The 68,693-nt window shown below is 45.6% G+C and overlaps 1 protein-coding gene across 5 annotated transcripts; it reads left to right on the top strand.

Annotated features, from left to right (window-relative positions):
• Positions 1–27,508: 27,508 nt before the first annotated feature.
• LOC127306647 (mitochondrial inner membrane protein OXA1-like) lies at positions 27,509–45,773 on the top strand. 5 transcript variants are annotated; one of them, XM_051337322.2, is made up of 9 exons: positions 27,509–28,011; positions 28,110–28,191; positions 30,030–30,074; positions 30,214–30,272; positions 38,756–38,822; positions 38,980–39,111; positions 44,262–44,378; positions 45,117–45,171; positions 45,263–45,773. In XM_051337322.2, the coding sequence occupies exons 1-9, from the start codon at positions 27,566–27,568 to the stop codon at positions 45,454–45,456; spliced, it is 1,197 nt and encodes a 398-aa protein (XP_051193282.1). In that variant the 5' UTR covers positions 27,509–27,565; the 3' UTR covers positions 45,457–45,773. The 5 variants fall into 5 exon arrangements, with proteins under 5 accessions (XP_051193282.1, XP_051193291.1, XP_051193307.1 ...); XM_051337331.2 differs by having other exon boundaries at positions 27,509–28,005; XM_051337347.2 differs by lacking the exon at positions 44,262–44,378.
• The last annotated feature ends 22,920 nt before the right edge of the window (positions 45,774–68,693 follow it).

Genomic DNA, 68,693 nt, shown 5'->3' on the forward strand with positions numbered 1-68,693 from the left:
GATACTTGGCAATTGTTGTGCTCAAATAGATCATGTTTAAGCTCTTGCATCATGTACTTTGCACCTATTAATGAAGAAATACCATAGAGCTTGTTGAAATTTGGTTTGCATGATTGGTCTCTCTAAAGTCTAGATATTTTCTGGTGAGGGTTTGAACAACAAGGAAGACAGTGTAGAGTCTTATAATGCTTGCAATATGTTCTTATGTAAGTTTTGCTGTACCGTTTCATACTTGTGTTTGCTTCAAATAACCTTGCTAGCCAAAGCCTTGTATTGAGAGGGAATACTTCTCGTGCATCCAAATCCTTGAGCCAAAAACTATGCCATTTGTGTCCACCATACCTACCTACTACATGGTATTTTCTGCCATTCCAAGTAAATACTTCGTGTGCTACCTTTAAACAATTCAAAAGTTATTTCCTCTTATTTGTGTCAATGTTTTATAGCTCATGAGGAAGTATGTGGTGTTTTATCTTTCAATCTTGTTGGGAAACTTTCACCAATGGACTAGTGGCTTCATCCGCTTATCCAATAATTTTGCAAAAAGAGCTGGCAATGGGGTTCCCAGCCCCAAATTAATTAACCTTCATCAAATAGACACTCCTCCATGGTATGTGAATGTTGGAAGGCACCCGAGGATTCGGTTAGCCATGGCTTGAGAAAGCAAAGGTGGGGAGGAGTGTCATCTCTAAATAAAACTAAAATAAATAGACACTCCTTCATGGTATGTGATTGATGGAAGGCAGCCGAGGATTCGGTTAGCCATGGTTTGTGAAAGAAAAGGTTGGAAGGAGTGTCACCCAAAAATAAAAATTTCATGGGAGCCGCTCTTTGAAAGTCCGTATGGCAAGGGGGTTAGAGTGCCCACTACCATTCGTTGACAACAACAAACACCTCTCAAAATTTTACTTTTATGCTCTCTATATGATTTTAAAACTTGAAAAGCTCTAGCACATGATTTTATCCCTGCTTCCCTCTGCGAAGGGCCTTTCTTTTACTTTTATGTTGAGTCAGTTTACCTACTTCCTTCCATCGTAGAAGCAAACACTTGTGTTAACTGTGCATTGATTCTTACATACTTGCTTATTTGCATTCATCATATTACTTTGTGTTGACAATTATCCATGAGATAAACATGTTGAAGTTGAAAGCAACTGCTGAAACTTATATCTTCCTTTGTGTTGCTTCAAAACTTTCTACTAAGAATCTATTGCTTTATGAGTTAACTCTTATGCAAGTCTTATTGATGCTTGTCTTGAAAGTACTATTCATGAAAAGTCTTTGCTATATGATTCAATTGTTTACTCATTGTCTTTACCATTGCTTCGAATCACTTCATTCATTACATATGCTTACAATAGTATTGATCAAGATTATGATAGCATGTCACTTCAGAAATTATCTTTGTTATCGTTTACCTACTCGAGGACGAGTAGGAACTAAGCTTGGGGATGCTTGATACGTCTCAAACGTATCTATAATTTCTTATGTTCCATGCTACTTTTATGATGATACTCACATGTTTTATACATACTTTATGTCATATTTATGCATTTTCCGGCACTAACCTATTGACAAGATGCCGAAGAGTCAGTTGTTGTTTTCTGCTGTTTTTGGTTTCATAAATCCTACAAAGAAAATATTCTCGGAATTGGACGAAATCAACGCCCAGGGTCTTATTTTTCCACGAAGCTTCCAGAAGACCGAAAGGATCACGAAGTGGGGCGACGAGCTGCCGCCACACTAGGGCCGCGCGGCCCAAGGGGGGCCCGCGCCGCCCTAGCGTGTGGCCCCCTCGTCAGCCCTCCGACTCTGCCCTTCCGCCTACTTAAAGCCTTCGTCGCGAATATCCCAGTACCGAGAGCCACGATACGGAAAACCTTCCAGAGACGCCGCCGCCGCCAATCCCATCTCGGGGGATTCAGGAGATCGCCTCCGGCACCCTGCCGGAGAGGGGAATCATCTCCCGAAGGACTCTTCATCACCATGATCGCCTCCGGATTGATGTGTGAGTAGTTCACTCCTGGACTATGGGTCCATAGCAGTAGCTAGATGGTCGTCTTCTCCTCATGTGCTATCATTGTTGGATCTTGTGAGCTGCCTAACATGATCAAGATCATCTATTTGTAATACTACATGTTGTGTTTGTTGGGATCCGATGAATATGGAATACTATGTTATGTTGATTATCAATCTATCATATATGTGTTGTTTAAGATCTTGCATGCTCTCCGTTGCTAGTAGAGGCTCTGGCCAAGTTGATACTTGTAACTCCAAGAGGGAGTATTTATGCTCGATAGTGGGTTCATGCCTCCATTTAATCTGGGACAAAGGATGTGAGAAAGTTCTAAGGTTGTGGATGTGCTGTTGCCACTAGGGATAAAACATCAATGCTTTGTCTAAGGATATTTGTGTTGATTACATTACACACCATACTTAATGCAATTGTCTGTTGTTTGCAACTTAATACTGGAAGGGGTGCGGATGCTAACCTGAAGGTGGACTTTTTAGGCATAGATGTATGCTGGATAGCGGTCTATGTACTTTGTCATAATGCCCAATTGAATTTCACACTACTCATCATGATATGTATGTGCATTGGCATGCCCTCTTTATTTGTCAATTTCCCAACTGTAATTTGTTCACCCAACATGCTATTTCTTATTGGAGAGACACCACTAGTGAACTGTGGACCCCGGTCCATTCTTTTATATCGAATACAATCTACTGCAAACATTGTTCTTACTGTTCTTCGCAAACATCATCTTCCACACTATACATTTAATCCTTTGTTACAGCAAGCTGGTGAGATTGACAACCTCACTGTTAAGTTGGGGCAAAGTACTTTGATCGTGTTGTGCAGGTTCCACATTGGCGTCGGAATCCCTGGTGTTGCGCCGCACTACACTCCGCCACCATCAACCTTCACGTGCTTCTTGACTCCTACTGGTTCGATAACCTTGGTTTCTTACTGAGGGAAAACTTGCCACTGCACGCATCACACCTTCCTCTTGGGGTTCCTAACGGGCGTGTGCTTTACGCGTCATCAAGACAGTTTTCTGGCGCCGTTGCCGGGGAACGAAGAAAAGTTACACCACAGAGATTTCTACCACCCACGTCAACTGCGCGCCAGCAGTAGATAACAGTCCACCATATCTACCTATATGTGGTATTTTATCACCACTCCAAAGTAAATTGCTTGTGTGCTACCTTTAAAACCTTTCAAAAATTTATTCCTTGTTTTTGCAATATATAGCTCATGGGAAAGTAGCCTAAAAACTATTGTGGTAAGGAATATGTCACTTATGTATCTTAGTTCTTATAAGTTGATTGTTTAGCGGTAACCATGTTATCTGGGGACGCCATCAACCTGTCACACCTTTGTTGAATATCATGTGAGTTGCTATGCATGTTCGTCTTGTCTGAAGTAAGGGAGATTTGCCATGAGTTGAAATGGTTTGAGTATGCATATTGTTAGAGAAGAAGAACATTGGGCCGCCAACCATAAGGGCTAAGCCCGGGGATGTGCCCGATCTTCACGGATTTGGGTGGATTTCGTGGGGGAGGTGGATGAACACGATGAACATGACGAACACGGAGGAGAATTCGTGGGGATACAACACACACACGCACACAAACCGGTTTTCCCTCGTAGGCCCGATACACCTACTCGATAGAGGTTGCGAGAAAAGACCTTCCGGTAGAAGTCCCGCAAAGAGATCGACAAATCGAAACACGCGAGATCTAGAAGGGTGAAAAGACCGGAAGGTTGATAGAAGTGCAAGCAAAAGACCAAAAGGTAGAAGTGCAAGCAAAAGATCAACAAACGGTAGAAGTCACCAAAGAGATCATCACGCGTCGATAAGGAGCCCGGGTGGATACAAGATCATAGATCTAGGGTTTCCCACATGGGTAAGAGCAAAGCTCAAGTTTCTTCTTAGTTCATCTCTAACCCTAATTCGTGGCTGGGGGTGCCCTATATATAGAGCCCAGATCTGAGGAGGGGTAACTTAGTCATTTATGAAAAGTACACAACCACAGGATTTAAATGGGTGGTCCAGATGTAATGGGCGTCGGGGAGGCCGGCAGTGCCGGTGCTTCAGGGGCGGCAGTGCCGGCGTGGCCGGCAGTGCCGGGCTGATCCGGCCGGCAGTGCCGGGGTGCTACAGGCGGCCGGTGCCGGCACGATGGTGGCGGCGATGCCGGCCACTGGGCGACCTTCTCCATTTGATGGCGATCCTTCTTCTTCTTCTTCAGTTTCTTGGGGCGTTAGCGGCGTTCCTTCTTCTCCTTCAGTTCCTTGGTGAGCTTGGTACCTGATGACACATAGAGCACTTGTATGAAGTAGCAAGCCATCCAATGGGGTATCGAGATCAAGGGTAGTGAGGATTGAGTTCACCTTATCATGTAGCGCTTTGACTCGAGCCTGTGTCATCGGTCCACTTGGGGGACTTGTTGGTCTTGGTGTAGCGTCGTCGGTGAGCGGGGCTACATCATCTCCCCCCCCCCCTTGGGAAAGAGTCATCCTCGACTCTAACGTCTCTTCATCTTCATGGTATGGCGAGAGGTCGGACACATTGAATGTGTTGCTCACCAAGTACTTGGATGTTGGTATGTCGATGACGTAGGCGTTGTCGTTGATTCGCTTGAGGACCTTGAAGGGACCATCGCCTCGGGGCTTGAGCTTGGAGTTTCGTTCTTGAGGGAAACGGTCCTTGCGAAGATGTAACCACACTAGGTCTCCTTCCTTGAAGATCCGTGCCTTTTTCTTCATGTTGAGGCGTGTTGCTTGACGAAGAACTTGTTGCTCGATTGTTGCCCTTGTATCTTCATGTAGCTTCTTCATGTATTGTGCTCTCTTGTCGATGTCCATGTTCACTTGCTCATGTAGTGGTAGAGGAAGGAAGTCAATCGCCGTAGGAGGCTCAAAGCCATAGACAACCATGAACGGGCTTCTCATTGTAGTAGTGTGCTTGGCGCGGTTGTAGGCAAACTCCGCATGCGGGATGCAATCTTCCCATGACTTCAAATTCTTCTTGACAAGGACTCGTAGTAGGGTGGAGAGGCTTCGATTCACCACTTCGGTTTGGCCGTCCGTTTGCGGGTGCGAGGATGATGAGAATAAGAGCTTCACTCCAAACTTTGCCATGAGCGACTTCCAAAGATAACTCATAAACTTGACGTCTCGATCCGACACAATGCTTCTTGGTACACCGTGGAGTCTCACAATTTCCCTAAAAAACAAGGAAGCAATGTGTGAAGCATCATCCGTTCGGGAGCATGGTATGAAATGTGCCATTTTAGAGAATCGATCAACCACTACGAAAATGGAATCATGACCATATTTGGTTCTAGGCAATCCTAACAGAAAATCCATACTAATGTCGGACCAAGGAGCATGAGGAATAGGCAATGGTGTATAAAGACCATAGGGGTTGGAAGTTGACTTAGCTTGTAAACATGTTGTACACCGTCGGCAAAGGCGCTCCACATCGTGCTTCATTCTTGGCCAATAATAGTGAGTGGAGAGCATGGCATATGTCTTGTCTCTTCCAAAGTGTCCCATAAGACCACCACCATGTGATTCTTGTAAGAGTAGAAGGCAAAGCGAAGACATAGGAATACAAAGTTTGTTGCCCTTGAACAAGAATCCTTGGTGCAAATAGAAATCATCGATGCCCTTCTCACTAGAACACTTTGCAAAGATTGGGCCAAAGAAAGTATCGGAAGCATATAAATCTTTGATTTCATCAAGACCCAAAACACTAATATCCAAACGAGTGAGTAAGAGGGTGAGTTTGCGGGAAAGAGCATCCGCCACAACATTGTCCTTGCCCTTCTTGTATTTGATTACATATGGAAAGGACTCAATGAACTCAACCCACTTTGCATGTCTTTTGTTCAAATTGTGTTGACTTTTCAAATATTTCAAAGACTCATGGTCGGAGTGGATAATAAACTCTTTTGGCCAAAGATAGTGTTGCCAAACTTCAAGAACACGAACCAAAGCGTAAAGTTCCTTGTCATATATAGGATAGTTGAGGCGTGCGCCATCCAACTTCTCGCTATAGTATGCCACGGGTTTTCCATCTTGCATAAGCACTCCACCAATACCGAGTCCACTTGCATCACACTCAATCTCAAAAGTTTTGGAAAAGTTTGGAAGAACAAGAAGTGGTGCCTCGGTAAGTCTTTTCTTCAACTCATCAAAAGCTTTTTGTTGTGCCTTGCCCCACACAAATGGAACATTCTTTTTCGTAAGCTCATTCAAAGGGCAAGCAATGGTGCTAAAATCTTTCACAAAGCGGCGGTAGAAACCGGCAAGTCCATGAAAACTTCGAACTTGACCAACATTTGTAGGAGTGGGCCAATTGTGGATGGCCTCAACCTTGGAGGAATCAACTTCAATACCATTAGCGGAAACCACAAAGCCAAGAAAAACCAACTTGTTTTGAGCAAAGGTGCACTTGGGGAGGTTAGCATAAAGCTTTTCATGACGCAAGATGCACAAGACCTCTCTCACATGTTGCACATGGTCCTCGAGGTTTTTGCTATAAATGAGAATATCATCGAAATAGACAACCACACTCTTGCCAATGAGAGGACGCAAGATGTGATTCATGAGTCGCATGAAAGTAGATGGAGCATTTGAAAGGCCAAATGGCATGACAAGCCATTCATAAAGACCAAGTTTGGTCTTGAATGCGTCTTCCATTCATCACCTATTGCCATGCGGATTTGATGGTAGCCACTACGCAAATCAATCTTAGAGAAAATCGTGGCACCGCTCAATTCAGCAAGCATGTCATCTAAACGTGGAATGGGATGGCGGTATCAAACGGTAATGGCATTGATGGGGCGACAATCCATACACATTCGTTGCGTCTCATCCGGTTTAGGCACAAGAATCACGGGAACCGCACAAGGGCTTAAGCTTTCACGAACATACCCTTTTTCGAGGAGGTCTTGTATTTGACATTGGATCTCCTTTGTGTCTTCGGGGTTGGTGCGGTAGGCGGCGCGGTTTGGTAGTGGGGCGCCGGGTATGAGGTCGATGCGGTGCTCAATCCCTCGAAGCGGTGGTAGTCCATGAGGAAGCTCGTCGGGGAAGACATCTTGGAATTCCTTCAAAAGAGACAACAAAGACGAAGGAAGTGTTGTTAAGTTGTTAGTCTCCAAGGGTGGCCCCTTGCAAATGAGCACGTAGTGCAATATGGTGGATGGGTTGTGGTGCAATTCTCTCATCTCACTCTTGGTAGCTATGAGGACACTCTTCATCTCACTCATATATGGCTTGTGGCGCTCACTTTCCTTTTGGTGGGTCACTCTCTCACCACTCATCGCACTAGTGATGGTAGCTTCCTTAGCCCTCGCTAAAGCCTTTGCATTGTCCGCAATTACTTGGCTAGGAGTCATTGGGCGTAAGATGAACGTCTTGTCGCCGACCTTGAAGCTATAGGCATTTGTGTAGCCATCATGGCTTGCTCTTTTGTCATATTGCCAAGGGCGACCAAGTAGCATGTGGCACACCGTCATGGGCACTACATCACAATCAACGGTGTCTTCATAGGCGCCAATCTTGAAGGATACGGAGACGGTGTGTTGTATCTTGACATTTCCATTGTCACTTAGCCATTGCACATGGTAAGGATGGGGGTGTTTCCGGAGTGTGAGGTTGAGCTTGGAGCATAGTTCGGTGCTTGCAAGATTGTGGCAACTCCCTCCATCAATTATAACGTTTATTGACTTGCCATTGATTCCGGCTCTTGTTTGGAAGATGTTGCACCTTTGATCTTCATTGGGTAGTGCATGGGTTGTCAACACTTTGGTCACCACAAGGGATGGACTTGCATCATGCACACATAGGACTTGCTCTTGGTCTTCCAAGTCATCATCCTCAAGATTGGTTGCGGCTTGTACCAAAGCTTCATATTCTCCTTCACTCAAGTACTCCACATCTCCATCATCTCGAGTTATCATAACTCTTGTGTTCTTGCATTCAAAGGATTTATGTCCTTGAGCTCCACACTTGAAGCAAGTGATGTTACTAGATCCCGTGGAAGCTTTGGAGGACATAGTTGCTTGATCCGGCTTGAAGCTTGTTGTCTTGAAGGCACTCTTCGTTTGCTTAGGAGGATCCTTTGGAGCAATAGCACTTGTGTTCTTGATGCTTGAGGAGGTGTTTGTTGCATTTCGCGCGGCGAAGAAGGACTTTGTTTTTGCACTTGCTATGTCTTCTCGCACTTGGCGCTCGGCTCTTGTAGCTTGATGAAGCAATTCAACCATGTTGGTGTAAGGCAAGAACTCTACTATCCTCTTGACGAGAATGTTCAATCCATTCAAGAATCTTGCCATTGTTTGCTCTTCTCGCTCATCCACATTGGCACTCATCATTGTCATGTGCATCTCCTTGTAGTATTCCTCAACGGACTTGAAGCTTTGCTTGAGTTGAGTGAGCTTGTTGAAGAGGTCGCGTTTATGGTGGTTGGGCACAAAGCGTTTGTGCATGACTTCTTGCATCTCTTCCCATGTAGCAATGGGGTCTAGATCTTCCTTGTCACGCTTCTTGTTCACTTCTTCCCACCAAACATTTGCATACCCTTCAAACTCTAGTGATGCCATGGCCACTTTCTTTGCTTCGGAGAAGTTGTGTATGCGGAAAATCTTGTCAACCTTGAGAACCCAAGATAGGTATGCATCGGGGTCTTCTTCTCCGTGGAATTTGGGCATGGTGAACTTGAGCTTCCCAAAGATTTCTTCTTCATTGCGGTCATTGCGCCTAGGAGGTGGTCTTTCTTCACCAATATCTTGACGTTGTTGAGGTGGATGTTGTGGACCTTGAGCATCTCTATTGTTGTTGCTATGTTGTGGACAAGGAGGTGGTCTTCCATGACCTTCATCTTGATCATCATTGTTGTGGCGTCGTCGAGGCATCACACTTTCTTCACTTGATGCTTGGTGATGACTTGATTCTTCATTTCGTGCCCTTGGAGGAGGTCTTCTAGCATGAGGGCGATCATCATGATGGCGGCGATTATCTTGACCTTGAGGGCGTTGAGGATGAACAACATTGATGATTTGGCGCTCTTGGTGCGCTTGCCTTTCTTCCTCTTCATGAAGGCGTTGTCTTCTAGCTTGAGCTTCTTGCACTTGTCGTTGCCGCTCTCGTTCTTCAAGTGCTTGTTGTTCATTGCGGAGACGCTCTTGTTCCCTTGCTCGAACTAGCTCTTGATCATGTCGAAGGCGGTCTTGCTCTTGTTGGAATTGAGCATTGAGGTCCTCTTGGTGAATGCGCTCTTCTTCAAGGCGTTGACGTTCATGGATAAGTCGAAGTCGAGCTTGCTCCGCTTCTTGAGCTTGTTGGTGAAGCACTTGAACATCCACATTATGGTGGCGTGGGTCTTCATTAGAATCATGGCGAGACGGTGTAGGAGCTCTTGACCTTGAGCTATGAGAGCGCGAAGACCTTGAGTGGTGTCTTCTCTCTTCTTGACGGTTGAGTGTGTGGAGGATATTGTCCAACGCCGTCTTCATTTCCCTTGTTTCTTGACCTTGTATGGCAAGTGTGGCCTTCAACTCATTGCCTTGAGTTTCAATCTTCTCGTTGAGGTCTTGCACTTGATTGTTGAGGTCATTCCTTTGCACTTGGGCTCTTTCTTCATATCGGACATTGGTATCCTTGAGCATGGCTTCAAATTGATTTAGCTTGGCGTGGACGGCTTGAGTAGCTATCCAATGTTGGTGCCGCGTCATCGGTAGTTGGTTCCCTTCTCCACTAGACATGGTTACAACTAAAACAAGAACTATGTGGTGGGTGGTTAGGAAAGACTACCAAGAATGTCAAAACTTGCAAACCAAAATCGAAAAGGTGTATCAAGGTGAGGAACAACCGGTTACACACACAAAAACAAAACTCTATATGGTGTTAGGTATGGATGTGGAAAGCCAAATGGAAGAACCAAACGAAAAGTCTATTGTCAAAAGTGGGTAAGATCCAAAAGTCACAAGTCAAAGGCGGTGATCACAAAAGGCATACACAAGGAGGAACACACGCGTGGGACAAAATGGGGTTAGCGCGACTTGGAAAATGAGCAAGAACAAAATGGGCCTAACGAAGACTACTAGCTCGGTGTCACGCCAACGCAAGAGAGACCGTGGCTTGGTTGCAAAATTGAGAAGCAACAAGATTTGCGCAAGACGCCTCTCTTCTCTTTTCTCTCTTTTTCTTAAAAGCTTTGGACTCTTTTGTGTATAGGTGTCACTCACACACTTTTTCTTTTTCTCTTTTTGTATTTTTCTTTTTCTTTTTCTCACTATGTAAGGATACTACTATCTATGTAAGTATGTCACACTTCTTTTGCTTATCTTTTCACACGAGCTTGCTTCGAAGCTTTGCTCAACACACGCACACCCTCACGGACGGGACGCTTGCGCAATGCTTCGCAACACTAGAAAGCCACTCTCGATAGGAAAGATGCGCAAAAGAGGCTAGGGCTACAAGTTAGGAGCAAGTTATACCACTTGATGATGGTGGCCGACGATCTTGAACTTGCTATGGTGGTGAAGGTGTCAAATGAACCGCTTGAATCCTCGGGGTGCCGTCGTCGTTGTCGATGTTGCGGAAGCTTGTGGTAGCTGAAATGGCACTCAAAACCGAAGACCAAACACAAATGGGAAGTGCCAAAACGAAAAACGAAGAAAGTGTGAAAAATTTCGGGGCCAGCGGCAGTGCCGGCGTTTGGGCGGCGGCAGTGCCGGCCTGACCGGCAGTGCCGGCGATTTTGGGGCGGCAGTGCCGGCCTCAGCTACTGTTCGTCGATTTGGCGGAAAACTGACCCGAAAATCTTCGATTTCGTGGGAAAATTGGCACAAACTGGTGGGAAAAGTTGGGGGAATAGTAGATCAACACCAAAGACAAGTTTCTATTGGAACAAAACCACAAATAACTCAACAAATCGAGAGATCGATCCAAGGCCAAATTGGGGCTATTTTTTTGGGAATTTTTTTTGGGCGAAATTGGTGGAATTGGGGGATGTGGGGGTCAAATCCGTGGCAACCAAAGAGCTGCTGATACCATATGATAAGGGCTAAGCCCGGGATGTGCCCGATCTTCACGGATTTGGGTGGATTTCGTGGGGGAGGTGGATGAACACGATGAACATGACGAACACGGAGGAGAATTCGTGGGGATACAACACACACACGCACACAAACCGGTTTTCCCTCGTAGGCCCGATACACCTACTTGATAGAGGTTGCGAGAAAAGACCTTCCGGTAGAAGTCCCGCAAAGAGATCGACAAATCGAAACACGCGAGATCTAGAAGGGTGAAAAGACCGGAAGGTTGATAGAAGTGCAAGCAAAAGACCAAAAGGTAGAAGTGCAAGCAAAAGATCAACAAACGGTAGAAGTCACCAAAGAGATCATCACGCGTCGATAAGGAGCCCGGGTGGATACAAGATCATAGATCTAGGGTTTCCCACATGGGTAAGAGCAAAGCTCAAGTTTCTTCTTAGTTCATCTCTAACCCTAATTCGTGGCTGGGGGTGCCCTATATATAGAGCCCAGATCTGAGGAGGGGTAACTTAGTCATTTATGAAAAGTACATAGCCACAGGATTTAAATGGGTGGTCCAGATGTAATGGGCGTCGGGGAGGCCGGCAGCGTGCTTGAGGCGGCAAGGCTGATGCTTCAGGCGGCTTGCTGGGTGCTTGGCCGGCAAGGCCGAGCTGATCCGGCCAGCGATGCCGGGGTGCTCGGCGGCGATCTCGGCTTTGATGGTGGCGGCAAGCCGGCCACAGGTGACCTTCTCCATTTGATGGCGATCCTTCTTCTTCTTCTTCTTCAGTTTCTTGGGGCGTTAGCGGCGTTCCTTCTTCTCCTTCAGTTCCTTGGTGAGCTTGGTACCTGATGACACATAGAGCACTTGTATGAAGTAGCAAGCCATCCAATGGGGTATCGAGATCAAGGGTAGTGAGGATTGAGTTCACCTTATCATGTAGCGCTTTGACTTGAGCCCGTGTCATCGGTCCACTTGGGGGACTTGTTGGTCTTGGTGTAGCGTCGTCGGTGAGCGGGGCTACATCACAAAGCCATGTATCATGGTGGAAGTTTCATCTTGGACACTCAAATCCTCAAAATCTCTTATGAGAATATTATTATTATTGAATGCTTAAAGCATTAAAAGAGGAGTCCATTATCTGTTTTCTATGTTGTCCCGGTATGGATGTCCTTAAGTTGAGATCTATCAAAATCGAGAAATCAAATGCGATTTATCTCCTTGGACCTTTGTACAGGTGGCATAGAGGTACCCCTTTGTGACACTTGGTTGAAACATATGTAATGCGATGATAATCCATGGAAATCCGAGCTAATTAGGACAAGGTGCGGGCACTATTAGTATTTGATGCATGAGGCTTGCAACTTATAGGAAGTTTTATACATAACCCATATGAATTATTACTACCATTGACACAATTATTTTCATGCTTTCAAAATAAAAAGCTCTAGCACATGAGTAATCCCTGCTTCCCTCTGCGAAGGGCCATTCTTTTACTTTTATGTTGAGTCTTCATCTTCTAAGTTCATGCACCATTAAGAGAGCATAGTTGTCATTCTTAGTTTTATGTGCATGGTCCCAAAATTGTTATTGATTGAATCATGGATCTATTATTACTTGTCCTTAAATTATTTGTATCTAGTCATCCTTTGAACTTTGAAGGTGCATGTCACTTCAAAAATTATTTGTTTGTTGTCACTTACCTACTCGAGAACGAGCAGGAGTTAAGCTTGGTGATGTTGATACGTCCCAAACGTATCTATAATGCTTGATGATCCATGCTTGTTTTGTTACAATTCTTATATGTTTTATGTGCACTTTTCCACACTTTTTAGCATTTTCTGGGACTAACCTATTAACGCAGTGCCAGTTCCTGTTTTCTGTTGTTTTTGTGTTTCAGAAAAGTTGTACATGAAAGTTTCTCGGAATTGGACGAAACAAAAGCCCAGAGTCTTATTTTTCCGGGACGAAGATGGAGCCAGAAGAACACGCGCAGGAGAGCTGCAACGTGGCAGTACATAGGGCAGGCACGACCCCACCCTTGGCCGCGCCTGGCCCATGTACTGGCGCCTCGTCGCCTCGTTTGCTCCGCCCTTCCGCCTATTTATTCCTCGCATCGGGAAAACCCCAGAGACAAGACCCTCTGTCCACGAAAAGTTCTGTAGCCGCCGTCATCGCCGAAACCAAGTTTCGGGGGACAGAAGTCTCTGTTTCGGCACGCTGCCGGGACGGGGAAGTGCCCCCGGAGCCATCGCCATCGACTCCACCGCCTCCACTTCGACTCCATAATGGTTTCTGAGTAGTTCCCGCAGGGACTATGGGTTCTTGGCTGTAGCTAGATGGTACTCTCTCCCATGTGTTTCAATACAATGATCTCATGAGCTGCCTTACATGATTGAGATCCATATGATGTAATCGGTGTTGTGTTTGTTGGGATCCGATGGATTGATCATTATGTTCAGTATATCTTATAAGTTTGTGAAGCATTTGTTGCTGCAATATTGTTATGTTTAATGCTTGTCACTAGTGCACGAGTGGCATGATCTTAGATCTAGGCTCTATAATTGTTGCTTAGATTGTATCTACAAATTGTATGCACATGTCTTTGTCCGGAACCCGAGGACCCAATGTGATCTCGAATTGGGATAACCGGAGGGGATGGCTTTGATATGAGGATCACATGTTTTCACCAAGTGTTAATACTTTGCTCCGGTGCTCTATTAAAAGGAGTACCTTAATTACCAGTAGTTTCCCTTGAGGCCCCGCTGCAAACAAGCTGGTAGGACAAAAGATGTTATGCAAGTTTCTCATTGCAAGCACATATGACTATATATGGAAAACATGCCTATACGATATTAATAGACTGGATATTTTGTTTTAATGCTAAATTCAATTATGTCAATTGCCCAGCTGTAATTTGTTCACCCAACACTTGTTATCTGGAGAGTTAGCACTAGTGTAGATCGCCGGGAACCCCAGTCCTTTATTTCATCATCATTGCTTTTCAATCAACTGTGCGCTGGGATATTTTCCAGTGCCATCGCCTCTGTGTTACTGCTAGTGCTGTGTTACTATTGATCTCATATTACTGCCGCATCACATTTCCCTGTCAACACGCCATCAAAGTAGTACCAACTATTTTCTGGCGCCGCATCATATTACCACTGTTTTAAGATCACCATGTTGCTAGTGCTTTTCCAGGTGCAGCTGAATTGATAACTCCGATGTCAAGGCTTATCAGTATTCTTTGGCTCCCCTTGTGTCGAATCAACAAATTTGGGTTTTACTTCCCTCGAAGACTGTTGCGATCCCCTATACTTGTGGGTCATCACACACGTCCTCCGTAATTTCCGGCACGCGCGCAGTAACTCCAACCAGTAATTTTGGGGTGATAAAACCAGTTTACCCCTTGGAACACGTGTAAGGCTAAAAAACACTTCATCTGTTCATCCAACGGCGTGGCGGGTCAGCTTCCTGCTACAAAGTTACCTCATCGTACTCATTCTCACCCTTCGCCGCGCCGCGCCGCACATCTGTTTCTCTTTCTCTCTCTCTCTCTCTCTCCGCCATTGCTGTTGCTGAAGCTCCTTGCGCTCCTGCCTCCCTTCATCCTACTTTTCCACTGAAGCTTTCCCAGTGGCTCCTCCACGCACGAAGATGCTGAAGAACAAGGCTCCAGGCACCGATGCGCCCGCGTGATGCATGTGGTTGACACGTCCGTTGGGAACCCCAAGAGGAAGGTGTGATGCGCACAGCGGCAAGTTTCCCTCAGTAAGAAACCAAGGTTTAATCGAACCAGTAGGAGTCAAGAAGCACGTTGAAGGTTGATGGCGGCGGGATGTAGTGCGGCGCAACACCAGAGATTCCGGCGCCAACGTGGAACCTGCACAACACAACCAAAGTACTTTGCCCCAACGAAACAGTGAGGTTGTCAATCTCATCGGCTTGCTGTAACAAAGGATTAACCGTATTGTGTGGAAGATGATTGTTTGCAGAAAACAGTAGAACAAGTATTGCAGTAGATTGTATTTCAGTATAGAGAATTGGACCGGGGTCCACAGTTCACTAGAGGTGTCTCTCCCATAAGATAAACAGCATGTTGGGTGAACAAATTACAGTTGGGCAATTGACAAATAAAGAGGGCATGACCATGCACATACATATCATGATGAGTATAGTGAGATTTAATTGGGCATTACGACAAAGTACATAGACCGCCATCCAACTGCATCTATGCCTAAAAAGTCCACCTTCAGGTTATCATCCGAACCCCCTCCAGTATTAAGTTGCAAAGCAACAGACAATTGCATTAAGTATGGTGCGTAATGTAATCAACAACTACATCCTTAGACATAGCATCAATGTTTTATCCCTAGTGGCAACAGCACAACACAACCTTAGAACTTTCACATCGTCCTGTGTCAATGCAGGCATGAACCCACTATCGAGCATAAATACTCCCTCTTGGAGTTACAAGCATCTACTTGGCCAGAGCATCTACTAGTAACGGAGAGCATGCAAGATCATAAACAACACATAGATATAACTTTGATAATCAACATAACAAGTATTCTCTATTCATCGGATCCCAACAAACGCAACATATAGAATTACAGATAGATGATCTTGATCATGTTAGGCAGCTCACAAGATCCGACAATGATAGCACAATGGGGAGAAGACAACCATCTAGCTACTGCTATGGACCCATAGTCCAGGGGTAGACTACTCACACATCACTCCGGAGGCGACCATGGCGGCGTAGAGTCCTCCGGAGATGATTCCCCTCTCCGGCAGGGTGCCGGAGGCGATCTCTGGATCCCCGAGATGGGATCGGCGGCGGCGGCGTCTCTGGAAGGTTTTCCGTATCGTGGCTCTCGGTACTGGGGTTTTCGCGACGGAGGCTTTAAGTAGGCGGAAGGGCAGGTCAAGAGGCGGCACGAGGGCCCCACACCACAGGGCCGCGCGGCCAAGGGGGGCCGCGCCGCCCTAGGGTGTGGCCCCCTCGTGGCCCCTCTTCGTCTCTTCTTCGGACTTCTGGAAGCTTCGTGGCAAAATAGGACCCTGGGCGTTGATTTCGTCCAATTCCGAGAATATTTCGTTACTAGGATTTCTGAAACCAAAAACAGCAGAAAACAAAGAATCGGCACTTCGGCATCTTGTTAATAGGTTAGTTCCAGAAAATGCACGAATATGACATAAAGTGTGCATAAAACATGTAGATAACATCAATAATGTGGCATGGACCATAAGAAATTATCGATACGTCGGAGACGTATCAGCATCCCCAAGCTTAGTTCTGCTCGTCCCGAGCGGGTAAATCGATCACACGAGATAATTTCGGAGTGACATGCCATCATAACCTTGATCATACTATTTGTAAAGCATATGTAGTGAATGCAGCGATCAAAACAATGTATATGACATGAGTAAACAAGTGAATCATAAAGCAAAGACTTTTCATGAATAGCACTTCAAGACAAGCATCAATAAGTCTTGCATAAGAGTTAACTCATAAAGCAATAATTCATAGTAAAGGCATTGAAGCAACACAAAGGAAGATTAAGTTTCAGCGGTTGCTTTCAACTTGTAACATGTATATCTCATGGATATTGTCAACATAGAGTAATATAATAAGTGCAATAAGCAAGTATGTAGGAATCAATGCACAGTTCACACAGGTGTTTGCTTCTTGAGGTGGAGAAAAATAGGTAAACTGACTCAACAATGAAAGTAAAAGAATGGTCCTCCATAGAGGAAAAGCATCGATTGCTATATTTGTGCTAGAGCTTTGATTTTGAAAACATGAAACAATTTTGTCAACGGTAGTAATAAAGCATATGTATCATGTAAATTATATCTTACAAGTTGCAAGCCTCATGCATAGTGTACTAATAGTGCCCGCACCTTGTCCTAATTAGCTTGGACTACCGGATCATCACAATGCACATGTTTTAACCAAGTGTCACAAAGGGGTACCTCTATGCCGCCTGTACAAAGGTCTAAGGAGAAAGCTCGCATTGGATTTCTCGCTATTGATTATTCTCAACTTAGACATCCATACCGGGACAACATAGACAACAGATAATGGACTCCTCTTTTATGCATAAGCATGTAACAACAATTAATAATTTTCTCATTTGAGATTGAGGATATATGTCCAAAACTGAAACTTCCACCATGGATCATGGCTTTAGTTAGCGGCCCAATGTTCTTCTCTAACAATATGCATGCTTAACCATAAGGTGGTAGATCTCTCTTACTTCAGACAAGACGGACATGCATAGCAACTCACATGAAATTCAACAAAGAGTAGTGGATGGCGTCCCCAGTGAACATGGTTATCGCACAACAAGCAACTTAATAAGAGATAAAGTGCATAATTACATATTCAATACCACAATAGTTTTTAAGCTATTTGTCCCATGAGCTATATATTGCAAAGGTGAATGATGGAATTTTAAAGGTAGCACTCAAGCAATTTACTTTGGAATGGCGGAAAATACCATGTAGTAGGTAGGTATGGTGGACACAAATGGTATAGTGGTTGGCTCAAGTATTTTGGATGCATGAGAAGTATTCCCTCTCGATACAGGGTTTAGGCTAGCAAGGCTTATTTGAAACAAACACAAGGATGAACCGGTGCAGCAAAACTCACATAAAAGACATATTGAAAACATTATAAGACTCTACACCGTCTTCCTTGTTGTTCAAACTCAATACTAGAAATTATCTAGACCTTAGAGAAACCAAATATGCAAACCAAATTTTAGCATGCTCTATGTATTTCTTCATTAATGGGTGCAAAGCATATGATGCAAGAGCTTAATCATGAGCACAACAATTGCCAAGTATCACATTACCCAAGACATTAATAGCAATTACTACATGTATCATTTTCCAATTCCAACCATATAACAATTTAACGAAGGAGAAACTTCGCCATGAATACTATGAGTAGAAACCAAGGACATACTTGTCCATATGCTACAGCGGAGCGTGTCTCTCTCCCATAAAGTGAATGCTAGGATCCATTTTATTCAAACAAAACAAAAAACAAAAACAAATCGACGCTCCAAGCAAAGCACATAAGATGTGATGGAATAAAAATATAGTTTCAGGGGAGGAACCTGATAATGTTGTCGATGAAGAAGGGGATGCCTTGGGCATCCCCAAGCTTAGACGCTTGAGTCTTCTTGATATATGCAGGGGTGAACCACCGGGGCATCCCCAAGCTTAGAGCTTTCACTCTCCTTGATCATGTTGCATCATACTCCTCTCTTGATCCTTGAAAACTTCCTCCACACCAAACTTAGAACAACTCATTAGAGGGTTAGTGACAAAAAAAATTAACATATTCAGAGGTGACACAATCATTCTTAACACTTCTGGACATTGCATAAAGCTACTGGATATTAATGGATCAAAGAAATTCATCCAACATAGCAAAAGAGGCAATGCGAAATAAAAGGCAGAATCTGTCAAAACAGAACAGTTCGTATTGACGAATTTTATCGAGGCACCAGACTTGCTCAAATGAAAATGCTCAAATTGAATGAAATTTGCGTACATATCTGAGGATCACTCATGTAAATTGGCATAATTTTCTGAGTTACCGACAGGGGAAAACAGCCCAGATTCGTGACAGCAAAGAAATCTGTTTCTGCGCAGTAATCCAAATCTAGTATGAACTTTTCTATCAATGGCTTTACTTGGCACAACAAAACACTAAACTAAGATAAGGAGAGGTTGCTACAGTAGTAAACAACTTCCAAGACACAAAATAAAAACAAAGTACTGTAGGTAAAAACATGGGTTGTCTCCCATAAGCGCTTTTCTTTAACGCCTTTCAGCTAGGCGCAGAAAGTGTATATCAAGTATTATCGAAGGGTGGTGCATTCTCAGCGGGGTGCAGAGTTTTCTCAACTATGCATACTATCTTTTCTATGTGAGTTTCAGAGGCTCCCTTTTCATTAGTCTTGGGCTTGCTACTCTCATCAAACAAATCTTCAGGAACAATCCAATCAAAATTCTTTTCTAATGCCTCACACATTCCCAAGAGCTTACAAGGTATTGATGTTTTAATATCCCCCTCATAATTAACTTTATTAGTGTACTTTTGTCTATCCTTTTCCATCTTCTCAAGGGTACTGGCAAAGTTGGTATGAGAGCCTAGCATATTATATTTAGTGAAAACTTTCCTAGCTTCTCTCGCTATTCCCCCAAATTCTTTAAGAAGGGTTTCTAATACAAAATCTTTCTTTTCTCCTTCTTCCATATCACTGAGTGTAAGAAACATATGTTGAATCACATGATTAAGATTAACAAATCTAGCTTCTAACGCGTGTACTAAAGAAGCAACAGCAATTTCATAAGTGGGAGCAAGTTCTACCAAGTGTCTATCTTCAAAATCTTCGACCGTACTAATATGAGTGAAAAAATCTTCTATATTGTCTTTCCCAAGGATAGATCCTCGACCTACCGGTACATCTTTAAGAACAAACTTAGGAGGAAACATAATGAAACAAGTAAGGTAAATGCAAGTAACTAATTTTTTTGTGTTTTTGATATAGCAAACAAAATAGCAAATAAAGTAAAACTAGCAACTAATTTTTTTGTATTTTGATTTAGTGCAGCAAACAAAGTAGTAAATAAAACTAAGCAAGACAAAAACAAAGTAAAGAGATTGAGAAGTGGAGACTCCCCTTGCAGCGTGTCTTGATCTCCCCGGCAACGGCGCCGGAAATTTGCTTGATGCGTGTGGTTGACACGTCCGTTGGGAACCCCAAGAGGAAGGTGTGATGCGCACAGCGGCAAGTTTCCTCGATAAGAAACCAAGGTTTAATCGAACCAGTAGGAGTCAAGAAGCACGTTGAAGGTTGATGGCGGCGGGATGTAGTGCGGCGCAACACCAGAGATTCCGGCGCCAACGTGGAACCTGCACAACACAACCAAAGTACTTTGCCCCAACGAAACAGTGAGGTTGTCAATCTCACCGGCTTGCTGTAACAAAGGATTAACCATATTGTGTGGAAGATGATTGTTTGCAGAAAACAGTAGAACAAGTATTGCAGTAGATTGTATTTCAGTATAGAGAATTGGACCGGGGTCCACAGTTCACTAGAGGTGTCTCTCCCATAAGATAAACAGCATGTTGGGTGAACAAATTACAGTTGGGCAATTGACAAATAAAGAGGGCATGACCATGCACATACATATCATGATGAGTATAGTGAGATTTAATTGGGCATTACGACAAAGTACATAGACCGCCATCCAACTGCATCTATGCCTAAAAAGTCCACCTTCAGGTTATCATCCGAACCCCCTCCAGTATTAAGTTGCAAAGCAACAGACAATTGCATTAAGTATGGTGCGTAATGTAATCAACAACTACATCCTTAGACATAGCATCAATGTTTTATCCCTAGTGGCAACATCACAACACAACCTTAGAACTTTCTGTCACTTTGTCCCGGTGTCAATGCAGGCATGAACCCACTATCGAGCATAAATACTCCCTCTTGGAGTTACAAGCATCTACTTGGCCAGAGCATCTACTAGTAACGGAGAGCATGCAAGATCATAAACAACACATAGATATAACTTTGATAATCAACATAACAAGTATTCTCTATTCATCGGATCCCAACAAACGCAACATATAGAATTACAGATAGATGATCTTGATCATGTTAGGCAGCTCACAAGATCCGACAATGATAGCACAATGGGGAGAAGACAACCATCTAGCTACTGCTATGGACCCATAGTCCAGGGGTAGACTACTCACACATCACTCCGGAGGCGACCATGGCGGCGTAGAGTCCTCCGGGAGATGATTCCCCTCTCCGGCAGGGTGCCGGAGGCGATCTCCTGGATCCCCCGAGATGGGATCGGCGGCGGCGGCGTCTCCGTAACTTTTCTCGTATCGTGGCTCTCGGTGCGGGGTTTTCGCAACGGAGGCTTTAAGTAGGCGGAAGGGCAGGTCAAGAGGCGGCACGAGGGCCCCACACCACGGGGCCGCGCGCGGCCAAGGGGGGCCGCGCCGCCTAGGGTGTGGCCCCCGTGGCCCCTCTTCGTCTCTTCTTCGGACTTACGGAAGCTTCGTGGCAAAATAGGACCCCGGGCGTTGATTTCGTCCAATTCCGAGAATATTTCGTTACTAGGATTTCGAAACCAAAAACAGCAGACAAAGAAGCGGCACTTCGGCATCTTGTTAATAGGTTAGTTCCAGAAAATGCACGAATATGACATAAAGTGTGCATAAAACATGTAGATAACATCAATAATGTGGCATGGAACATAAGAAATTATCGATACGTCGGAGACGTATCACCGCGGAAAAGGCGCAGGTTTCCGGATGGGAACGATCCAAGATTACCAACCTAGACAAGAAAATGCTCAAGAAGCTTGGCCTGCTGAAGAAGCAGGAGTCCCTGATCTTTCCTGGCGATGAAAGCTTCCCGCATCCCCCTATAAGATTTCGGGTAACATTCGTTGACTTTCTCATTCGCGGTCTTTCCACTCCTATCCATGAGTTCCTCCATGGTCTCTTATTCATCTACGGGATTCAGCTGCATCAGCTGACCCCGAATTCTCTCCTCCATATTTCCATTTTCATTACCCTCTGGGAGTGTTTCCTCGGCATCCATCCTCATTGGAGCCTGTGGAAACGCATTTTTTTAACCTCTGGCGCAACAACTCTAGGAATGTCGTCTACAATGTAGGCGGCATTTGCACCTTGCAGAAGATGGGGCTGCTTGATCTTGTGTGCTTGAAGCCCGGCAATACAAAGGGAGTTGGGTTGTATTGCCCAATCCTTGTCCGTCAATTCCACTGTACTGTGTTCTTTCATGATGATCTTGCTCGCACCATGACTTGGATGACTAGAAAAGAGAAGTACACTTGCAACTACCTTGATGTCTATGAAGCCATGGGATTTGGTAGCGGCCGTGCTCATGGTTTTCAGATCCACTTTCAAGATCAATTCACTATTGGGGACATTGCTTTCTGGCTTTCTGCTATCCTCCGGAGCCTACAGCTGAACCTCCAACCATCTCCAGGATGTACAACTCTTATTTGTTGATTGCCAAGATATTCCGTGAGAGTCTTATCAGCAAGTTGGGAGATACAAGTGAATGCCGAGCCTAATATCTTAACCTCATGCACTACTGCCGTCCTGAAAACATTAGGACAATTTATGGTTGTGACTTCCTCTACTGTGAGCTAAGGCGCTCTGTTCACAGCCGTATGACTCCAAACTATGCTCAGTATGTTCAGCAGCTCATAAATACAGTTTTGCCAGCTCCTTACAACAAGAAATATCAACTGATCAAGATGGAACCATTCAAGATTCCTCAATAGGGAAATAAACCAGAAGTCCCATCTATGATGCCTTCTGAGCGCCGGTCCAAGGAAAGGCATGACCATGCAGCTAGCTCCATATGCGCCCCAAGCAGGGTGCCTCTCGCTTCTTGGCTAGCCTATGGCAGATGTGCAGGAATACCAATGATTTTGCTCATCAAAGCCTTGCCTTGAACCAAGAGACTAGGAGGCGCCAGAATGAGTTCATGGCTGCAAGAAACCATTATGCTCCTCCACCTGGACCTGAGATGGAGCCTGTGGTTGCACCAACTTGGGAGATGCCTCCCATTGATGATAAAATGCTCCAGAACTTTGATCTCTCCTTGTTTGCTCATGGTGGTGCTCCTCCTCCCAGGACTAGATCTGCTGATGCTCCTGAGTATGCTGGAAATGGAGATGATGATGATGAAGTAAATGAAGATTATGAAGAAGAAGAAGAAGATGATGAGGATGGTGATGAGGACTCCCACCCACTGGGACAGAGTTCTATTGATGGGAGCGCTAGCATCCCTACTCTTTTCTTTGCCTTTTTGGTGTTTCGATGCCAAAGGGGGAGAAGAGAGTAGAGTCTAGGATCACGGGGTTCCTTGGTGTTGCACAAGCCATGCTTGATAGTTTTATTTGCTTCTTACTTGGCTTGTGCTATTTTCTTGCTTTTATTTCCGAAACCATTTGCTACTTTGAATAATTCGTGTATGAACAAGTTATTGTATGCTTAATCTCTATGTTAGGATGATTATGCTTTATGCTTATATCTTGATATATGCCTGTCCATACCATGCGTGTTTCCTAAAGATATTGGGGGAGCTTCTCATATTATAGAAATGATGCACTTTGCATTCAAACGCAAATTCTCCAAGTGCACACATTATGGGGGAGCTATCTTAATATCTTATATGGAATCAAGGTTTGAGCTTATCATAATATTTATGTGACTCTAGATCGGTTTGTCATCGTATACCAAAAAGGGGGAGATTGTAAGGGTATTTTACCCTTATCCATTATTTTGGTAACAATGACACCGATGCTAGAGTAATTGGTCTAATACATGTCTATGAGATTATTCCAAGGTATTAGCCAAATAGGCATACAGGTGTATCAATGGAACAAGAAGGTGAAGGGAGACCCCCCACTTCGATAGAAATGGAGAGGGGTTGCCCAGCCTCAGGCCAGCCAGAGGCCCGGTTGGACCGGTTGTGGCACCGGATGACTCGGTTCCGACCGCCCCTGGACCGGTGCCAACCGGGCAGCATCGAGGGGAGTTTTCCCCTTTGCCCGGTGCTGGCCCGGCACGTGGCCCGGTTTGGACCGGCCTGGTCCGACCTCACGTCCAGTCGAACCGACCACTAGACCGACTGCCCCGATGCGGATCGACTCCTACTCCGGTGACAACCGGAGCCATGTACTGCGCGACGAAGACCCGCTCCGGTCAAGGCCCAGCGCCAGGTCCGGTTGGGGCCGGATGGTCCGGTCTGTGGTCCGGTCTGACCGGCCCCTGCACCGGACGGCCCGGTCCGAGACCCGGTTGACCGGCCTCCTCGATGAAAAGCTGAGCTGGACAAGTGGCAACGGTCTGCAATGGTTGGATCTCAAGTGACCATATAAATACCCCTTCACCTACCCCAGAACACTCAGGCACTACACTACAAACTGTTCTTGAGCTCTATCTCATACTCCATTGATAGAAACACCAAAAGCCTTAGATCTTCCTCCTCCACCCAAACTCAAATCCCTTCGGCGAAAAGATAGAGGAGGCCCTGATCTACCGTTCCACCGAGCCAAATCTTGTTCCCCTTGTATTCATCAAGATACTTGCTCTTTAGGGTTTCTTGGAAACCCTAGGTGGGCAAAAGAGGTCCGGAAGCATCCAGGTTGTGGATTTGCTCCTGACAAGATTGTGAAGGTCTGGAAGCTGCCTCAAAGTCTACCACACGTGAGTGAGCTATTCCTTCGTGGGATAGGCTCTGGAGAATACGATGAGCCTTTGTGGCATTGGGTAATCTTTCGTGGGACCTCCACCCCTCCAAACGTGGCGTACCTTCTTGCAAAGGAAGGGAACACGGGAATAAACCCTCGTCTCCGCGTGCTATCAGTTATCTCTAACCGAACTCCTTACTTGTGATATAACTGCCTGTGAGAGCCTTCGTGCTTGAGTTACTTGTATCATCACATAGGGTGCCTCACCTAGTTTGCATTAGGCTCACCTTTATATTCCGCAAAGCCTAATATTGCAAAGAAAGAATTAAAATTTGTAGAAACCTATTCACCCCCTATAGGTTTACCATCTCCGAACTTCAGAGAGAGAGAGACACGATTGGAGGATGAACGTACTGATACTAGATCAATGGAATTATTGGGCAAAGGGAGAGGTGGAGTAGGCATACCCATCGGCGGCCGTGTGTCTCTGTCGTGCGGCGCCCTCCGGCGCTCCTCCTCACAGACTGGAAACAAAGGGGAGGCGAGGAGAGAGGTCGAGGAGCACATATACGCCTACAGTTCCGTTGAGGGAGAAGGTTGTACCCCTACCCAACGACGGTCGGCGGAGGACGAGCTCCTCGTGCGGGCTCCTTGCCCGCGCCGCCAGCGGAGGACCACATGCTCCTCGCCCCTCCCCGTGCAGCCCTATTCCCTCGTTGTCATCCTCGTGCCGCCGCTGGACTAGGCAAAGAAAATCGACCATATCTGAAGAAAGTCGCGGCGATGGCTAGGGTTCGAGGATGCATGCGGGAGAGAACTGGGCGAGGAAGAATAGGGTGGGACAGTGGGTGACAGCCCTACCCGTCTCTCGCCATGGCCTCTATGGCCAGCGAGGGCTCTCGCCATGGCCTCTGTGGCCAGCGAGGGTTCTGAGCACGCCACATCACCGAAACGGACGGTCAGGATCGAGATGACCTGGATGGAGCTCCTAAGGTGCAAAAATATTATCTTTAGATGTTAAAAAACACTAAGAAGTCGTTTGGAAGCCAGGATTTCATTTCGTTTGTAGCATTTTGAAATGAATACATGTATTCATTTCATTTACATTGTAATTCTAGAAATGAATACTTGTTTGGTTGCCACAGGAATTGCAAATGACAGCAGAATTCCATATTGAATTTGTAAATGGCTTCAATAGAGAAACGCAAATGACAGGTTTCATCTCGGAATTGTGTTTACCCATGTTGTCATTTTGCTGGATTTCCTAAATGAAATGATGACTCAATTCTGTGGCAACCAAACAGCCCACCTATGAAATTTCAAAATGAATTCCAGGATTCCAGGCCCAAATGATGGATACCAAACGACCTCTAACAACTTTCTGGGTCAGCAATCACCTAACAACTGTCGTCTTATGCTTTATTTGAATCCAGTTGATTAGAGTATGACTGCATGCTACTTCTACTAGAGATTGGAGGTGAATAGGTAGCGTGGTATCACGAGATGTCCTGGTTAGCATTGACATGATTTTTTCTTTTAAAAAAAGTGTTTCATTGATACCAATGACATTGTACATTTGGAATTTGGGGCAACAGTATTTGAATTTTCAAAACGCTGATGGCTGGGTCTTGCAAATGCGGCTACTTCATCCGTCCCAAAATATAAGTCGTCTAAGAATTAGTCAAAAGTCAAATCTTACTAACTTTAACTAAATATTTAAGAAAAAGTGTTCACATCTACAAATTTGAATGGACATATTATGAAAATATACTTAATGGTGAATCTATTGATACTAATTTAGTATTGTAATTGTTCATATTTTTGTGTATAAACTTGGTCAAATTTTGGAAACGTTGACTTTTGAGTAATGCTTAGGCGCCTTATATTTTAGGACAGAGGAAGGGAGTATATCAAGTTGAGATCTGTCATTTTGTGCTCTTCTTCAGTAACAGGTATGGACATCTATCACGACTTCGCAATTTGGGGGAAATTTGATCTACTGCCCCACCTTCTGATGACAATTTGACTTCCCTTTTGATGTAATGATCATTTTGTCAGTGTGCACTTTGATCTTTGCCCTTTGACAAGATGAGCTCACACAGAATGTCCTAAATTCCCACGAACCTGACTCGAGGCGATTTTTGTGACCGGTCGTAGTGGTGGCGCAGGGAAAACTCCCCTACCACGGGGATTACTTGCACAAGCTTTCTGTGACCCCTGCGTTGCTTCTCACGTTTCCCTTGTCCTAGTTGCGCCTTCTTGCCATAGATTCGTTCAAATGGCCCCTTTGGTCCGACTGAAGTATTGCATTGAGCTAGCGTGCACGAAAGCAACGAGGCTCCATCGAGGCAGGGCCAGCGAGGGGAGCATTAACCAGTGTAGTAGTAGCCTAGGAGGGTTGTTTCTTCCTCATTTTTATGCAAATCTTAAATAAATACAAAACTTATCACACACAAATATATGGCGAACGAGGGTGTCCAGCGTGTGGGTTGCGGGAAGAACCGTTGAGCTAATCATACATTAATTTCGAGTTTATTCCAGTGATTGTTTTGCTGTGGTTCCACTTACGCGGGACGGATGCAGGACACCGCTTGACACCCTAAGGGCATGTACATTCATTCCATCGGCTGCTGTCTATAGCAATTCTCCACGTAATTTACAGATAGCAGTACGGACACCTCTTCCAGATAAAAGTAATGAAGCAGTTCGCTTTTGTATCCGTGATTTGTGGAAACCGGTGTATGGGGATTTCCTTTGGGGCCACAGCTATACCGACTCCATCTCATACAACGGCTAAACAGGCGTATGTAAGTAGCGAATTTTTAGGCTATCGACCGTCTGTAGAATTACAGACACCTTCGTTCTGTCTCCACAATCTCTCTCTTCCACCTCACAAAAAATCAGACGTGGAACGTGTTACAGACGGCTGACTCAACATTGTTGTACATGCCCTAATGGCGAACTATCGGTTACATTGAAAAGGATGATAAATCGGAGAACATAGTTTGTAAACTCTCTTCTATCTTAATATATCTCCCCGAAAAAAAGTGGGGCAAAAGATCTACACCTCTTGAAATTTGAATAGTGACCAATTATAAGCATGAAACTAGTTATTTTTTATTAGTGTAACAAAAACTGGTCATGTAAAAAAAAGAAATAGTTCCTGCCGCAAGAACTACAGTAGTAATTTCTTCCCTTTCAGATACCGCTCTCCGAGCGGCAATGGCGTTCGCCGCCGCCGCGAGGAGAAACCTCGCTTCCCGCGGCCTCTCCGGTCTCCTAGAGCGCCGCCTCCGTCCGTCTATCCACCAGCTTCTTCCATCTAACTCCACCGGCGAGCCCCGAAAACCACCGCCCCTTCCACCCCAGCCCGCGCCTCGGTCGCTCCATTTCGCGCTCGCCCCTTGCGGATGCGGGACATCACAAACCCTAAACTACCTCCCATTCGGTCTCCACCTCCTCCCCGGGCCACCCCGCCGCAGCTTCTCCTCGGTCTCCCGCGGCCCCGACTTCACCGACGTCCTCACCGATGCCGCCCATGCCGGGGCGGCCCCGGCGAGCTTCCCCGGCGAGGTGGCGTGGGCCGCGGAGGACTCGTCGACGGCCGTCGCGGCGGCGCAGCATCTCATCGACGCGGTCCATTCCATCACCGGTTTTAACTGGTCAGGGTTTAGGCGTTTGAGGATTTTGTGCCCTTAATTTGCCGTGTCCTTGGAATTTCGTCTCTTGACTACATCATGTTCATCGTGTATTGTTTTCGCTGCAGGTGGATTTCCATTGCTCTATCCACGGTGCTGCTGCGATGTGTGGTGTCTACAGTGTGGATGCTTTACTTAAAGAGCGCATATGTAAGATCTTATTAAGGAATTAGGGATGTTCGTCCCTTCTGTTGACTTTTATCTCAATTACAACAGCTTATTTATTTATTTATTTATACTGGGCACCGAAAGTATATCTTGTATAGCCAGTATTTACATGTACCCAACTAGCTATAAGCAGTTGCAGTTCTAGGCTGAAAACGTAGGGCGGGCTCAAAATACCAAATCACTAAGCCAACTTGAACTGAGTAAATCAACATGATCTCATGCAATTCTGTCTTATGTACTAATGCAAAACAGTATAAAAGCAGCAACTAAGAAAAAGGAAAAAATCAATTAGGCACCTTTGGTAACCTCAAAACTAGAATATGCGCCAGATATCAAGTGAAAGGCATTTTAAAATTAGTGAAACAATAGCAAGCTGAAAAATATCAATACTCGAAATAATTATCCATATCACTAAGGTTTAGTGCACTCATCGGTTTGGAGAATTGGAGCTCTCTCACCAGTTGAGGTATTTGAGATTGTCCTCTCATCACCATCATTGGTAGGGTGTTTTGGAAATATAGGGCTAATTGGGTAAATGCCACTGCAATTTCTGGCTATTTGAGAAACACCACTACAATTCTCTACAACTTATAGATGCCATTATGGTCACTTAAGCACATGTACTAGCCATTATACCATGTATTTTCTGTTGTATGTACATATACGTGTCGAAGACTAGTATCAGGCTCACCTCTAGCCAGTGAGCTGTCTTTCACCGTGGCGCTGAGTGAGGTGAGACAAAAAAAACTTGATTCCTCGCTGTCGATAGCCCAGCTCTGCTGCAATAGAGAGGCCGGTCAGTCGGCCACGCCACCATTCGCCCATGAGAGAGGCCGGTCATGCCGCCATTGACACAACAGTGTGCTGAGCTCTGCTGCTGCTGCCTCTGTTGTACGCATTGATGGTTAGCTGGATGCATCAGCTTCCCATCTACGAACGCATCCGCAGTCACAACTGCATTGATAGGTGATCTTCGCCGCTAGGGAGTGGGACAACAGCGGGTCGGTATGCAGGAATCAGATGGTGCTCTCTGCTGCCATGCTTGGTGACTTCCACTGCCGCCATGCTTGTCGTCTTCCAGTCCTTCCACCGCCACGGGGAGGGAAGATTCTGGGGAAGTTCCACCCAGTAAGAGAGACGGGTAGGGAGTGAGGCAATCAGGTGCTCTTTTGCTGCCAGGTTCCCTGGCTTCTGCCGCCGCCATGGTTCTAGGGCTGGATCAGGACTCGGTTGCAGGGGAAGATGGAAATAGCACTGCGTGTCGAACTGGTCCACGTCTGATTCAGGTCGAGCCGGTCCATGTTTCGAAATACGGGAGTATAATGGCCAATACATGAGTTTATGTGAGCATAATGGCATATATAGATTGTACAGAGAATTGTAGTGGCGTTCTTCAAAAGAGGAAAATTAGAGTGGTATTTCTAAAATAACCGGAAATTGTAGTGGCATCTATCTAATTAACCCTTGGAAATATGCTCATAGGTGGGGATATTATGCTTGCTTTGGTTGAAGTTGCACTTGAATTATCTGTGAAATAGTGACGCAAGCTGCCTAGATTGCAGTCAGCCATGACAATGATCGTTTCTTTATTTTAAAATCTATTGGAAAATTAGAATATACACTAAAACAATGGTCAATCCATAAATTGTGCAATAAAAGCAAATAAAGGAAGTCCTTGCAGAACTCCCGTGCATTGTAAAAATGCGTTACTACAGAGCCAACTGAAATAAATTTTGGTTGCCGTATATTTTTATTTGAAAGAATTTTGTTTTAATCGCAGGCTTAAACCTTACATTCTTTAATGCTTCAAGCTTACATAGGTGATGCGTCAGGATCTGGGTCACTTTGGCAAGTTGGTAAAGAATGTATGTATCACGATATTATTCATGATCCCTGCAATACGAGAAGTGCAACACTACTAGATTTTTTGTTACTCCTATTTCATTGTACAATCTGCATATTCTATTGCCAAGAAAGTTAATTGTACACAATCATTTTCTGCAGGCTAAGGATCATGCATCAAGGGGAGAAGCTGAAAATGCAGGGCGTCATATTACCAAAAAGTATGTAAAATGCTTTACTTAGCTTTATATTACGACACTGAAGTTTGTCTGATGGTGTTGTTGGCGGGGCGTTAATGTTTTCTTGCTTGATGAAACAAGAGACATGTGTGATGGCTTAATGCTAACATTAAAGAGAGAAGATAAAGTTTATGGTTCACCTACCTTTCTTTCAAGTGTTTAATCATGGCAAAGATCTGCGTAAAAGTTATCCAATTTGAAAAAATATGTTACATTGTTTCATCTGAGAATTGGAACGATTTCAATTGAAGGCATGGCTTGTTGTTGGCATAGACACTTTCAATTTTTTATATGGTATCAGTAGTCCTTTTTCATCAGGGGCAAGCAGTCCATCTCAAAAGCAGAATCATTTTTTTTATTTGGACTAAGCATTCATGCATGATACAACGGCATATCATGAACTTTCACTTCGTGGCATGTTAGTACATCAGATTCTTGAATTAACACTTCATGTAGTTGGTTGCCAATAGTCACCACAGAAAACCGCGTCAGGTCACAGGGCTTGTTACTCTACACAGCTCCACTTTCTGCACAATGATGTGCATGATGCAGCGACACAGGAGCTAATCGTCTCCACTTTGACACACGTGATAGCACAAGTGGATGTCTCAGTCATGGGCAGACCGGCAGAGACGCTCCATGCACTTGCATTTTATCTCCTGGAAAATTGCAAAAGCTTTGGGTCTTGATGCGTTAATACATAAAAAAATTATGTACACCAGGCCTACGAATTGACCAAAATACCAACAACATAAGCCACACCTGTAAGCACTAATCCGCTGGTAGTAGCGTGTGTAGGCCAGTTGCCCCTGCCTTAGCCCACAATCCTGCCTCCACACTGATAGTGCTGTCTAGCAGCATGGCAATGCCGTCTATTGCCGCTGAAGACGAAAGTGTTTCACTACTTTCACATCTACCACGCTGTGAGCATTACCAACGAGGACAGCCTTGCATATACATAGTTTGTCTGATTATCTACATATACTAGAAAGATACCCCGCGTTGCAGCGGGAATCTCTTTAGTAAACTTGTTGTGTATATGAAATAGTGTTAGACACATGAAACCCGAAGTTGTCTATTAATATGCAAGGTTCAACTGTTCATAATAATTGAGAGGCTAAATTTAATCAAGCATGAAATGACATCTATTTAACAACCAAAAAATTGATGATCTGGGTAAGTTGATGGCTAAAAAAATGATTACGTAAATAGGTTGCATGTTGCAATGGCACGTTGCGGGAAATATGCAAGTTTGGTGAAGTCAACTGGATGATAAAACTATTTTATTCACTGGAATAGTTATAGACATGAGCGGAAGCTACATATGTACATACTATATGTTAGAATATGAGACATGAGTTGGAGTTGTATAAGTGCATAGTATGTGGTAGTCAACAAAATTAGGTGAGCAGAAACCACACTCTGAAAATAGAGGAAAACCTACCAAAAAAAAAGATAAAACTAATGAAGCTGCAAATGTAAAGGTCAAATAACCGGACAAAAGATCCGGTAATGCTAAGGTCATCTAGCGAAACAGGCACATTCAGAGAAATTTGTCAGAGATTCCATTGACCATCGCAAGAAAACTTTTTTTTTTCGCGAAAACGCAAAAGACTTGCATTTCGATGCATTGATAGAAAAGAAAGTCATATGTACAAGCCCGAAGCCGGACGAACACCACGCCATACAACTCCACCCAAGAAAAGGAAAAAGAAACCTAGTCTAGGGGAGCAGAAGGCGCACACCCCGGGCTCCCGCGTCCGCCCATAGCCGCGCCTCCGCCACGATGTCGTTGAATAGGGACGTCACCGAAGGCCGCGCGTTGTCGAAGACCACCGCGTTTCGATGCTTCCATATCCACCATGCCGTAAGCATGATAACCGACGACGTGACTTTGCGAAGCTGGCGAGGGGCGGTCCGCACTGCCAGGGACCACCACTCCGCGAAGTCGCCCTCAGCCAAGGGAGGGCTTGAAGTGGATCGGATCCACGACAACACCTCAAACCAAACCATCTTGGAGAACGAGCAGCCTGTGAGAAGATGGCGCATGGTCTCCGTGAGCGGGCAGTTGGGGGTATGCGGCAACCCCCGTCTGGCCAGCGTCTCCCCCGTCCAACATCTGTCAAGGCAGGCCAGCCACAAGAAGAATTTCACCCTTGGCGGCGCCCAGGATTTCCAGTTCAGCTTCCAGAAGCCTGCAGTTATCGCCCCTTGGAAGAGGGCGTCATAGCAAGAACTCGAGGAGTACTGGTCATCCGGCGTCCAACGCCAAACCATCCTATCTGGATCCGCCGAGAGTTGGGTATCCCTGAGCCGGCACCACAGCTGCACGTACTGCCATAGTGCCAGGGCGCTTGGTGCCCCTACTAAGTCAGCGATCCAGGTGCGGTCCATCAGGGCTTGGCGGACCGTACGCGCCTTTCTCCGGCGCTTTGGTACCAGCGCATATACCTCAGGTGCCACCTCCTTCATGGCTTTGTCGTCCAACCATCTGTCCTCCCAGAAGAGGGCGGATTCCCCGTTCCCGATCACCATGGTGGTGGAGACCGCGAAGGCATCCAACTCCACCTTCGAGAAGTTCATGTCCAGCCCGCGCCAAGGTCGCAGGGGATCAGTATGCATCCTCCAAATCCACCTCACCCTCAGGCTGGTAGCAGTGCGAGCCAGGTCCGGGATCCCGATGCCCCCAAGCCTTAGAGGTCGACAAACCCGTGCCCAATTGACATGGCAATGCCCGCCATTGGCATCAGCTCTGCCGGCCCAGAGGAAGCCCCTCAGGATTTTGTTGACCTGCTTCAGAGCGGTTTTGTTGACCCCCAACACCATCAGCTGGTGCAACGGGATCGCTGCGAGGACCGAGCGAATAAGCGTCAGACGCCCCGCCCTTGGCATCATAGCCGCCCTCCAAGTGGGAAGTTTGTCAGCAATCCGGTCTACCAGAGGCTGGAAAGAGGCAGCCGTCAACCTCCTGATAGACAGTGGTATGCCGAGGTACTTCACCGGGAACGGCGCTAGTTGGCAACCCATGCGCTCAGCAGCGCCAGCAGCCTCCTCATCCGAGCACCCGATCGGGGATACCGAACATTTGGCGAAGTTGGTATGCAACCCAGAGGCCGTCCCAAAGAGCTCTAGGATACCACGAACAGCTCGTAGCTCCGTCTCATCTGGGTGACAGAAGATCACCACATCGTCCGCATAGAAGGAGACCGAAGTCATCAAGTCTCGTCTTGCCAGACGCCTTAGGACCCCCAGCTCAATAGCCTTCGCTAAAAGCCTGTTGAGCGAGTTCATCACCAGAACAAACAGCGATGGCGACAGGGGATCTCCCTGTCTCAGGCCCCTCCGATGCCAGATGGGGGGGGGGGGGGGGGGGGGCTGGCGCGCCATTGAGCAACACCCTAGTACTTGCTGTGGAAAGCAGGATGGACACGATCTCGTGAAACCTAGGGCCGAACCCGAGTTTGCGCAGGATCTCCAGAAGGAAACCCCACGAAACAGAGTCGAAGGCGTGAGCTATATCCAGCTTGAGCATCACTCTCGGCTGCTTTTCCCGATGGAGGAATCTAGCGGTCTGCTGTACCAACATAAAGTTATCATGTATGCAACGTCTGCGAATGAACGCGCATTGGTTGCGATCCACAAGAGATTCCATCCGGGGGGCAAGGCGGGTAGCCAACGTTTTCGCCACCAACTTGGCGAAGATGTGGATAAGGCTGATCGGCCGGTAGTCACCATCGCAAGAAAACTTAGCTTATACCCTAAAATATGAGCATTATTTATCTGGTAAGTGCATTATGTGAAAACTTCGTTTGTTAAAATGCACTCAATGCCTTTTGCTTGAAGATCACATGATACAAAAAATATAACTGGAGTATTAGGTACAACATATTAAGAAGATTATTTTTCTCACACAATGTAAGTGAATATTTTTTCCACATTCCACAATATTGATTGAACCATGTAAGGACATATTGAAGATATTCTACTTGTTGAGCTGGTAACCAAGATAGATCTGTTGAAGGATAAACAATTAACTACCTCGTCAAACCTGTCGAACAATAAAAATTGATCACCTCATGTTTTTGACCATGGTTGATTACTGCACCATCATCTGCATCCTAAATTAGAATTCATATTTTCTTCACACTGAGTTAGCGTTTATACTATGAAAAGAAAATTCACGGCCAAGGGAACCAAACAAACATATGTAGCTGGGCCGATGAAACATGCTGAGAAAATTCTAATTAAAAAGAATGATCTCCGAAAATAATGAGTATGTTGTTATCATTCTCCTGAATTTCTGATACTACTTGAGGGAAAATTTGATTAGCTCTCAGAAAATCTGATTTATTGCTGCACAAAAGGATAGGTAGAAAAAGATATATTTAGATGCAAATATGGACTGCATAGCAGATAATTGATTGGGACAACCAAAACTGTGAAGGAAAAGAGTCTCATAGATCAAATTACACTTGTGCAGGTGAGAAAGAAAAAAAGGCATCAATCACACATATCAGAGTACATGGTGTATGCAGTAGCATTTAAATGGAAAAAACCCATGGGGTTTTTTATTCGTAGAGTCGTAAGGGAAACATGAATTAAAAGAAAAAGACGTTACTCACATCTGTAGAAGGTAGGCGAGATTGAAGAAAAGGTCATACAACATTGGAGGCAAAATCTTGTATAAATAAGCTGCATCTTTATGCACATCATCTTGTGCCAACATTGAGGCGTGCACATTGGATCCAATTCCCCTGCGGAAGAAGCCAAACAACAACAACAACAACAACCAAGCCTTTCAGTCCCAAACAAGTTGGGGTAGGCTAGAGTTGAAACCCATAAGATCTCGAAGCCAAGTCATGGTTCCGGAACGTGGATAGCTAACTTCCACGCACCCCTATCCATGGCTAAATCTTTGTCGATATTCCAAACCTTCAAGTCTCTCTTAACGGACTCCTCCCATGTCAAGTTTGGTCTACCACGACCCCTCTTAACATTCTCAGCACGCTTTATCCGTCCGCTATGCACTGGCGCTTCCGGAGGCCTCCGTTGGATATGTCCAAACCATCTGAGACGATGTTGGACCAGCTTCTCTTCAATCGGTGCTACCCCAACTCTCTCCCGTATATCGTTGTTCCGTACCCGATCCTTTCTTGTGTGGCCACATATCCATCTCAACATGCGCATCTCTGCTACACTTAACTGTTGGATATGTCGTCGTTGGCCAACACTCAGCGCCATACAACATCGCAGGTCGGATAGCTGTCCTATAAAACCTGCCTTTTAGCTTTTGTGGCACTCTCTTGTCACAGAGTACGCCAGAAGCTTGGCGCCACTTCATCCAACCAGCCTTGATTCGGTGGCCCACATCTTCATCGATATCGCCATCCTTCTGCAACATGGACCCCAAATATCGAAAAGTGTCTCTCTCCGGTACCACCTGCCCATCAAGGCTAACCTCTCCCTCCTCGTGCCTAGTAGAACTGAAACTGCACCTCATGTATTCAGTTTTAGTTCTACTAAGCCTAAAACCTTTCGATTCGAGAGTTCGCCTCCACAACTCTAACTTTCTATTAACCCCCGTTCGGCTATCATCGACTAGCACCACATCATCCGCAAAGAGCATACACCATGGGATATCTCCTTGTATATCCCTTGTGACCTCATCCATCACCAAATCAAAAAGATAAGGGCTCAAAGCTGACTTGGTGTAGCCCTATTCTAATTGGAAAGTCATCAGTGTCGCCATCGCTTGTTCGAACACTTGTCACAACATTATCATACATATCCTTGATGAGGGTAATGTACTTTATTGGGACTTTGTGTTTCTCCAAGGCCCACCACATGACATTCCGAGGTATCTTATCATAGGCCTTCTCCAAATCAATGAACACCATATGAAGGTCCTTCTTTTGCTCCCTGTATCTCTCCATCAGCTGTCGTACCAAGAAGATGGCTTCCATGGTAGACCTCCCAGGCATGAAACCAAATTGGTTTTTGGTCACGCTTGTCAACCTTCTTAAGCGGTGCTCAATGACTCCCATAGCTTCATAGTATGGCTCATCAGCTTGATTCCACGGTAATTAGTACAACTTTGAACATCCCCCTTGTTCTTGAAGATTGGTACTAAAATACTCCGTCTCCATTCTTCGGGCATCTTGTTTGACCGAAAAATGAGGTTGAAAAGCTTAGTTAGCCATACTATCGCTACGTCTCCAAGGCCTCTCCACGCCTCGATGGGGATACCATCAGGACCCATCGCCTTGCCTCCTTTCATCCTCCTTAACGCCTCCTTAACCTCAGACTCCTTGATACGTCGCACAAAGCACATGCTGGTATCATCAAAGGAGTCGTCTAGCTCAATGGTAGAGCTCTCAACCTCTCCATTGTAAAGGTTGTCAAAGTACTCCCGCCATCTACGCTTGATCGCCTCATCCTTCACAAGAAGCTGATCCTCTCCGTCCTGCGGAAGAAGCCAAAATGAAAAAATTAGATCCCCGTTCTGTCAGGCGTATCATCTAGCCAGCGAAATTAGCGATAAAAATGATTCTAAAAAACCCCTGAACACCAATCGATGATTCAAAGATCAGAGGATTGCTGTAGTGGAATTGAGGACTGCCTAAACATTATCACCTATGTGCAGGTGTCATCGTCCATGGCTAGCTGCTGCGGGTCTGTTGTCTCCATTTGTTGTTAGTTTAAGCATGAGAAGAGCAAAAGTCTGAGGACGAGGAACAGTGGAGAAGAGGAAGAGACGAATGCAGTTAATTGCTGCGGCGGAAGGGCTCTCGTGGAGAAGATGACTGGGTGCAATAAAACTGAGATGGCAGACACACAATTTTTTCTATTGAGACGTCAAACTTGTTTAGGTGGCTGGACAAATAGATCAGATGGCAGGAAATCAAGAAGACAATCAGATCGGACGGCTGTGAATATGAGATGATGTGGATAGGATGCATGTAAAGATAGACAACTTAAATGAACCTCTAGTGGGGTTTTGCTTTATATAAGAGACATAGATCTGGGGAGATGTTTTGCTGAAGCATGGACTCGTAGCTCCATGTTTAGCTGCCACCGGATGAGACTTTAATATGTGACCTGGCAAGTCGAGTTAAAACGGTTGATACTACATTTGCGCAAGATCGTTAACCATTGCATTGCACATTGTTCTGATCGCATGCTGCTACCGGCTTCTGCCACCGGTCAGAAAAACGTAAGACATCAGCAGCGACTTATAATATGCGTGGCCATGGCCGAGAATGCATGAATATTGTCAGTATAAACTAATCCGTTCAGTGCATGTGGCGGTGGAGCTAGATCAGCATGCATGGCTCTCTCTCCCTACTTCTGTAATGCAGGATGCATGGCTCTCCGTCCTCACAACTTTATCAAATTATTGACTTATTATTGCATCATTTGCATAGGGAGCATGCATTTTTTGATGGTAAGAATGCACATGCATAACATACTTGTTACATTGGGATTTTAATGATTGTTTATTTCTTTATTTCTTATGCAAACCTTCAAAATTGGGAATCATGTTATGCTGAAGCGCTATTATTTGTACGAAAAAGTTATCCTATGAACGCGGAGCAATCTATGAAATGAGAACTCACAAAGTAATCAATGAACACTGCAACATGTGTTACTGTCAATCGTTTTTATTTGTAAATGGTACACAAACGTTACCAAAACGAGGTGAATTGATAAGTAAGAGGAGATTTTGTTTAAAGCCTAGCAGAAAACCAGTTTAAAAATACTATTAGAACTAGTCTTCATTGGGGGCTGTGTGGCACAACATTTCAAGAGAACTGTAGTAGCACTGTCCAAGTACTGTAGGCTCCTTGTTAATTTTACTGTTAGACAGTACAGCCCTTAGATCCCTAGGCAAACATATGTGCATCCAACTGTAATGAAGAGTGGATCCATGGAGCTGAAAATCCTCTTTAATATGTGTAAACGTGAAAACTTAGTTAGGGCCTTTTATTTGTGTTCTTGCATATGCAATTCTAGACAGAAAAAAGGGTGTTGTCGCTTTTGTTGTTGTACAATGTCCATGTTTATACCTTCCTTCAGCAAATTGGGGCGCTTCTGCTGGACAATTTAGTGAAAATATTTTGCTTCAATATATTGCTTATTTGTTGTGAAAATAGAGTGCATGTGCACACTTTCTACTTTTCCTTAATAATAGTATGGTGCGCTTAATAATCTGTAGTGCCCGTGGTGTGAGTGCCTGGCCGTAGCCAAAATCATAATAATTCATGTTGCGGTGTATTTCACCTTTCCACTTGCTGATTGTTGCCTCTGATTTCTGTGCTTTTTTATTGTGCTGAGAAAAAATCCCTTTGGCTGACAAATTTAACTTTATGCCATAAAGAGTCTCCAGCTTCTTTTTGCTCCTACATGTTGTTTTAGGGAGCTTGCATGGGTTTCTCTAAGATCTAAATGCTTGCTTTTGTTCACAGATTACGTCTTCTGATAATTCTTCCACACATTGCGACAACGTACACCTTTATAACTCTTTATTCTGCTGTAAGTTGACTTCACATGCTGAACCATCTGTTAAGCTAACTTTTGGTGTACCTCTTCTTACCCCACAACCACTTTCAATGTTTCACCACCACAACCACCTTCAGCATTTCTGTTTTCACAGAATATTTGCCTTCTCATTCTTCTGTCATGCTTCTAGATATCAAACATGGTTGAGAAAGTCCCATCTTTAAATGCGGGTGGTGCATTCTGGTTTACTGATCTGACGACCCCTGATGCTCTTTGCATCTTTCCCATGATAACATCACTGTTCATCATGCTTCGTGTTGAGGTATGCGTACAGTTTTTCTGATCTAAGTGTATGCTCTTGTTCAATAGAAGCCCCCCAGGGCCTACATTTATGAGTGAAGATGCATTAAGCGCAGTAATTTTTTCAAACAACACTCAGTTCAGATTACTTAGCAATCTGCGGTGCTTCAGTTGTCCGTGCATTGGTTGGTTGTTTTGGGGCACTTATAATTGAACACATACACTTCTTTTTACTATGTGCCTAGAATTTTTGATAAATTTGCAGAGCGAGAGCGAGGTTTTGACCTGGCGAAAGCTTTTGACTCGCTCTCATGGCCATTCCTCCCCTGAGACAATATGGTTTTGGAGACAGATTCTTGGAGTGGCTGACAATCCTCCTCACCAGCGCCAGCACCCGTGTGCTCCTCAATGGTGAGCCTGGACCACCAATTTGGCACCGGCGAGGTTTGCGCCAGGGCGACCCGCTCTCCCCACAGCTGTTCGTGCTGGCGGTCGACGTGCTTGGACGCCTTTTCAGGCGTGCTGTCGAGGCCGGGATCATGCAACAGCTGCACCCGACCAAAAGGATCCCGTCCATCTCCCTGTATGCTGATGATGTTGTACTATTCTGCCACCCATCACGCTCGGACACGGAGGCCATCAAGGGGATCTTGCGCCTGTTTGGTCGCACATCGGGCCTGAATAATGTTAACTTCAGCAAGAGCTCGGCCACTCTACTGAAGTGTAACCAAGATGACGTCACGCCGATCATCGCAGAGCTTGGGTGCCCATTAGTGCAGCTGCCCATCACTTACATTGGCATCCCTCTGTCAATCCGGCGACCCATCGCCGCTCAGCTGCAGCCCGTCATCGACAAAATTGCTGGGCGGCTGCCTACATGGAAGGCTGGCCTCAGAGCATCTCCACCGGCGCCCCCCATAGCGGCTCTGATAGCATTTTGGGGGCCGACAGCGAAAATGGGCTCGCACCGGTGCGCCCCAAACGGCGCTGGCCAATTTTCGAGCCCAATAGAATCACCGGCAACCCCGTGCCGGCCCCTTCGCCAAGGGCGCGAATCGGGCGCGTCGGCGCCTCGCGGCACGTCTGAAAACGAGTGTGGGTTCCGCCTGGCAGCCAGACACACCGATTTCTCACCACCTACCCACGCCCGAGCTGACTCCCACCCCTCTAGATCGCCACCGTCGCCTTCGCCACTGCGCCCTTGCTTGCAATAGACACCGCCGACTGTCTAGGAACCGCCGTCCATCGACACGGCCGCCACCCCCTCGACCGGCGGCCGCTGTTTCGTCCCGCCCGCAAGGTGTTCGTCCGATTGCCGCGATGGACAGCGACGACGAGATGATGGTGCAGCTGTTCACGGAGGAGCAGAACTTTCAGGCTGTTCGGCGGCAACAACAGCAGCTGATTCTGACGAACATGCTGCGCATTCGCCAGCCTTTCTTCGTCGTGCCTCGGCACGGCGGCTCAAAGCCAGGCAAGAGGAGGAACATCAACCGGCGTCGTCAAGCCGACGCAATGCTGCTTGACGCCGACTACTTCAACGACGACACGACTCATTCGCCGAAGGAATTTCGGCGCCGGTTTAGGATGAACAAGGAGTTGTTCTTGAAGATTGTCCACGGCGTCAGGGAGTACGACAAGTACTTCATGGCCAAGCAAGATTGCACAGGTTTGTGGGGCTTCACCACAATTCAGAAGTGCACTGCTGCAATGCGCTGTCTTGCATACGGAGCTCCTCCAGATACAGCCAATGACTACCTATGGATGGCAGAGTCGACATGTATAGAGACTCTACAGGTTCTGCCGAGCCGTCATAACGGTGTTTGCTAAAGACTATTTGAGAGCACCAAGACAAGATGATACAGCTCGGATCCTGCAAAAGAATGCAGCAAGAGGGTTTCCTGGGATGCTCGGAAGCATTTACTGTATGCATTGGGGCTGGAAGAATTGCCCTTTTGCTTGGCAGGGGATCTACAAGGGGCATACTGGTGAGTGCAATGTCATTCTTGAGGCGGTGGCAGACCATGAGCTTTGCATTTGGCATGCATTTTTTGGCATGGCAGGAACAAACAATGATATCAACGTGCTGCAGCGCTCTCCGGTGTTTGCCAGGCTAGTTGAGGGACAAGCTCCTGCCGTGAACTTTGAGGTAAACGGCCACGCATACAACAAGGGGTACTATCTAGCTGATGGTATCTACCCGACATATGCTACATTTGTGAAGAAAATTCCCTCTCCATCAAACGAGATGGAAGCCTATTTTGCAACATGCCAGGAAGCAGCACGCAAGGATGTTAAGCGTGCTTTTGGGGTGCTTCAGCAGCGTTTCGCCACTGTTAGGTACCTGCTCTCACTTGGTCTGAGGCTCAGATGTGGGAGGTGATGAACGCGGATGTGGGAGGTGATGAACGCCTGTGTGATCATGCACAACATGATCATTGAAAGCGAGCGCGACGCACCTGTGCAGGATGATCAACCATTTGATTATCAAGGGCCACTTGCTGAGGTAGAGCATGTACCCCAAGAATTTGCCGCTTTTCTTCATATGCACAATAAAATTCGAGATGTAGATGTCCATGCACAACTGAAGGCGGATCTAGCTGCGCATTTGTGGGCGAGGAGAGGAGCCGCCAACAATGCATGATTTTATTTCTATTTGTTTGCCTGTATGAATAAGTACTATTTGTTTGTTAGGTTGTATGAATAATCTAAGTACTATTTGTTTGATTGATTGTATGAATAATTTAAGTACTATTTGTTTGATTGATTGTATGAATAATTTAATTCTATTTGTGTGATTGTATGAATAAAATGTGATTGATATGTTATTTCAAAATATTGTAAAAAGAAAAAAAAATTGGGGGCCGCCGTTTGGGAGGCGCCGGTGTGGGAACAGCGTCCCCAGATGGAGTATGCAGTGCCGGCGCCCCTCATACAGCAGTGCCGGCGACTATTTGGGGGCCGCCGGTGGAGATGCTCTCATGAACAAATCTGGATGCCTTGCCATGGTTAAATCTGTCCTCACCAGCTCTTGGTCCTTGCGCCACCGAAGAAATCCCTTTATGCAATGGAGAAGATTGAGCGCGGCTTCCTGTGGGCTGGGCTGGGCGTGCTGCCGCCAATGGCGGTGGTAGAATCAGCGTATCTACCAGGTCTAGGGCGCCGTTGTGCGGCTCGGGAGAGGCGGCGGCGCAAGGCTGAGGCGGCGCTAGGGTTTGGGAACTCCGACTCCTTGAGGAGTCGGCAACAAAGTATGTTTATTGCTTAATTGATCTTGTCGATTACAACTCGTATTTATAAGAGAAAACTGCGAAACCTTAATCTGCTAATTGGACTAAGCCCCTAACTAAGCCTGGCCGGCCGGGCCAGTGGGCCCCCTCCGGCGGTAGACCAGCACGGTCATAACAGGCGGCCACTGCCACGTCAATTGGAAACGTGTCTGCCGGCCCATCTCCTTCGGAGGCCTGGGTGTCCATGACCTGGAGCGTGCCGACCTCGCCTTGAGAATGAGATGGCTATGGCTATCACGCACTGATGACAGCCGTGCCTGGAGTGGCCTGGACCTGCAGTTCTCGGCTGATGAGCGCGCGCTATTCTTCGCCTCCACTACCATGAAAGTTGGCAATGGCCACAAAGCGCTGTTCTGGATCAGCGGACAAGCCGTGTGTGAAATCGCACCGCTTCTATACAGCGGCATTCCCAAGAGGAGAAGAAAGCTCAGGACGGTCTACGACGGTCTCCATGGAAACAGCTGGGCCCTTGACATCCAGGGGGTGCTCGGCATTCATGAGATTGGGCAGTATCTACTGCTATGGCAGAAGATTCAGAGCATCGCCCTTAGCGCCCAGCCTGACCAGCTTGTTTGGAAATGGACCAGCTCTGGCACCTACACGGCCAGTTCATGCTACCTATCTACCTTCCATGGATCAGCCGTTTGTTTCTCCTGGAAGCTGATTTGGAAAACATGGGCGCCACCCAAGGTCAAAATTTTCCATTGGCTGGCCAACCTTGATAGATGCTGCACCGCCGAGCGCCTGGCTCGCCATGGGCTGCCTCACCACTCCAAGTGCCTCCTCTGCGATCAAGAACCCGAGTCGATGCGGCACTTGATGCTGGAATGCCCCTTCACCAGGCAGGTGTGGCATGAAATTCTAGCCTGGCTCAGAATGACAGTCAGGCCACCTGATGGCGAGCTATCCCTCATGGAATGGTGGCACAAAGCAAAGCGTGATACCCCTAGCCCCATGCGCAAGGGACTGGCCACCACCACCCTACTGATCCCCTGGATGACTTGGAAGTATAGAAATGATTGCGTCTTCAAAGGCGCTCAACCATCTATCCACTCCCTAGTGACTAGGATCAAGGAGGAAAGCAGGCTCTGGGCGCGGGTGGGTGCACAAGGGCTAAGAGTAGTCTTGCCTCCCACCTGGGACGTGCACTGATTTTTTTGCCCCTTTTCCTGTAATTTGCCTCCTAGGAGGATGTAACCCAAACTCTTCCTTTTCAATGAAATGAAACGCAAAGGCCCTTTGCGTTTTCTCGAAAAAAAATTTGAAGGTATACAATATACTTACATTTTTCATGCATTATACTGTCAATCCATCATCCATCACTTATAAGTATGGCTATGCTTTATTATTTGACTTCTTTGTGCAGTTTGCTCTGTGTAATTATATGATGTAACAGTATAACTCAAATAAACTAGTGTACACATATTTCTTGGTCAGTTTGCAACTTTGCATTGCTCAACGTTGGTAATCGGACCTCATTTATTTATATCTCTTTCTTTTCTTCTATGCTCTCCTTTTATCTTCTGAGACCGGTCATGATAGTTGATTCGTTAGTTTTGGATTGATATATGTTAGTCTAACCTTCTAAGGCATCTGTTACTCCCATATTTTGTCAAAATTTCTTGGGCAGATTCAGTGTTAACTGTTATTCCCTCAAATGTGAAAAGTAAGGTGCCGACATTTTGTCAAACAATGTATAAATTATTTGATACAAACTGATACTGTTGGATTAGTACTAAAATCACTTTTCAATGAAATCAGTTTTGTATGACAGAATCCACATATTCTTTCACTAATTGATGGCCAAAGATAAATACTGGAAAGTGTTGACGTCTCACAAGTCAAAATGGAAAGACAGCTAATACAAAATTTTGGCTTTTAGCTCGATCGCCATGCGATAAGGAGATGTAAAGAATGCACTCGCAAGAAGGACAGAATAAAGAAGGTCTGGAGAGCAATATCTCTTTTATCTATGCTGTGGACAACAACCCTTCCTCAGGTAGTGCGGAGTACTTGCTTCTACCTGGAATCTTTCGTTACTAAGTACAGTAAACTTGTTTATATGGTTGAAAATAAGAGCCCCATAAAGGTGTTTGATTGAATAGTGGTTTTATGCTCTACGGGTCGTATGCGCCTATTATTGATCTGAGTGCTTGTGCACGTAGAATCCACAAAACAACCATACATGTTAGACTATATCAATACATTGTATAAGTATTGCCATACGTGCACTGTGCAGTACACACGATCATCTTTTTTGTACACAATGTTTGGACATGCTGATGCATGTATGCTAAAACGGTCTAGTAATATGATTTTTTTTGGGGAATTTTGAGGTGCACATGTGTACTAACTATAATAGGTGCATTTGATCCTAAGGTTAATATATCAATTCCCCATATTTTTCGGTTTGCTATATGCTTCTAATTTTGTGATGTATTATGCCAATACGTCCTTTTTATTATGCCAATACGTGGGCTTTATATTACCCCCCCGGTTAAAAAATAAGAGCTTACTTTTGGGTTTCAAGTAACAGAACGGTAGTAGGTTTGTTACCATGTTTAGCAGCTAGCCCATGAGCTGTTTCTCTAATAGTGCATTATGGTGCATCTAGCTATATGAAGGTCAAAATATTGAATCCAACTAAGTTTTGTAAGTAATCTTGTAAACATGCTGATGCTGCCCTGCTTTCTTATGTTAATATTTTTTAACATATCCAAATTTATCTCCTGTCCAGGCGATTTCCTGGTCCTTCGTTGCGTGGACCTCTGTGGGTCTTGTAGAAAGGAGAGGTGAGCCCTGTCAGGGGGTCCTATACGTTCCAATTGGTTTGGGTTTATTTCCATTACACTTGACGCAAACGCGTGCTTTCATTGCTTACAGCTCTTAGGCAGCCAGCTGTGCAGGCAGTACTATTTGGCGCACCCTTGGAGCTAGGACTTAGGTGTTCCTCTTGTGCTGGATTAAACAGGCCAACTGCTAAAGATTCCCCGTCTCTTGTCAAAGAACAGGAACAACCAGTTCCCCCAAAGACAGGGAAATACGACTCTGATAAGAAATCGACCAAAGGCGGTTAAATTTTGACACAATCCCGATTTGCTGCTCTTTCTATATATGTTAAACACTAACAACTTTCTGGGTCAGCAATCACCTAACAACTGTCGTCTTATGCTTTATTTGAATCCAGTTGATTAGAGTATGACTGGCTGCTACTTTTACTAGAGAGTGGAGGTGAATAGGCAGCGTACTGACATTTTTATCATATATGCTAAGTAGCTTAGGTATCGCGAGATGTCCTGGTTAGCATTGACATGATCTTTTTTTAATAGTGTTCCATTGATACCAATGACATTGTACATTTGGATTTTGGTGCGAAAGTATTTGAATTTTCAAAGGGAAACGCTTCTATTCCCCCGGGGGATCAAGCGTTTGATCGTCCGGGTCGACAGCTGGCCCACGTACGTGTCCCTCTAGCTATTGAACCGAACGAGAGGGAGAATGGGGCCCACCACGTTCTCATCGAATCTTATCCTCTCCCCATCCCGTCTCCTCCATCGCTCTGTCCCTGCTCCCTACCGATGCTCCTCCCCCGCCGCTGCAAAGTGGATTTCGGCTCCGGCGGCGACCTTCCCGGCACCCCTTCCTCCACCACCTCCCCTAGCGACACATCTCCGCCCTTCAGCAGCTCGCGCCGCCACGTCTCCTGCAGCTCGCGCGCCGGTGGATGTCCCCTGCAGGGGCGCGCCCCGGATTTGCACCGTCGTGCGCCACCGGAGTTCGGCCGCGCGCTCCTTGGATTCTCACCGCCCGCGCTACCGGAGTCCAACCTCCGCGCCCTAGATTTTCACCGCGGCGCGCCACCGGAGTCCGGCCGCCGCGCCCGGGCGCCACTGGAGTCTGGCCGCCGCGCCCTGGATTCGCACCGCCGCGCGCCACTGGAGTCCTGCCGCCGCGCCATGGAGCTCCATCCCCGAGCTTCCCCCTCAGCAGCTCGCGCCTCCGCGTACCCTGCAGCTACATACCAATATTTTTATTGCTACTTTGGTTTTGTGGTTTCGCTACAATATTCTGTTTTTTTTGCTACAATCTCTCCGGTGAGAATCCATTGAAACTAGTTTTTGCTACATTTGTTATAGGTGTTTGCTACAATAGTATATTTTTCTGCTACAAATTCTCCGGCGAGGTCTCCGGCGAGTCTCCGACGATGTTGGTTTTGCTACAATAGCAAAAAAAGGTTGCTACAATCTTTGTGTGTTTTTGCTACTATAGCATATTTTTTTGCTACTAAGTCTCCGGTGAGGTTACCTGTGGGTCTCCGGCGACATCTCCGGCGAGTCTCCGGCGACATCTCCGGCGAGTCTCCGGCGAGTCTCCGGCGGGTCTCCGGCGAGGTCTGTGTTATTAGGTGAAAATAGAGTTTGCTACAATCAAACTGTTTTTTGCTACTTTGGTGCATTATGGTAGCAAAAGTGGGAGAGAGGGCTGGTTGGTTTGATCGGACGGCCGGAAACGTTCCAGATCTGTTGATCGGACGGTTGGGGACCAGGGGGATTAGAATTCTAATCCCCTGGGGGACGCCCAGCACTCCCCATTTTCAAAACGCTGATGGCTGGGTCTTTGAAATGCGGCTAGTAATGTGTAATGTGTGGGAATGGAAGGACTGGATATCAAGTTGAGATCTGTTATTTTGTGTTCTTCTTCGGTAACCGGCATGGGCATCTATCACGACTTCACAATTTGGGGGGAATTTGATATTTTGCCCCACCTTCTGATGACAATTTGCCTCCCCTTTTGATGTAACGATCATTTTGCCAGTATGTGATCTTTTGCCCTTTGACAACATGGGCTTGTGCGGAATGTCCCAAATTCCCACAAACTGTCTTGAGGCGACTTGTGTACCAGTCAAAGTGGTGGTGCGGCGGCAAACTCCCCTACCATGGGGATCACTTGCAGAAGCTTTCTGTGATCCCTCATTGCTTCTCATGTTTCCCTTGTCCTAGTTGCGGCTCTCCTCCACATTGAGTTCGTTCAAACGGCCCCTATCGGCGCCCTTTTGTTGGCCAGTCAGAAGTGTTGCATTGAGCTAGCGTGCACGAAGCAACGAGGCTCCATCGAAGCAGGGCCAGCGAGGGGAGCATTAACCAGTGTAGTAGTAGCCTAGGAGGGTTGTTTCTTCCTCATTTTTATGCAAATCTTAAATAAATAGAAAACTTGATCAAACGCACAAATATATGGCTAAGAGCATCTCCAACAGGCGCGCTATATCGGCCGCGCTGCAAAAAAAAGGCAGGTATACCGTGCGCGGGAGGGAATCAGGCGCGGTAAACGGTGGTGCTGTAAAAAATTTAGAGCGCGCGGTGTTTTGCACAAACCGGAGTAGCATATCTGACGCGTCGGCTATAGCGCGCGGCATCGCTTGTCCAAGCGCGAAAAAACTCCTGCGCTGAAACTTCCTCTTCCGCGTTGCCGCCCGAGCGCCCAATCCGTCGTCTTCGCGCGCCGCCGGTGAAATCCCGACGATGGACGACTCCTCCGAGAACCCACCTACCCCTTCCTACTCCATCCCACCCTCCGCCGCCGCCACCACTTCCGCCGCGCCGCCGCCAAACCCTAGCGGCGGGGCCGACGGCGGTAATGCAACGGCTGCTGCGCGTGCGCTCTTCGTCCCGCCGCGCGGGCGCTGCACGCTGTGCGCAGCCGCCGCGCAGAGATGGCAGCCGCGCAGGCGCCGGCAATGCGCGGCCCGCGCCGAGGAGGGGGAAGGCGCCGTCGACCAAACGGCCGCACATCGGTGCCGCCTCCGTCGCGCCACCGAAGAAAGCGAAGGCGCCCGCCACCCGCCGGCCGCAGCCTCCTCCTCCTCCGACGAACCAGGCACATCCTCCTCCTCCTCCGACGACGAACCAGCCGGCGCCTCCGTCCAGCAACCGCGCGGGCGCATATATGGTGCAGATGAAATGCCCGAGAGGTAAAAAACACTACTTTTCGTCGAAATTGTAGTATAGATGCATACCTAGCCGTATAGTAATGAATTTCATTGCAATGTAGAGTCGATGATGCGACATACATGGAGACAATGAATGTTGGATCCTCGTTCTTGCATGATGAAGCCGCCGATGGAGAGGAGGAATATGAGGATGTAGATGAGGAAGGAGAAGGGTTGATTGAACCTCGCCATCCCGGTCGGACCGCCAACTACACCATAGCGGAGGACAAGTTGCTTTGCAAGACGTGGTTGACAATTGGAATGGATCCAACAACCGGTACCGATCAAACAAGAGAAACATATTGGGTGAGGATGACGGAGTACTTCAACACACACAACACAAGTGGGAACGAGCGAACAATGCGCTCACTTCGGTCCCGTTGGTCCGGAATCAACACCGATTGCCAAAAATGGGCGGGCGTGCAAGCCAACATCGATGTTCTCAATCCAAGTGGCACAAATGAGAATGATAGGGTAAGTCATTCTACTACTATGTTCACCATATGGATCATATGAGAAGAATACGGTTCTACTTCATATAGCTCATCTATTTTCTTTTCCGCATATGTGTAGAACTCTATGGCTCAAGGATTGTTTAGGGATGTGGGAAAGAAGAACAAGAAAGGCAACAAGATTCTTGGCAAGCCATTCACCTTGCATCATTGCTATGAAGTGCTACGGAATGAAGAGAAGTGGAAGACGCGCGGCAAGTTGGATGCGGAAACTATGGCGGCCAATGCTACCGGTGATGCAACAATCATCGATGATGATGATTCAAGTGATGAAGGCAAGAAGAGAAGCTCCACTCCTCACTCTGTCAACAATGGGCGGAGGAATGTGCATGGTAGGAACACCGCCAAAGATATGAAGGGAAAGAAGGCCGGAGATGATGACATTGCCATTGCTATGGAAAGGATTGCAAATGCAAGGTTGCAAGGAAATGAAGATAGGAAGATGCAACAAAACTTGGAGAAAGAGGCTATGGATGCTATTGAAGCTAGGAGAGCCGCTTTGGAGGAGAGGATTGCCGCCAACGAGGAGAGGAAGTTGGCTTTGGAGGAGAAGAGGCAAGCCACCGAGGATCATGCACGCCTAGCGGAGGAGGAGAGGAAGCTTTTCTTGATGGATACTTCCCATATGGATGAGAGGCAAAAGGAGTACATCAACCTTCTTCGCGATGAAGTGTTGGCCAAAAAGAGATTGTTGGTAGCCAACATGAACACTTCCACGACCGGCATGTTTGGAGGAGGCATGTTTGGAGGAGGCATGCCGACGTTTGGAGGAGGTATGGGAGGCATGACCGGCATGGGAGGCATGTCCGGCATGTGAAGCATGCCCATGCCCACCATGGGAGGCATGGCCGGCATGGGAAGCATGCCCATGGCTGGCATGAGAGGCATGGCCGGCATGGGAGGCTATGGAGGCATGGCCGACATGGGAGGACCAAGCTATGGAGGAGTGTTTGGAGGGACTATGGGAGGCTCGGTGAGTGGTGTGTATGGGAGTATGGGAGCACCACCGGGAGGCTTCGTGATTCCTCCTTCAACCCAAGATGACGAGGAACAAGAAGAAGGTGTTGAGTTGGAAAATGCGAAAGTGTGATATGCATTTGTGATATGCAAATTATGTGTTCCACTTTATCCATTTGAATCATATGTCGTGTGTCATTGTTGAACTACGCCATTTTGTGTGTCGTTCTTGAACTATGTGATGTATGTTGCACTTTGTGTCATTTGTTTCATGAATTATGTGTGATTATTTGATCTTTGTGAATGTAAAATAGTCTACAAAACTGTTTTCCGCGCCCGCGCGCGCTGTATTTTGCCACGCCCGACGGAGGACCATTTTTTCAGCCCGCGCACGCGCTGCATATTAGCGCGTCCGGCGGAGGAAAAAACGGCACAGCGCGCGCTAGCTGTTTACCGCGCGTAGATTCTGAGTTTTAGCGTGCCGCGATATAGCACGCCTATTGGAGATGCTCTAATGAGGGTGTCAAGCGGCGGGGGTTGCGGGATGAAACGTTGAGCTAATCATGCATTAATTTCGAGTTTATTCCATCGATTGCTTTGCTGTGATTTCACTTATGCGGGACGCTGCTTGACACCCTAATGGCAAATTATCAGTTACATTGAAAAGGATGATAAATTGGGGTGCTTGACATAGTTTGTAAACTCTCTTCTATCTTAATATATCTCTCCCAAAAAAAGATGAAAGGTGGGGCAAAAGATCTACACCTCTTGAAATTTGAATAGTGACCAATTAAGGAGCACGGATGATGTACGCCCGGGCTTGAGTGGTCCGTTTATCAAATACTAGGAAAATTGCCCGTGCGTTGCTACGGTTTTTCGTCCATACATAATTGATGGCGTGTAACTCACACGTTCGTTGGGAACCCCAAGAGGAAGGTATGATGCGCACAGCAGCAAGTTTTCCCTCAGAAAGAAACCAAGGTTTATCGAACCAGGAGGAGCCAAGAAGCACGTTGAAGGTTGAAGGCGGCGGGAAATAGTTGATGGCGTCCCCAGGAACATGGTTACCGCTCAACAAGCAACTTATAAGAAATAAGATACATAAGTACATATTCAATACCACAATAGTTTTTAAGCTATTTTTCCCATGAGATATATATTGCAAAGACAAAGAATGGAATTTTAAAGGTAGCACTCAAGCAATTTACTTTGGAAAGGCAGAAAAATACCATGTAGTAGGTAGGTATGGTGGACACAAATGGCATAGTTTTTGGCTCAAGGATTTTGGATGCACGAGAAGTAATCCCTCTCAATACAAGGCTTAGGCTAGCAATGTTGTTTGAAGAAAACACAAGTATGAACCGGTACAGCAAAACTTACATAAGAACATATTGCAAGCATTATAAGACTCTACACTGTCTTCCTTGTTGTTCAAACCCTCACCAGAAAATATCTAGACTTTAGAGAGACCAATCATGCAAACCAAATTTCAACAAGCTCTATGGTAATTCTTCATTAATAGGTACAAGGTACATGATGCAAGAGCTTAAACATGATCTATTTGAGCACAACAATTGCCAAGTATCAAATTATTCAAGACATTATACCAATTACCACATGAAGCATTTTCTGTTTCCAACCATATAACAATGAACGAAGCAGTTTCAACCTTCGCCATGAACATTAAGAGTAAAGCTAAGAACACATGTGTTCATATGCAACAGCGGAGCGTGTCTCTCTCCCACACAAAGAATGCTAGGATCCGATTTTATTCAAACAAAAACAAAAATAAAAACATACAGACGCTCCAAGTAAAGCACATAAGATGTGACGGAATAAAAATATAGTTTCACTAGAGGTGACCTGATAAGTTGTCGATGAAGAAGGGGATGCCTTGAGCATCCCCAAGCTTAGATGCTTGAGTCTTCTTGAAATATGCAGGGATGAACCACGGGGGCATCCCCAAGCTTAGAGTTTTCACTCTCCTTGATCATATTGTATCATCCTCCTCTCTTGATCCTTGAAAACTTCCTCCACACCAAACTCAAAACAAACTCATTAGAGGGTTAGTGCATAATCAAAAATTCACATATTCAGAGGTGACATAATCATTCTTAACACTTCTGGACATTGCACAAAGCTACTGAAAGTTAATGGAACAAAGAAATCCATCAAACATAGCAAAACAGGCAATGCGAAATAAAAGGCAGAATCTGTCAAAACAGAACAGTCCGTAAAGACGAATTTTTCTGGGGCACTTAACTTGCTCAGATGAAAATGCTAAAATTGAATGAAAGTTGCGTACATATCTGAGGATCACGCACGTAAATTGGCAGATTTTTCTGAGTTACCTACAGAGAACCCTACTCAAATTCGTGACAGCAAGAAATCTGTTTCTGCGCAGTAATCCAAATCTAGTATCATCTTTACTATCAAAGACTTTACTTGGCACAACAATGTAATAAAATAAAGATAAGGAGAGGTTGCTACAGTAGTAACAACTTCCAAGACTCAAATATAAAACAAAAGTGCTGTAGTAAAATAATGGGTTTTCTCCCATAAGCGCTTTTTTTAACGCCTTTCAGCTAGGCGCAGAAAGTGTGAATCAAGTATTATCAAGAGACGAAGCATCAACATCTCAATTTTTCTAATAATAGAATCAAAAGGTAACTTCATTCTCTTTCTAGGGAAGTGTTTCATACCTTTCTTGAGAGGAAATTGATATTTAATATTACCTTCGTTCATATCAATAATAGCACAAACAGTTCGAAGAAAAGGTCTTCCCAAAATTATGGGACAAGATGCATTGCATTCAATATCCAAGACAACAAAATCAACGGGGACAAGGTTATTGTTAACAGTAATGCGAACATTATCAATCCTCCCCAAAGGTTTCTTTGTAGAATTATCAGCAAGATTAACATCCAAATAACAAATTTTCAATGGTGTCAAGTCAAGCATATTATAGATTTTCTTAGGCATAACGGAAATACTTGCACCAAGATCACATAAAGCATTACAATCAAAATCATTGACCTTCATCTTAATGATGGGCTCCCAACCATCTTCCAACTTCCTAGGAATAGAAGTTTCACGATTTAATTTCTCTTCTCTAGCTTTTATGAGAGCATTTGTAATATGTTTTGTAAAGGCCAAATTTATAGCACTAGCATTAGGATTTCTAGCAAGTTTTTGTAAGAACTTTATAACTTCAGAGATGTGACAATCATCAAAATCTAAGCCATTATGATCTAAAGCAATGGGATCATTGTCCCCAATATTTTGAAAAATTTCAGCAGTTCTATCACAAGCAATTTCAGCAGTTTTAGCAGTTTCAGACAGTTTTGCACGCTTTGTATTAGGAGTAGAAACTATCAACACCCGGATTTTTAAGCCCGGATGCCTATTATGTCATACATCGCAATCCCAGGAATATTGTTGTTGCGAGGCATCATAGTTAAGTATCACGGTCATCATTCATTACAAACCATATTGTCTTACAATTGGAATCACATCATCCATATTACACGAATAGTTGATCTATTGATCAACGAACAAACACAAGTTCATAGCGGAAGCGTAAGATACAAGGACTCTTTAGTCCACAGGCCAACGCTTGACGTCGGAAGACTCCTAGTTGTCGTAGGCGTCCTGCTGGTCATCTCCTTGTTCATCTTCATACTCTGGCCATTTGAATAGCCAGGGACAAAGCCGTGAGTACTTCAAGTACTCGCCAACTAATACTAGTGTAAGTGCTAGACATTTCTAGTAAGGTTTTCTAAGCTCTAGTTTATTTGCATAAAGTCAATTTTAGTTCACAAGTATTTTGAGAAAAGCTTATTTATGTGCTAACTAACTCAAGTGGGAACATTAGTGTCATTCCCACCATTCAAGTGGTGATTTCAATTCAATTCACCACTTCACAATTCATTTCACCATCATTTTCAAGAATTTGACATCGGAAACTGTATGGCCTTTCCAACCGTCCGTAACCGTGGACGCGGCTATTCGAATAGATTGACACTCTGCGGAGGTTGCACACTTGTGCCACAACATTTGATTTCATCCGTCGGGATTACCCCGAATCATCGTAACACAGTACGCGGATCATCAACCATAACCTTTCACTTACCAATCCTGGTATGAGCACCTCTCCCCATGAGCTTGGCCTCCCAGTGAAGACCAACTGTCAACCTGGGAATTGCACAGGGCTTGGCCGTACAATTCACCTCAATTCACATCATTTCTCAACAACGGAGGCAGCCTCAAGCATAACCCCTATGATGTGTGTTCAGAGGGAACCCATACTAAGATGCATAAACTTCCAGTTAAGCCCTACCCATAATCAGGTATTGTGGGGGTACTCAATATTGGAAAGGTATCGCATTCAAACCAATATCATTTTATCAAAAATCACCATCTTCTCTTGGTCATATTCACCTTCAAAAATCATTCAATGGAATGCTTTCTCATTCCAAGGTTTCAAAATTCAGTTCAAGTCACATTGTTCCCATCTAGAGTAGTCAAGTTTTAAATAATTAGCACTAGCTCTAATCATGAGGGGTGCTATCTTGCTTTGCTAGTTTGAGACTAACTTTGCTACTCTAGTAACCATTTTTAACTTAGACCAAAGTTAACTATAAAAGTAACTCTTTGAATAAACAAGTAAAAACTTGTAAGGTAGAAACTTGGGATAGGCTTATGGTAAGAAATGTAAGACTATGGTGCCTTGCCCCAAAGGGCTTTGCACTTTGCAAGAATATTAGCTTGCCTTGGTAGTTCTCAAAGTTCTCCTCCTCCTCTTCTTGGTAGCAACCTTCTTCCTCCGGGTATTCTCCGGTGCTAGCGTCTAAATTTAAATACGAGTATAATCACTAAACCTAATTCAATGGCTATTCCATACATCACATATATTCACACAAACTATTCTAAGCACACAATTAATCTAATTAGGGTGCATGTGTGGTGTTGCTTGAGGAGAAATAATTTCCTTTTATTTAATATGTAAATGATAGTTTCCATAGGGTTCTTGAGAAATAATTTCCTCTCATTGAAATCTTCTTAAGATTTAATTTCTCAAACAATCATGCATGAATTTATATTGACCTAAGTCAAACATTCATTATCATCATTTGAGGAAATGATTTAAATGAGGTAGACCACCTCATACCATTTAATAATTCTACAAATGATTTAAATCTCCAAGTATTTCATATAGGAGTGTTTGTCCAGGGGTTCAAACATCTCATGAATTCATTTGGGACAAGATTTAAATGAAGTAGAACACTTCATATGGTTTGCATAATAGTTTTGGACAATATCACTTAAATAAACTAGCCATATTGTCCATTAATTAAACTAGGGCATGATCATGCAAAGTGACCTCACCATTTTCTTGCAGAAACAATTAGTGTAAGTCAAATGTGAGCTATTGGAGTTGGAATTAACTTAATATCTATTTTGGTTGATTTTTAATAATTATTTGAATAGGGAATAGTCCATGCCTTCATCTTTTTATCAGATTAATTCTACAATAGATCTTGAAGTGGGACCAGTGGCATATTGTAGAACTTTTTCATAGCTTTCCAACAATATCAAATTTGTTAAATTTGGCCAAGACAAACAAATTCTATGAATTTTCAAAGTGGGGTTCAGTATTGAATTTGTTTGAATTGAATTAAATCGAATTTGAACTAAACGGGCTGGCGGGAAACAGAGTGGGCTGAAACCAATTCAAACGCAGCAATTCGGCCCAGTAACGCGTCCAGCGCGCGTGGGCTTGCTGACAGCATGGGGGCCACCCGCCAGCGAGTTATAAAACCCGAAACGGTATGTTTGATGTGGGGCGTTGGATTAGATCCAAATCGGACGGGCGAGGTTCATCGTCTTCTCCGACGAGAACCCGCGTGTCTGGCAGCGAGCCTAGGGGTTCGGAGGGCTAACCAGTGGTCCGGCGAGCGGCGGCGGTGGTCGAGGCGAGGTTGTCGATGAAGGGGAAGCAGCCTGTAGCAGTGGCGTCGCTCGAGGAGGCTCCAGACGACGGCGATTGCACCAGGGCTTCCGCGGCTCCGAGCTTGCGATTGCGGCGTCTCCGGCGATGATCGAGGTAGCTAATGGGCTGAGGTGAGGCAGTGGAGGATGGGGAGCGAGGTGGTGTGCTCAATGGCGTCCAGGGAACGCTCTATTTATAGATGGGCGAGGGTGCTGCGGGGCAGTGGCAAGGTCGACATGCGCACGGCGATTCCGGCGAGCGTTGGGCTAGGCGAGGGTGTAGCGACGTTCTCCTCGTCCAGGCGAAGCTATATGTAGCGACAGCACGGTCGGGCGGCGTCTGTGGCGCTCGCATTGCTTCCATGTCTGGCGGCGGCGTTCGCGGGATCGTGTCATCGTCTCCGGCGGCGGCGGTCCAGGGTCTTGGTTCCAAGCGTGTCTGGCGGGGTTGAAATGGCGCTGTGATGCTCAAGGAGTTGAGAGAGGGGCCAGGGCTTGCTCGTGCTGGTGGAACGGCGCGTGGCCAGTGACGTCCACGGCGTGCTCACGCGCGACACGAGCGGCATGCTGGCCGATCCTGGGCGCGCGATCTCCGGCGAGTTGTTGCTGCTCTCTCGACAATGGCTGGTGTAGGCGTTGCTAGGGAGTGAGGTGGCGTCGTTTGGGCACGGTGGCCAGGGCAGGAGAGGAAGGGGAGAGGAGGTGGTGCGGCAAGGTGGTGACATGGCCGGCATGGCCATGCACATGCTTGCTAGCCCTCCTCCCTTAGGGTTACTATGTTGCATTGAGTGTGAGAGGGGGCAAGGGGACCAGATAGGGTAGTTTTGGGCAGGTTAGGGTTAAGTAGAGCACTATTTGAAATAGTGTCAAATAGTTCCATATTTGTAAATTACAAATTTGTCCAATTTTGAATGTGTTTAAAAAGGGTGGAAAGAATTGAATTGTGTGTGTTTGGTTAAGTTGTAAATGACCAGAGAAGATGAGAGGTGGTGGTGGATTTGTCAAATTCAAAGAAATGCAAAAAATGGCTAAGTGTGAGATTGTTCCATTTAATAAAAAGTTCCAACTTTGGATGAGCATAGCATTTGATCCAAAATGAATTTGGCATGGTGATCTTTACAAAAAGTGTTCACCTTGATGTGCTCTTGGATGGGGTGTAAAGAGTTGACAAAGTTTAGTTTGGAAAATTTGAATTGCAAGGGCTCAAAGTAGGGATCAGACTATAAATGGCAGATTTGACCATTATCATATGTGATCCAAATTTGAGTTTGAAATTCATTTGATTTGTGTTTCTTTGATTCCAAAAGTTGTAATAAGTGTTTAGTAACATTATTCAACTAATGGTGAAGACCAAAATGGTCTAGGGTCAAAATTTATAAAAATGGCATAAGCCATATGTGAGGGTTTTAGGGTTTTCTTTTATTTGATTTCTTTCTCTTTTTGATTTATTTGGTTGGTGATATTCTCATGATCACATTAGGGTTTTAAAGTATAGCACATACACATAATAACAATCATCATGGCATATCACTCAAATGCACAAGTCCTATGCATGGCACTATATGCAATTTAAAAGTTTTTGTTGGTTTGAAATTTGGCTCTCTGGAATTCTTCTAACTTTCTTTTTATTGAAATTTGGGATGTTACAAACCCTTCCCCCTTACAAAAGATCTCGTCCCGAGATCTAAAAGAAAGTTAGGTACTAAAGAGATCTGGGTACTCCTTCTTCATGAAATCTTCGCGTTCCCAGGTGGCTTCATCTTCAGTATGATTGCTCCACTGTATCTTCAGAAACTTGATGCTTCGGGTGCGGGTGGTTCGGTAAGCTTCCTCCAGGATGCGAATCGGCACTTCGCGGTACGTCAGGTCCTTGTTGATATCCACCGATCGGTGATCGATGTTCTTGAACACTTCGGTCTTCTCAGGGACTTCAAGGCACTTTCGGAGGAGTGAGATGTGAAACACGTCGTGTATAGCCGACATCTCTTCTGGTAGCTCCAGTTGATAAGATACTTCGCCTCGGCGACTCAGAACTTTGAAGGGTCCGACATATCGGGGTGCGAGCTTTCCTTTCAGCTGAAATCTCTGCATTCCTTTCAAGGGGGATACCTTGAGATAGACGAAGTCTCCAATCTCGAAGGTCATCTCCCGACGTCTCTTGTCGGCGTAGCTCTTCTATCTTGATTGCGCCGTCTTGAGGTACTCTCGGATCTTGTGTACTTTCTCTTCGGCTTCACGAAGAACATCTGGGCCAAAAACTTGGCTTTCTCCGACTTCCGACCAGTTCAGGGGGGTACGGCACTTCCTTCCGTACAAGGCTTCAAAGGGGGCCATATGCAGGCTGGCTTGATAGCTGTTGTTGTAAGAGAATTCTGCGTAAGGCAAGCAGTCTTCCCACTTGGATCCATATTCCAGTACACATGCTCTCAGCATGTCCTCCAATATCTGGTTGACTCTCTCAGTCTGTCCGTCGTTCTAAGGGTGATAGGCGGTACTGAAATTCAGACGGGTTCCCAGTCCTTCGTGCACCTTCTGCCAGAATCTTGAGGTGAACTGTGATCCTCTATCTGACACTATCGACTTCGGGGTTCCATGCAGGGCGACTATTCTGGAGATGTACAGTTCAGCAAACTTTCGGTCTTGGTATGTGGTCTTGACGGCGATGAAATGGGCTACCTTGGTCAGTCTATCGACAACTACCCATATTGAATCATTGCCTTTGCTGGATTTGGGCAGACCTATAATAAAGTCCATTCCTACAGAGTCTCACTTCCATTCTGGAATCTGTAGGGGTTGCAACAGTCCTGCGGGTCGTTGATGTTCCGCCTTGACTCTCTGACAGATGTCACACTTGGCGATGTAGCTTCCGATCTCTCTCTTCATTCCATGCCACCAGAATTGTTCCTTCAGGTCTTGATACATCTTGGTACCTCCGGGGTGGATTGAGTAAAGGGTGTCATGGGCTTCTTGCATGATGACTTGCTTCAAGTCTGAGTCCGATGGTATGCAGAGGCGTTCTTTGTACCAGAGAACTCCAGCTTCATCTACGGTGAATCCGGGGGCTTTTCCTGCGGCTATCTGTTTCTTGATTCCGTCGATGCTAGCGTTGTCCTTCTGGGCTTCCTTGATCTGACTAACCAAGGTGGGCTGGAGTTCTATGCTGGCTAGGAATCCTTCACTAACAAGTTCAAGTCTGAACTGTTCAAACTCTTGATACAGGCTGGGCTGTTCGATTGCGATCATGGAGTTCAACTGGCACGGCATTCGACTCAAAGCATCCGCTACCACATTGGCCTTGCCGGGGTGGTAGTGAATCTCCATGTCGTAATCCTTGATCAATTCTATCCATCGGCGTTGCCTCATGTTCAGCTCCTTCTGGGTGAAGATATATTTCAGGCTCTTGTGGTCGGAGTAGATCTCGCATCGATTACCCATGAGGTAATGATGCCAAACTTTCAAGGCTAGGATCACGGCTGCGAGTTCGAGGTCATGGGTGGGGTAGTTCTGCTCATGTTGCTTCAACTGTCTTGAAAGGTAGGATACAACTTTGCCTTCTTGCATAAGTACACATCCAAGACCAACCTTGGAGGCATCGCAATATACGTCAAAGGGCTTGGTGATGTCTGGCATGATCAGGATTGGGGCTGTTGTCAGACTACTCTTGAGTTGTTGAAAACTCTCTTCACATTTGTCAGTCCATTCGAACTTCTTGTCCTTCTTCAACAATTGGATCATTGGTCGAGCGATGCTCGAAAAGCCTTCTACAAATCTGCGGTAATATCCGGCTAATCCAAGAAAAGTGCGGACCTCGGTTTGGGTGGTTGGGGCTTGCCATTCCATAACAGTTTTGATCTTCGCGGGATCTACGGCAATTCCTCCTGCAGACAAGATGTGTCCCAGGAATCCTACTTCCTCCAACCAAAACTCACACTTGCTGAACTTGGCATACAACTGGTGGTGCCTAAGGGTTTCTAGGACAGTCTCCAAATGATGTTCATGTTCCTCTTCGGACTTGGAGTATACAAGAATGTCATCGATGAAGACAACGACAAACTTGTCCAAAAAGTTCATGAAGATCTTATTCATGAGGTTCATGAAATAAGCGGGGGCATTGGTTAATCCAAACGACATGACGTTGTACTCATACAACCCATACCTAGTGGTGAAGGCAGTCTTTGGAATGTCGGTGGCTCGAATCTTCAACTGATGATAACCAGTTCTAAGGTCTATCTTGGAGAAAACTTTGGCTCCGGTTAGTTGATCAAACAAGTCTTCTATCTTGGGTAGAGGGTATTTGTTTTTGATGGTGACATCGTTAAGCTTACGATAGTCCATACATAAACGATTTGCACCATCCTTCTTGTCCACAAACAAAACTGGGGATCTCCAGGAGGATGCACTAGGTCTAATCAGACCTTTGGCCAACATATCATCTATCTGTTTCTTCAGCTCCACGAGCTCTGTTGGGTTCATGCTGTAGGCTCTCTGGGCTATAGGTCCAGTTCTGGGGATTAACTCGATGATGAACTCGATATCCCGATCCGGGGGCATACCGGGTAGGTCATCCGGAAACACATCAGGGTAGCGACAAACGACCCTGATTTGATCCAGAGTTGGCTTGGAGACACTTTGGTTGCAGGTGAATTTTCTGGGTAGTCTTTCAGAGACATGTTCTACTATGATACCGGTGCTGCTAGTCATGGTGATGTGTCAACACCCGGATTTTTAAGTCCAGATGCCTGTTATGCCATACATCGCAATCCCAGGAATATTGTTGTTGCGAGGCATAACAGTTGAATATCATAAGTCATCATTCATTACATACCATAGTCGTCTTACAATTTCAGATCACATGATCCATATTACACAAATAGTTGATCTATTGATCAACGGACACAAAGTCCATAGTTTCATAGCAGAAGCGTAAATAGAAGGGACTCTTGAGTCCACAGGCCAACGTCTGACGTCAGAAGATTCCCTAGTTGTCGTAGACATCTTGGTTGTCGTCATCTTGATAGTTCTGCTCCTCTTCATAGTCTGGCCATTTGAATAGCCAGGGACACAGCCGTGAGTACTTTAAAGTACTCGCAAACTAAAACTGATGTAAGTGCTAACAATTCTAGTAAGGTTTGCTAAGATCTAGTTTATTTGCACAAAGCCAAATTTAGTTCACAAGTATTTGAGTAAAATCTTATTCCAAAATTTAACTAACTCAAGTGGGAACATTAGTGTCATTCCCACCATTCAAGTGGTGATTTCGATTCAATTCACCACAAGTCATTTCACCATCTTCTTTCAACATCATTTTCAAAGATATGACATCGGAAACTGTATGGCCTTTCCAACCGTCCGTAACCGTGGACGCGGCTATTCGAATAGGTTTACACTCTGCAGAGGTTGCACACTTGTGCCACAACATTTGATTTCATCCGTCGGGATTACCCCGAATCATCGTAACACAGTACGCGGATCATCAACCATAACCTTTCACTTATAAATCCTAGTATGAGCACCTCTCCCCATGAGCTTGGCCTCCCAGTGAAGACCACCTGTCAACCTGGGAACTGCACAGGGCTTGGCCGTACAATTCACCTCAATTCACATCTTTTCTCAACAACGGAGGCAGCCTCAAGCATAACCCCTATGACGTGTGTTCAGAGGGAACCCATACTAAGATGCATAAACTTCCAGTTAAGCCCTACCCATAATCAGGTATTGTGGGGGTACTTACTAATTGGAAAGGTATCGCATTCAAACCAACATCATGTTTATCAAAAATCACCATCTTCTCTTTGTCATATTCACCTTCAAAAATCATTCAATGGAATGCATCATCATTCCAAGGTTTCAAATTCATTTCAAGTCACATTGTTCCCATCTAGAGTAGTCAAGTTTTATTCATTAGCACTAGCTCTAAATCATGAGGGGTGCTACCGTGCTTTGCTTGATGGAGACTAACTTTACTACTCTAGTAAACTTCTTTACTTTGACCAAAGTTAACTATAAAAGTAACTCTTTGAGAAAACAAGTAAAAACTTGTAATGTATAAACTTGGGATAGGCTTATGTAAGAAAAGGTAAGATTCATGGTGCCTTGCCCCAAAGGGCTATGCACTTTGCAAGAATATTAGCTTGCCTTGGTAGTTCTCAAAATTCTCCTCCTCCTCCTCTTGGTAGCAACCTTCTTCTTCGGTGTACTCTCCGGTGCTAGCGTCTAAATTTGAATACGAGTATAATTACTCACTAATTCAATGGCTATTCCATGTATCACATATAAACACACAAACTATTCTATGCACACAAATAATCTAATTAGAGTGCATGGGTTGTGTTGTTTGGGGAGAATTTACTTCTTTGTATTTAATATGTAAATGATAGTTTCCATAGGGTTCTTGAGAAATAATTTCCTCTCATTGAAATCTTCTTAAGATTTAATTTCTCAAACAATCATATATGAACTTATATTGACCTAAGTCAAATGTTCATCATCATCATTTGAGAAGATGATTTAAATGAGGTAGATCACCTCATATCATTTAATAATACTACATATGATTTAAATCTCTAAGTAATTCATATAAGAGAGTTTGGGCCAGGGGTCCAAACATCCCATGAATTCATGTGAGACAAGATTTAAATGAAGTATAATACTTCATATGATTTACTTAATAGTTTTGGACAATATCAACTAAGTAAACTAGCCATATTGTCCATCAATTTAACTAGGGCATGATCATGCAAAGTGACCACACCATTTTATTGCATAATCAATTAGTGTAAGTCAAATGTGAGCTATTAGAGTTGGAATTAACTTAATATCTATTTGGTTGATTTTTAATAATTGTTTGAATATGGAAAAGTCCCTGCCTTCTTCTTTTTATCAAATTAATTCTACAGCAAATCTTGGCATGGGACCAGTGGCAGTGTGTAGATATTCTCATTAGCTTTCCAACAATATAAAGTTCATTAAATTTGGTTAAGCCAATTTGAAACTATTGAATTTCAAAGTTTGGGCAGTATTGAAATTCATTTGGAATTGTTTAAATAGAATTTGAATTAAACAGGCCAGTGGGAAAACTAACTGGGCCTAAAGATTTAAAACGGCCCAAGGCCAGCCCACCACGCGTCTGTGCCCGCGTGGGCTGCCTGACCAGGGGGTCCCGCATGTCAGCGAGTCTTAAAACCCGAAGCGGTATGGATGAATAAGATGCGTTGGATTAGATGGCAGATCGACGGTCGTGGTTCATCGTCGTCTCCGACGAGAACCCGACGTGCTGGCGGCGAGGGTAGGGGGTCGGAGGGCTTACGGCGGCTCCAGCTAGGGTTGGCAGTATGCTCGACGAAGTTGTGGACGACGGCGATTCTCCTGGAACAGGTGGCGTCGCCAGAGGTGGTCGGGATCACCGGCGATTGCTGCAGGGCTTCCGCGGCGGTGATCTCCCGATTGAGCTTGCTCCGGCGACGATCGAGTGAGCTAAGATGTTGAGGAGAGGCAGTGGAGAGTGGGGAGTGTGGTGGTGTGCTCAGTTGCTTCCAGGGAACTCCCTATTTACAGAATCGAGTGAGGGTGGCGGGGCAGTGAGGTGGTCGACCATGGCGCGGCGTTTCCGGCGAGCGGTCGAGCTAGGCGAGGGTGTGGCAACGTTCTCCTTGTCCAGGCGAAGCGAATGGTGGCGACAACGGGGTCGGGCGGTGGCTAGGTTGGTCGCTTCGCTTCCACGACTGCCGCGGCGTTCACGGGAACCTGTCGTCGTCTCCGGCGCCGGCGGTCATGGGTTGGTGCTGGGCGCGTGTCTGGCGGCGTCGCGGTGGCAAGCAGGCGCTCAACTCGTTCACAGGGGGTCCAGGGCGAGCTCGAGGTGGTCGCTCGGCGCGTGGCCAGTGACGTCTGCGAGCGTGCACACGCGCGACGTCATCGGCATGGCGTCTCCGTGCTGGGCGCGGGCGTTCCGGCCAGTGTCGAGCTTCTCCTCGACCGTGGCGATGCTAGGCGGTGCTAGGGCAGCGAGGTGGACCTCTGGGGCATGGTGGCCGTGGCTGGAGAAGAAAGGAGAGGGGTGGAGCTCGACGTGTGGCATGTGGCCGGCATGGCCATGCCATAGCTTGCTTCTCCTCTCTCCTTAGGGTTCCTATGTGCCATTAAGGTTGAGAGGGGGCAGGGGGGCCATTTAGAATAGGTTGGGATAGATTAGGGTTGAGGTAGATCACTATTTCAAATAGTGTCAAATAGTGCCATAGATGCTATTTTTGATTTTTGTCCAAATTTGGTTTAATTCAAATGGTTGACCAATTTGAATTGTGTGTGTTTAGTTGAGTTCTAAATGACCAGAGATGATGAGAGGTGGTGGTGGAATTGTTGAATTCAAAGTTTTGCAAAATTTGATAAGTGGGAGATTGTTACATATGTTAAAAAGTTGAAACTTTGGATGAGCATAGCTAATGATCAAGAAAGAATTTGGCATGGTGATCTTTACAAAAAGTGTTCACCTTGATGTTGACAAGTGGTGCAAAGAGTTAGCAAGATTTAGTTTGAGAAAATTGATTTGCAATGGCTCAAAGTAGTGATCAGACTATAATTTGCAGTTTTGACCATTATCATATGTGAGCAAGATTTGTGTTTGAAATTCATTTTAATTGTGATTCTTTGATTCCCAAAAGTGGTAATAAGTGTTTAGTAACATTATTCAACTAATGGTGAAGACCAAATTGGTCTAGGGGCAAAATTTATAAAAATGCCATAGGGCATATGTGAGGGTTTTTAGGGTTTTGCTTTTATTTGATTTTCTTCCTCTTTTTAATTTATTTGGCTTGTGATCTTCTCATGATCACATTAGGGTTTTAGGGTTTATCATATACACCTAATAACAATCAGCATGGCATATCACTCAAATGCACAAGTCCTATGCATGGCACTATATGCAATTTAAAAAGTTTTTGTTTGTTTGAAATTTTGCTCTCTGGAATTCTCTAACTTTCTTTTTATTGAAATTTGGGATGTTACAAACCCTTCCCCCTTACAAAAGATCTCGTCCCGAGATCGAAAAGAAAGTTAGGTACTAAAGAGATCTGGGTACTCCTTCTTCATGAAGTCTTCGCGTTCCCATGTGGCTTCATCCTCGGTATGATTGCTCCATTGGATCTTCAGAAACTTGATGCTTCGGGTGCGGGTGGTTCAGTAAGCTTCCTCCAGGATGTGAATCGGCACTTCGCGGTATGTCAAGTCCTGGTTGATGTCCACCGATCGGTGATCGATGTTCTTGAACACATCGGTCTTCTCAGGGACTTCAAGGCACTTCCGGAGGAGTGAGATATGAAACACGTCGTGCACAGCCGACATTTCTTCGGGCAACTCCAGTTGATAAGATACTTCACCTCGGCGGCTGAGGACTTTGAAAGGTCCGACATATCGGGGTGCAAGCTTTCCTTTCAATTGAAATCTTTGCATTCCTTTCAAGGGGGATACCTTGAGATAGACGAAGTCTCCGATCTCGAAGGTCATCTCCCGACGTCTCTTGTCGGCGTAGCTCTTCTGTCTTGATTGCGCAGTCTTGAGGTACTCGCGAATCTTGTGGACTTTCTCTTTGGCTTCACGAAGAACATCTGGGCCAAAAACTTGGCTTTCTCCGACTTCTGACCAGTTCAGGGGGGTACGGCATTTCCTTCCGTACAAGGCTTCAAAGGGGGCCATCTGTAGGCTAGCTTGATAGCTGTTGTTGTAAGAGAATTCTGCGTAAGGTAAGCAGTCTTCCCACTTGGATCCGTATTCCAGTACACATGCTCTCAGCATGTCCTCCAAAAGATTCCGGTTGACTCTCTCGATCTGTCCGTCGATGCGAGGGTGATAGGCGGTGCTGAAATTCAGACGGGTTCCTAGTCCTTCATGCACTTTCTGCCAGAATCTTGAGGTGAACTGTGATCCTCTATCTAACACTATCGATTTCGGGGTTCCGTGCAGGGCGACTATTCTGGAGATGTATAGTTCAGCTAACTTTGGGCCTTGGTAAGTGGTTTTGACGGCGATGAAATGGGCGACTTTGGTCAATCTATCGACAACTACCCATATGGAATCATTGCCTTTGCTGGATTTGGGCAGTCCGGTGATAAAGTCCATTCCTACGGAGTCTCATTTCCATTCTGGAATCTGGAGGGGTTGTAACAGTCCGGCGGGTCGTTGATGTTCTGCCTTGACTCTCTGACAGATGTCACACTTGGTGATGTAGCTGCCGATTTCTCTCTTCATTCCGTGCCACCAGAATTGCTCCTTCGGGTCTTGGTACATCTTGGTACCTCCGGGGTGGATTGAGTAAAGGGTGTCATGGGCTTCTTGCAAAATGACTTGCTTCAAGTCTGAGTCCGATGGTACGCAGAGACGTTCTTTGTACCAAAGAATTCCGGCTTCGTCTACGGTGAATCCGGGGGCTTTTCCTGCGGCTATCTGTTTCTTGATTCCGTCGATGCTAGCGTTGTCCTTCTGGGCTTCCTTGATCTGGCTAACCAAGGTAGGTTGGAGTTCTATGCTGGCTAGGAATCCTTCACTAACAAGTTCAAGTCTGAACTGTTCAAACTCTTGATGCAAGCTGGGCTGTTCGGTTGCGAGCATGGAGTTCAACTGACACGACAGTCGACTCAAAGCATCCGCTACCACATTGGCCTTGCCGGGGTGGTAGTGAATCTCCATGTCGTAATCCTTGATCAATTCGATCCATCGACGTTGTCTCATGTTCAGCTCCTTCTGGGTGAAGATATATTTTAGGCTCTTGTGGTCGGAGTAGATCTCGCATCGATTACCCATGAGGTAATGACGCCAAACTTTCAAAGCTAAGACCACGGCTGCAAGCTCGAGGTCATGGGTTGGGTAGTTCTGTTCATGTTGCTTGAGTTGTCTTGAAAGATAGGATACAACTTTGCCTTCTTGCATAAGCACACATCCAAGACCAGTCTTGGAGGCGTCGCAATATACGTCAAAGGGCTTGGAGATATCTGGCATGATCAGGATTGGGGCTGTTGTCAGTCTACTCTTGAGCTGTTGAAAGCTCTCTTCACATTTATCGGTCCACTCGAACTTTCTGTCCTTCTTCAACAGTTGGGTCATTGGTCGAGCGATGCTCGAAAAACCTTCTACAAATCTGCGGTAATATCCGGCTAATCCAAGAAAAGCGCGGACCTCGGTTTGGGTGGTTGGGGCTTGCCATTCCATAACAGTTTTGATCTTGGCGGGATCTAAGGCAATTCCTCCTGCAGACAAGATGTGTCCCAGGAATCCAACTTCTTCCAACCAAAACTCACACTTGCTGAACTTGGCATACAACTTGTGCTGTCTAAGGGTTTCTAGGACAGTCTCCAAATGCTGTTCATGTTCCTCTTCGGACTTGGAGTACACAAGGATGTCATCGATGAAGACAACGACAAACTTGTCCAAAAAGTTCATGAAGATCTTATTCATGAGATTCATGAAATAAGCGGGGGCATTGGTTAGTCCAAACGACATGATGTTGTACTCATACAACCCATATCTGGTGGTAAAGGCAGTTTTTGGAATGTCGGTGGCTCGGATTTTTAGCTGATGATATCCAGTTCTAAGATCTATCTTGGAGAAAACTCTGGCTCCGGTGAGTTGATCAAACAAGTCTTCTATCTTGGGTAGGGGTATTTGTTTTTGATGGTGACATCGTTAAGCTTACGATAGTCCGTACATAAACGATTTGCACCATCCTTCTTGTCCACAAACAAAACTGGTGATCTCCAGGGGATGCACTAGGTCTAATCAGACCTTTGGCCAACATATCATCTATCTGTTTCTTCAGCTCCACAAGCTCGGTGGCGTTCATGCTGTAGGCTCTCTGGGCTATGGGTCCAGTTCCGGGGATTAACTCGATGATGAACTCGATATCCCTATCAGGGGGCATACCGGGTAGATCATCCGGAAACACATCAGGGTAGCGACAAACGACCCTGATTTGATCCAGAGTTGGCTTGGATACACTTTGGTTGCAGGTGAATTTTCTGGGTAGTTTTTCAGAGACGTGCTCTACTACGATACCGGTGCTGCTAGTCATGGTTATGGCTTTCTTAGCACAGTCTATCAATCCATTGTGTTTGGACATCCAGTCCATTCCTAGGACAACTTCCAAACCTTTGGTTCCCAAAATGATTAGATTGGCATAGAAATCTACATCATGGATTTTGATAGGTACATTTTTGCAAAATTTTCTGGCTTTGGTGGTTGATCCGGGAATTTGAACTATCATAACATGCTTCAAACTGAGGGGTTGAATTTTACTTGTTGATGCAAAGTCTTCAGTGACGAAAGAATGAGATGCTCCGGAATCAAACAACACTCTGGCAGGGATGTGGTTGACAGAAAACATACCCAGTACAACATCTGGTGCTTCCTGGGCTTCTTCGTCGTTCATGTGGTAGAGGCGGCCGTTGCGGTTATTGGGGTTGTTGGGGGCGAACTTCTTGCCGGTGGAGACACGGCGTTGCTGCTGAGCAGGTGCAGCGGTGTTGCCGGCGAGCTTGGCGAGACGCTTGGGATACTCGTTGGAGTAGTGCCCCACTACACCGCACTCATAACAAGTGATGGTGGTCTTGTACTGCTTGTTCGCAACGGGGACGGCGTTGCTTCCGGTTCTGGGAGCGGTGTTGGTGTTGTTGTTGTTGTTGTTGTTGGGGGCTCTGGGCGGAGCGCGGTTGTAGTAGTTGTTGTTGTTGTAGTTGTTGTTGTTGTAGCCTCCTGGCTTGGAGTTTCCTCCACTCCGGTTCTGATAACCGGGGCGCGAGTTCTACATCGGTGGCTTGTTGTTTCTCGGAGTGAAACCTCCACTTGAGCTGGGGCGAAACTTCTGGGTATGGCTAGACCCACTTTG

The sequence above is a fragment of the Lolium perenne genome, chromosome 1, assembly GCF_019359855.2.
Source record: "Lolium perenne isolate Kyuss_39 chromosome 1, Kyuss_2.0, whole genome shotgun sequence".
Taxonomy (NCBI): domain Eukaryota; kingdom Viridiplantae; phylum Streptophyta; class Magnoliopsida; order Poales; family Poaceae; genus Lolium; species Lolium perenne.

Bases quoted from the DNA above. Each gene is read 5' to 3' on its own strand.
- LOC127306647 (XM_051337322.2), top strand. From the start codon at position 27,566: ATGGCGTTCGCCGCCGCCGCGAGGAGAAACCTCGCTTCCCGCGGCCTC. The intron at 30,273-38,755 runs GTATGTAAAATG...TTTTGTTCACAG, and splicing joins GGGCGTCATATTACCAAAAA to ATTACGTCTTCTGATAATTC. The intron at 38,823-38,979 runs GTAAGTTGACTT...TCATGCTTCTAG, and splicing joins TTATAACTCTTTATTCTGCT to ATATCAAACATGGTTGAGAA.